The following is a 72089-nucleotide window of genomic DNA, read 5'->3' as shown; positions in this document are numbered from 1 at the left end:
ACTATTCCTTTGGGACATCCACCACTGCCCTTATGGCCTTATGACACATGGCACTGTCAGGTCACACGAAGATCCGTGTCAAGGTCCTGTGATAATTTTTTTTTATTATGATAGGTATTGTGCAACTATTTTTAGTTTGAAATCTGTCACAGAGTCATTCACCTGCAGGAAGAAAATGGTCTAAATATAGTACAACCTAGATAGTTTTAAAATCACTCATTTTTCGAGTTATCTGAGCCCCTAAAATAACTTCTTTCGAATATAAAATGGGATGTATATTCCATATTCTGAAGATAATAAAGACGTGTCTGAACTAAATATGTAGACCTTTCCCAAAAGTTCATTTTAAAATTAAAATTAAGAATGAGATTCTACATAATACAAGGATATTTTTTAAGTTGTCTAGAATTGGAAAAGGAGATTTATAATATTAGAACTTCTGTCAAATTTTAAAGAGTAGAAAAGACAGCAAGTTTGCACTTCTGACTGTATAAGACACCAATTTATCTCCCAGATTATCCTAAAGCACAACAATAATTATATTTGGGAATTAGATTTTATTTGTGACACCAAAAGTAATGGTTCCATGCAAGCAAAACCCTTGCCATTCATTTTTAATAATGAAAGCACTGCTCTGGAGGGAAAAATGCTTCCCACACAGATTTGGAAACTATAAATTGTCTCCATGGTTTCTCAAGGAAAGTCGGAGTCTGATCTCCCTGGGCAAGCAGAGCAGGGCAGAGTGCACAGTGCCAATGCTTTGTTACCAGCATGGATAAAAACCTTCTCACGTTAATTATCATTTAGAAAATATTACCATAAAATAGAATTGGGAGACTTGTGAGGACCCCATGGGTCTCTAGCACCACTCATAACAATACTATCCATACAAAATATTTCACTGTTTGAACTTTGGCAGTTCCCAGTGCCCACTGGTGGAAGCTCATTCACACAAGATATCACTGGGCATGGGGCTCACTGGTGCTGAGTGAGGAACATGCCAAAGAAACCATCCCCGATATGAACAGGAATATTTTGTTCAGATCAAGGGATAATGAACAGCACAAGGCAATCTTGGCTCTACCAAAACCCTTCTCTTAGATCACTGAAAGCCACAAAGAACAGCATGGCTTCATCTAACCTCAGAAAAGCAAGACTTTTTCTTTCAAGGTTGTCAGCACATTCCCATCCTGCTGTTTATGCCTGCCAGGGCTCTATAAACATGGTTTGAACTCCACAGACCAGCTGTCTGCTCCCTTCTCTTTGCATAACTCTGAAATTCTCCTTACTGCTAAATATCCCAGGAGGCAGCACCTCCTCTGCCCATAAGAGATTCATTTACTTGGCTCCCATGCCACTTTCAGGAGAGGTTTCCAAGTGACATCCTCCCTAAATGCCAAAAGCCCAATCTGTGTTGGATCATTTTAAGCCATAAAATTGCCCTGATGTTCTGTTTGGTGGCACAGAAGATGCACTTAACATCTGGATGTGAATGTTAGATCTGAGCCCTAATTTTCTAGAAAGACAACATTTACCTGATAATTATAGCTTAACTATCCTTATTGATACATACATTTAATTTTTTTAAAGGGTTCAAATAAATCAAAAAACTAATACTTCTTCTAGTGCTTTGTGCTAGTATTTTAAGATAAGAGAATGAATCCACTGGGATGTTCTGTCCATCCATTGGTATGGTCTTGTGCTGCTGCCTGCCCAGAACTCTTGGTTGGCTTTGTTTTCCTTCTGACACTACTTAGTCAAAGCTTTCACAGTCTCTCACTCTTAATTTCCTCCTCAACAGAGAATTTCTTTCCAGTGCTTTCTGTTAATTCCCTCTCTCAAATAGCCCCAGTCGTCATTCATCCCTTTCTTTCCCAGCAGTGTTCCTTCCCAGCAGCGTTTGCAATACTTTAGCCCCCGGAAGAGACTTCTACCTATGACCAGCAAGCTCTGCTTTATTCTGACTTCCTCCAAGCCCTGAACATTAAGCTCTAATGAAAATCTGGAATGAGACCGATCTGAATACAGCACTGTAGTGAAGAATTCAAATATAACCTTTCATTCAGAGAACCTATTTCATCCTATACTCCTTTTTTAATAATGTGCCACAACTCTAGCAGGTGCCATGCTTGGTTATTGTTGCCAGAGGAAGTGAGACTGGTCCCCTTCCTATCTCATATTGCACTGTCAAACAGAATTAATCAGAGTTTGTCTTAAAAGGAATTTTTTTTTCTTTTTTTTTTTTGCAGGTGTTGCCACAGTGCCAGCACTAGATTTAACATTTTTCTAGCAATAGATTTTTAGCAATAAAGCCAATGAATCTATGAAACTGAGGATGTACTTTGCATTATCCCTGATTTGCCAGTCAGCACTTTGCAAAGCCCAGATACTTCTGTATCAGCACAACATGCCTATGTTAACACAAAATAATTTTCTTATGAATTGAATATTATTTGAAGGCATAAATTTTGAAGTGATGTGTAACACAATGCTGCAGTTTGTACAATAATTTTAAAATAATTACCAGTAATTGGCCAAAGATGGTTGTTTCAGTTGTTTCACTTTATGTCTTTTGGTTTAGACTTAAGTTGCATCACTGGTACTATGTAAAATATGCATACACTTATACACATACAGCAGGACAAAAGAACTATAATTTATATAGAAACTTATTTAAGAGTGTCACAATTGAAATATCATGTGCAACTAAATCAGATTTTGCACACTGTTGAGAGCGGGGATCTTTCTATGCCTTCAGAATGGTAAAAATAATATTTTTGGTGTATTCTTGCCTTGTTCAAGAGCACAAAATATTACGTGGCACCTAAATTCTGATATTTTCAGAGTGTGCTCTGACTATTTTGACAATGTTAAATGGCTTTTTAGGTTCTTGAAGGGGTTTAATTCACTCCATCTGTCCACTGTGATTTTCCCCTTGCAACGTAATGTCCTTCCGCACAACAGCTCCTGCCTCAAGTTATTTTAAAGATAACTGTGCAGCAGATATTTTTCATACTGAGCCTTGCAGATAGACCTTGTGTCTAACAAATAGAGCTAGTGCCCTGGCAGAAGTGCATGGGAACAAATAGGTAACCAATTTTATTCGTATTTGCTTTCACATGTAAAAATCTTACTTACTTCAACAAGCAAATGTCACATCATTGAATTAAGATTGATAGTAAGACAGATCTTGCTCTTATGTGATATTCAACCGGTTGTAGAGCAGGAAACATACTGCCAAAAAAACTATATGCTAAATAAATTATGCAGCAAAACATTTACTAGTGTGTGATTAATTCATAAATCTACATCAAAGAAATTGTGCTTATTTAAAAGGGAGAGAGATGCAGGCTCCAAATAGGGCTTGAGAATGAGCTTTCATTTCATATATTGTAGCAAACTGACCAGCAATTAACATCTTCAGTACCTCATAATTTTCTGAAAATAATGTCAATATAAGTTTGGAAAGATATCCAGTTGAACCATGAGTAATAGGAACAAGAAAATGTTGCACCATGTTATCGTCCTCTTCTGACTGCCAATATATTTTTTTTCATTATTATTACTTTTATTTATTTATTTTTTATTGCTAGAGGTGCTGTTTTGCTGAAGACTTAATCTAGTTCTCTACCACCTGATCACAGTCTTCTGTCTAAAGGAGAAATTTTCCATCACTGCTGACTTTTCCACTCATGCACGTATATAATTTTGTATTGTAATTCTTTACTAACATTCAGTACTTAAGTAAGAAATCAAAAAATTACCAAAATCCAGAAATACTCAAACACGTAGGGACTGCAAATATTCAGAAAACATTAGGAAAAACAAGCTAGCTGTTTCTCTTGGCACATTGCTCCCTTCCTGTCTCTGAAAACAAACAATTCACTTTTCAAGACTAGCTGTTATCCCTAACTGAGGGTGGAGACTTGAGTTTATTCCCTTGTCTATCAATCATGATTTCCACAGACACACTTGGACCTAGCAATTTGGGCTCTTTGGAGGCAGGAGCTGTAGTAATCACTGAACAGAAACCTTCCTTAAAAGACTATTTCTTTGGAACAGAAGAAAGTCACTGCAAATGCATAAAACAAAAACAAAAACAAAAAAACAACAAAAAGAACAATTCAACAAATTACATACATACCTAGTTTAGAAGGTATTTATTCAGAGAAACCATTTAAATTTCATGTCCTGTAGATTCTTCATAACAGCTTCTAAATCTGGTTCACTGCTGGAGTTGGCAGCCCTGATGTGTGCTGTCAAGTCTCTTGCTTACTTAACTTTCTGAAAAGTAAGGGTATTATTTCAACCTGTCTTGCGTCTTCAAGTTTTAGCCAAACCCAATGTCTAAAGTTAGATAGACAAAACTCTATGCAATCACCTGCCAACAAGGTTTTCCATAGCATAACAATACTCATCAGAGTCACTGCTTCTTGGAAATATTACTACCTCAGATCCATTTTGATTGTAATTACGTTATTAATTGCAATCATAGGGGACAGTAAGCCAAAGCAATATGGTCCTATATAAATCTGTCATACTTGGTTTAAAGTATATAAATATTTAATTATACTGAGATTTATCAGTTCAGAAACATTTTAGCTATTTTATTTTAAAGCTGAGTGGAATAATGCCTAATCTCAAAACTAATGCCAAACTCTGGTAACTGTTATGGTTTTGGACATGGTATAGAAGGGAACAAAATCAGAGCTGTAATGCAATTTCAAGTGTAACAACCATGGAATTACTGCTAATGCTTCACAGTATTTACCAAGCTTGAACTAAGGCAAATGCATTAATTTTCACAACTGTAATTTACTGCCCTAGAATCAACAGCCTTACAATAGGCATTTTGTTGTATTTCCTTGTGCATATTAATGTTTTCTACAAAACTATTATGTTGGCTCGATTTTTGTTGCTCTAGAAGCCATCTCCAGAAGTGCTGCAAGGAAGAGCCATGGGGAGGAGGAAGGCGTCAGTCCCTTTCATTAGCAGTCTACATTTAATCTAATTCTTTTGACTCATCTGCTTGCTTCTCTTTCAGGCAGTCAGTCATTTGCTGTTGTCAGTGCCAGCATACTGCTGGTCAATGGCAAATACTTCAAGATTCATTAGAGGGATCTAGCTGATTAACTTAGGAGGCTTTGCAGGAAGACAGTGGCCTTTTTTGCCTTTCAAGATCCACCACCTCAATTGCTATTTCAGAATCTAAAACCTGAATATTTATACGAATTCCAAAGTATGATGCTTTTCATGTGATTTCCTCAAAGGATACACAAGTGTTTCTCTGGCCACGGCATAATAATCATTTGAATCACATCTCTGCCATTCCCACTATGAAAATGCTTCAGAAATGAATGATGAGCAGATGTCATATTATTTCCTCAGTTGGAGATTCTTGGATTTGATTTGTCACTTGTTGAAGGGTGGCAAAATAACAAAAACCTTTTATGCCCCAGTGAATAGCCTGTCAAGTTTGAATGTTTTCTGATATCATTTGTTTAAAAGCTATCGGTAAACATAATAATGGCTTACATCATGTAGATCATGTTTTTTTATTGCTGTTGTTCAATCACAAATATTACAGTCACCAATGACTTCACTGCTTTGATTTTGCTGCCACAATCTGCTTGCAACATCGCTGCTGACTGCATACAAGTACTCCCCTTTCCTCCCACCATCCAGCCTGCCCTCCAAGACATGCTTTCCCTATTGACTCTCCAGTGTTTGGAGACACACCTATGGCCTGAAAACACAGATGATGCTCTGACAGGTGGTGACTTCTTTGCATAAGTTTTCAAGTGCTCCCTGGGAGAGCAATACAGTTATATCCATTTTGATACCACCATTTCTTATTTCATATACTGTTTCAGGATGCACCTTCTTTAATTCAATTTTTTGTTTTTATTATGCTTTTATGCGCAACTTGTTGTGACCTTATCAACAGACCTCAGTTTGACAGTCTCATTTTCCTGAGTTATGCAAGCAACTACCAGAGATGTTGCTGCGATCCCACGTGATATATTGGTCAGCACCTCCAGTTCTCAACACCGACCAGCCCATCTATCAACAGCTTAAATGATCTGTTAGTAAAATAACTAATGCACAGTGAGTTTTATTTGGAAAAAAAAAAAAAAATTGTATATCGTAAAGATAAGAAATCTAGAAACCACTTTTTCCTGCAAGAGACACCAGAAATGCTCACAGTCTGCACATGGAGGAACTATTGTCCATCTGCATTACATATTTTCTCATCACAATCATCCTAGGACACAAATAACAAGTTTTTGTAAGTAATTTCTCAAAAAGCACAATTTTGTTGTGAGTTTGAGAATGGTTCTTCTTCAGATTGTTCTAGCACCTCCAACACAGCAACCAGATTAGAGGGTTCATTGTTGGAAGTGCTCTAACTTTAAGCAAAAAGTTTCCAAATCCTTGACACAGTATTAGTCACTTATCCAGGCTTTGCTGCTATCGGAGCAGATGTCTAAAGCACTAAATCCATGTGGGGAGCCCTTAGAAGTTTGTATTGTTTCTACCGCCTAAGGGGAAGATATTTAAATTTTCTTAATATAGAGCCAACTCAGCCCTTATCACAGTTACACAAAGCCATCACATAATTCAATAGAAAAATTGTCTGAGGCTAATTAATCCCATAAAATGACAAATTGTAATATATTTTTTAAAGAAATCTATGTTCAGTAGATAGCCAAATGGCTACAAACCACATTAGGCTAAATGAATCAGATACCATCTGTGATAGGAAGCCTGCTGAAAAATACAGTCTAGAAGCAAAGCATATTGAACGGAACAAAACATACCATATAACAGATTTATAGTCTTAATCCACACAGAAAATCTGCTAAAATAGATCAGCTCTGTCACATAACACTGCTTTCATCTAGTGTCCAGGAGCACCACACCACTTTGACTCATTTAGCAGATCAGTTACATGCTATTCCTGATTTCATGCAGCGATGATTAAGGATGAAAAATATCTCAGACAGTTGGCAACTGCAATAAATCAAAAAGCTTTGCTCAATTTTGCTTTACGTATTTTCAGTGGATTTATTTTTTTCTTTAATATGATTGAATTAGTGATGTACAATAATTGTTTTCTGGGAAGAATTTGCTATGACTACTTTGGGTCTTCAGATTTCATAAGCACTTTAAGACAGGAATGTAAATTAAGCTTCAATAGGCTGTTACGTACCCACTGTCAGGAGATGTTGCATGTACACTAGTTTCTATTAAGACTTTTGTTTTTGAGAATGGGCCAAAATTGTAAGCCAGGAAGTGGTGAGATTAATTATATTAATCAGACGAGATTTGACACAATTACCTACACTACTTAAGATATTTCATTTATTCAGTTCCAGCCTGTGCATCATAGATCTGCTGGTTCGAGGATTATAGACTGTTTTCTAAGTTTATAGTGCCTGGGTAGCAATTTGAATCACCAAGACCTGACTTTGAGCTTAAAGCACAGCTTAAACTGCCCCTCAAATATGAATACATAAAGCCATCCCACGAGAACTACCAGTATTATTGTCTGTCTGCCCGGGCCAAACACCTCCTGCTAACCCACACAGCAGCGAGATGCTGAGCAGAAAGGCAGCATTAGCCAGCTTCAAGTCTTCTTTTGTTTGCCATATGCCATAAACCAGTAGAAAAACAAAGGTTATTCTGAATTTGGGCCAAACATGTTGATGAGCTGTCCTCTCATCAGCAGAGGAGCAGGAAAGTACTTATGTAGTTATAGAGTTGCTGCGTATATGACTGTCAGCAGCATCATTACAACACCACTGCCATACCTTGAGTTCCCTCCACAGTGTGCATTTAAAGGATGCTCCCTGATTTAGATCAATTGTAACATTGGCACTGACAGTCATATGGAATAAAATACACATTGCAGTGTTTATACACTGTTTCTGGTGGCAAAGAAATTGCAATATTCACAACAGTCTGCAAAAGTGGATCCTGGGAAACCTTCTGTCTCACCATTTAACCTGATCACTTCAGAGACTGTAAAATCAGAAGCCTCTGAAGTCTCATGCCTGTGTAGTTTCATTTATTTAGAGATTAATCACAGTCTGAAGGAAGGAACAGGAGTCCATTCCCACAAGAACTGACTTAAATTCTGCTGCCTTAAATTTACTTTGTTACAGTCTTTCCTTTTAATAAAGTACTCCCAGTGATTTAGGCGTGACTGGTGATAGTAATAGAGATTTATTATTATTATTTTACTTTTATCAAATTAAAGGACATTTGGGGACAGAAAAGGTCTTTCTTATATAGCTGTCAGAAAACTTGAGCTTTCATTTGCTTCTGCGTCTACTTAGTAAACACACTGAAAGGAACCATAATGGTATAAACTAACTGAAATATTTCAATTTATTTACTAAATATCCTCCTCACGCCATTAATAACAAATGCTGTAAACAAAAAAAGCTGTGCTAGCACATCATTAGATTTGCTTTCTTGTATGCTTTATTCTTGTCCAATCACTGCACTCTGCTATTTTTCCTCTGATTAATTCACTGGATGAAGAAACATCCTTAATCTGCCTTTGTGCATTCTCTGGCTGAAGACCTTCAGAGATCTCATGGCTAAAGCCATGCTACCTACAGGGCACTTTTTCCTGTGTTTGGGCTAAATCCACAAAATGTTCACATCCCTCTGCCTCAGAAGTGAATCAACGTGTAACCCTGACTACTTAAACTCATGCCATAAGAAATTACATTGCACCAACATATTTAAGCAGATCTCGTCTTTTTTCATAGGAGACATTTCAAATACAGCTGTCCTCTCTCATTTCCTGAAGTTACAGAAATCCATCAAAATTCTTGCTTTAAAAATTTTTTAAATGATCTGGTTTTAAAACACCAAAAAAACCCTCTATCTTTCTCATCTTCATGATGGTGAGGAAAAGATGGGAAGTGTGTACTTACATTCTGGATTTTCAAAAGCCACAAAAGGATTCAGAATAACAGGAATGTCAGCCAAGGCAGTATAGTGGCCCACCATACCTTCAGTTTGGAGATCATCAGGATTGTTTTTCCATGTCAAGTCAAAACACTGGATGAGAAGCAATAAATAAGGATATATTAAGTACCATCTGGAAAACGTTATGTTCTAGATACGGACAAGCAGTCAATATAATCAACAAAAAAACCTGTTGAACAGTAAATACAGTTCTGCACACAATTCACTAACCCAGAGCTCATTAGTGTATTTGTATTTAATATTTCTCACTTTGCTCCATAGTACTGTTGGGTTCCTCTGTTCTACCTAAACAAAGCTGGCACCTTTCCTTTTCAGCAACATCCATTGATGCATTTGACTTGAATAATCCCTGAAAGAAAAGGAGCAATTATTTCCTCCTCTTGAACCACATAGGCTTTCTCACTACATGATAAACACTTTGTCATTCTCCAGTCCTTCCACCTTCGCCGTCTATTACTGCACAATGAAATACTTGGAAAAAAGCTTCTTTAATTGTTTATCAGAAATATACACAACCACTCTCTCTAAAAGGAAAGTCTATTAATGTGAACTCCGTCAGCCCTGCTTATTCAGTACACAGGCAGTAGTGCCATTCAAAGGAGGAAAGGCAGACATCTACACTTTCCCATACTGTAAATATATTGTTCATCCAGGGCACTGAAAAGAGTCCTCTTGTGATATTTCATGTTCTGTAAAGGAGATGATGCAATAAAATACAAAACTATTATAACAAAAATAATTATACATTTAAAATGAACATAGACTGTTCCTGACTGATAATAGGAAAAATGAAGCATCTTTAGCTACAGCAAGAATGGTTGCAGAGAGCACCATTTTTCTTTCCTAATTTGATCTCATTTTTCATAGCTATTTTCCTTTTCATTGTGATAAATAATGTTCTTTCCTGAACACTTGCTGTAAGATTTCTTTTCCCATGCTTCCCAGTTCTGCTCTCACCTAGATTTGATACTCTATCCATCAAACCATCCTTCCTCTGACAATTCTTGTACTCTTTGGGGAGCCTTTACCCAACGTTACTTAGTGGTGTGATCCCAACCAGCACATATAGTCCCAGACTTAAGTACAGAGCAATACCACAAAATACATACAAATGTAAAACACTCATTGGTAAAAAAAAGAAACTTAGGTACAAATCCCTGCCTATCCTCTAGTGTGTAAACTCATGGCGACTGATCTCAGTTTTCCATTCTGGCAATATTTTCCAGAAATACCAAATATACATGAGATGAAAGTTAAGCTGAATTTTGGCACCATGAAAGCCAAAAAGAGGCAGTGAGGGCTCTGAAATAGATACTGACAAACAATGCCAACATACAGCATATATATCATGAGCTTTCAATTTGGAGTTCAGTTAACTTCTAGAGACAATTATGGATAGAATAAATTGAAGAAAATTGACTTTAATGCATGAGGAGTGTGATATTTGAAGAAATTATTTATAAAAGCCAAGATGTAGACTTTAATGTCTTTAAAGTACATGTATTTAATTCTCTTGAAATGTAAGAGCAGTATGTACATTTCAATATCAATTATGTAATCCATTTAAAAATCATAATCGAGGAATGGATGGAGAATTTTATCTTCTTCCAGCAAATTGTGATCAATCACTGAATGTGCAAGAGTAACTTCTTGCAAGTCAGAAATCTGGAACGAATTAGGGTGGTTGTAACCTTGAGAAAAGCATACTTCTCTATCTTTCTGCATTGTGAAGAAATGAATTAGGCATCGATAAGAGCAGTCTTTAGAACTAAATAAATTCATGTTGCATCTGTTCCAGTAGTTGTTGTTACCTTTTCAAATGTCGATTTTTTTTAATGTTTAATTATGTACTAGAAAGAATTGTAAAATGTAGCTTAAGGTTACTTTAACCTTCATGATCTATTGAGCTGGATAAGAATGAAGGAAAAACAAGTACTTTAACAACGGCACAATTACACTGACAGAAGGTGTGAATAAATAAAATCCACAAGAGGCATGTATATACCTATGAAAAATATATCAAAATGGGCATTTCAGTGTCTGTAATAAGTAGTAATCTACACATTTTGCTGACGTATACAGTACCAAGATATCACTTACCATGATCGATGAATGACATTAAGATTAGGCTGTTCAGAACCCAAAGTTGCAATTCACTTGTCCTGGCCTTCAGTGATTCACTGTTTTACCTTCACTGTACTTCAGCAAAAAGAATGGAGCACCATTTTAAGCAGTGTTACTCTGGCATGAAATGTTTTACACTTGTCTTGATTATTCCTTTCTGATGACCTGCTGAGGGTCAAGAAAGCAAGTTTTGAATCCTAAAAATCATAGAATTATAGAAGCGTAGAATGGCTTGGGTTGAAAGGGACATCAAGGAACATCAAGCTCAAATCTCCCTGCCACAGGCAAGGCCACCAACCTCCACATCTAATACTAGAACCAGGCTGCCCAGGGTCCCATCCAACCTGGCCCTTGAACATCCAGGGATGGAAAAACATTAAAAGCTAATGCATATAACAAGATATAAAGAGTGAATATTTATTATGTCTATTTAAGGTGATTTTAAGTCAAATTCATGTCTGAAATGAGAAAAATTCTGCATTGACTACAAAGTTCTGTACATCCAATTTTAAATAATAATTTGATCTACCTCCTCGTTATTTCTCCTCAAGAAGACTAAGGCTATAATTAAAATCACAGCTAAAATAAAATAATTAATGTAATTATTCAAATACTCCCATCTTTAGAGAAAAATACTAAGGGAGAAGAAACAACTCTGGTGGAATTTCGAATTTTAGTCACATCTATGTTACCTACTTGTTCTTTGAGCAAAATCATCATTCACCATTTGGAAATCACCCCAGCAGTAGGATCCACACCCACAATTCAGCTTTCAAGGCAATGACAACACATCACAAACAAACACATCCGACTAAATATGCAATGTCTGCAGTAACACAGAAAAGAGCAGTATAACTATGTTTACTTTTCCTCTTCTCATTAAATCTGTATTCTGCTCTTGTCAAGCCATCTTAACACTTCATTTCTCCCTTTTTTCTTGGGAGGCAACAACTTGTGAAATTATAGAAATGCTAGAGAAAAATATAGTAAATAATACTACGTACTACTATTATAGTAATATAATAGTTTACTGTAGCAGAGTTTACATTTCTCAATTTCTCAGAATTTCCTTTTTTTAAATTCTTATAAGAAAATTTCATTCTGAACTTTTTAAAAAACAAATGAGTTAGAGACACGATTTTCTAGAACAAAAATGATATTTCGTGTTTGTGAACCTATGTGCAAGAGTGCCCAAAACAGCTGCAATATTAATCTGATCTTGTTTATAAAATTCTAAATAAATAAATAAATTCTATAAAAAACTCGTCTGAATCTCTTTGAAGCATATGAAAAAAAAAATATATTAAAAAAATCTTTATTGATAGGCAATGATTCAAACTTCAGCAACAGTTACTTCTGATGGTGCCACTGTTATTAATACATAATTCAAAAAATCTAAACTAATAGTCTCTTGGACACGTAAACATATGAGCATAGTATGCTCCTGCTGGGACAGGGGGTTGGCCAGGTGACCTTCAGAAATGCCTCCAGCCTCAGATACAGCAAATAGGATAGCATAGCACAACCACCTTGATCTTACTGCAGCATCTGTTTATTTGGGCTCTGGGCAGGGATTTTTCCTCTTTCATACATCATTCACAACTAGCCAGTCTGATTTCACAATGTCAACTCAACAAACAGCCTTTGCATAAAGAAAAGAAGAATGAAAAATCTTTTTTGGTGTTGAGTTGAATATTAGCCACACTAGACCTGGATTTCATTTTCTCTGCCAGACCTCAGAGGCTCCACCAATAGCAAAGGTCACTGAGCAGGACAGAAAAATAAATAACATTTTCTGCTGTTTTGCTGGTTTTCAAAGTTCTATTGTCTATGAACACAAAGCACGTATCACCTCAGACGCATCACAAACGGAGGCACTGATTACAGTGTTTTATTGCCTGATTCTCCATTTTAATTAAGAAGCTGTTTGAATGATACTTTCAAAGGCACAAACAGCAACTAAAACATGCAAGTCTTCCTGAAAATTAATGGCAAAAGGGAGACTCACGCACAGTCAGCTTTCCCCATCTGACTTCTGCTTCTGTAGCAAAGCAAGAAAAGTAAGGCAGATCAGAAGGGCCCAATAACAGCTTTGCTTACCCAGAGGCTGAATCACCTTTCAAGTATTAAGGATTGTTCATATCTTTCTCATGATTTTGAGCTGGGAAAAGGGAAAACAAATTTGGCCACTGCATTTACTAACCTGATTAAGTTTAAATGAACATATATCTACATGTAAACCTTACGTCATTAATTAACAGGAAATAAAAACAACATTCAAATAATAACTGATATTCAATTAATAAAATGATAAAAGAGAAACTACAATTGCTTTGATCATTCAAATATCTTATGTATAGAGGGCAGATATTCAACTCATGAATTTGACCAAGAATCAGCTGTGAATAACCTTGCATTTGTCTACTGGAGAAACTAGCTATGTTGTTTCAATCTGACGCTGTCCAGATAAGATCTCTGTTCCTAAGAGAGATTTTTGATTTGACAACAATTTAAAGATCTTGTTCTTTGGCTAGAATGAAAAAGTCTTGTTTGATACAGAGAATAGCCTGATTTCCATAACTACAATTACTTAATAATTAACATCACTCTTAATTCCTCAACACAAATGAATCATGACCTTTTCCAATCTACTTAAATGAGAGGTGATTGCTGAGCAATGCTTGAAGCCCATAGTCTCAAACACAATTAAGATTCAATTTAAGGAAGATTTAAACTTCAATTACATTTATAATGACTCTTTCCGAAAACAATAAAAATGCATACATTCATTAATCTTTACAGGAAAAAAGAAGACAAAAATGAAAATTTCTTACCTACCTGCTTCTGAGTTTTGCAGCATTTGTCCAAAGTTTCTGCAATCATGGCTCAGTCTCAGGCAAAATGCTTACTTCTATGAGGAGTATTGCAGATAGCAGTAGCCCAAGAAGACTAACTACAGTTTTAACAGCTTGGACCTGTGGATATTTTGCTGAAGGGAGCTGTCCCAGATGTTTTCCATTGATATTGTTGGTGAACTGAGCTGGAAAAGAGGTCACCTCTTTTCTACCATGATCTGACCTTTATTTTCAGCAAGTGGTTTTCATCTGTTAAGCCCCAGACACCTGTCTTCATAATTTCAGGTCTGCTCAGGTGGTCCCCACATTCTCAAAGAAACTTGATGTCTTTCAGTTGCACTGCAGCAGGCAGATGTCAGGCCTCAGGTCACCACCAGTCATCCCGCTCGGGATGACAGATGTCTGGATAAATCTGCTGATGCATACATTTGACATCTGTCTTCTAATAGACACAAAAATAGGATCTGTGTGGGCTCACTGTGAAGGAGCTGCTACCAGCCTTCAATATGGGGTAACATCTCTGAGGCCACCTTCACCAGCAACATTTGGAATAGGACTGTGCCCTTAAAAAAAACCTCTTGGCTTACTCAGCAACACACATTCACTCCTACAGATTTGTAACAACCTTGAAATGAATCTAAGTGGCTCATGAGAGCTGACTTACACTGAGCAACACAACAAAGCATATAATCATGGGGACTTAATTTCATAACATACTCCATTGCTTTTGGCTTAGAAAGAAAGAGACCAGTTCAGAATCCAATGCCTTCTTTCATTGCAGTGAATGTCTTTCATTACAATGAGCAGTCCAAACTTCTTCTCTACTCTTTCTATTCTCTCATTTAGCAACCTCGCATTAGCAAACCAGCAATAAATAAATAACTCTCAGGGAACCACTATTTTGCCATGCTGAATTCATTGTGATATCATTTCCCCCAGTCTCCTTCAGTTCCTGCTTCAGCAAAAACAAGATCTTTGTTAACCAACACCTTTTCACAGCTAAACCAACTTCCCATACATCTCCAGATATCCCTAAATCAGCTTTATGAATAGGAATAGCCAGCTCAATGCTTCAACACCTCTTAATCCTAAAACTGATGGCCCTGGTTCAACATCAGTCATTTTGTCCTACAAAGGTAGCAGGTTAACTTAGATTCATCACTCTGTTCTTACCCCCGTGGATGATTTACACCATAAAAGGTCAGTTAGATAAAAATGCAGAAGTACAGTTGAGGTGTTTTTTTGGGGGGGTTGTGGAGGGCAGAAATTCCAGTTTGTGAGTCTGGCTGAAGTTGCTGAAAAACTTGTTCAAAAGCACGATGATATGTTTTTACATGGTTGTTTTATATGAAGTCACAGCAGCAAAAGCTATGGTTTTGGTGTGTTACTCATCCCACGTGCTCAGTATTATTACCAAAAGTGCACTGCTTCACCACATTACCAGGAAATGTTGTCCTGCGCTGTTCTAAGGTCTTGAAGAGGCAGAAGCTTGGAGGGAGGGCAATGAGCTCGTAGGGAGGTTGGCTTAGCTCCAATTAACTGATCTTTTGGAAGAAAATATATCTCAGTGAGGGGTAACATTTTATGTCAGGAAGAAGTAGGGAAGAGCACTGCAGAAAATGAGGTTATTTCCCTGCTTATTCCGCAGAAGTACTTAAAAATGAACTCATTAGAGACAACTGCATTGTACATAAACTGATCAAAGTTCTCTCATATGTTAAACTAATCTGTCAAGCAAAGGTCCAGAGTTAATCCATCTTGCAAAGGGCCAGATTTCCAACATGCTAAGACAGCCATTACAGGGTAAAGTTCTACAGAGACGTCAGACATCAAATCCCTTTGGAAACAGAAGCAAAGTCTTTTTACCTTGCTGAGTGCTTCACATCAGCTTTGCTAATCCCTTACTAAAGTTAAATCTTTAGAAGCAAAAGTATAAACTAGCATAACACAGTAATCTATTGTCTTATTAGCAAAAAGTAATAGCAGAAAAAAAATCAATTTTGAAAGGGCTTTTTTCTGTATCTAGCTTGCCAATTTTGCAAAACTGTGATTTCTCTTGTGGGAAATCCATTATATTGCAAGCATATTACTGTACATATTGGCTGCTTTTTCATGAATTATACCCAGAGTTTTGCATACCATACTGTCATTTTACACAAGCAACAGTCTCTAGTGATAGATCTCTTCCTCTCCAGTCCTTTAACACTACTTAACTGCAAGTTAAGTGTACTGAAGACTAACTGTTTAAAGGAAAGGATGTATCACACTATGCAGCTACACCTGCAGAGACAGTGTTTGTTTTTTGTTTTTGTTTTTGTTTTTTTTTGCTTTGGTATGAAACCAAGGATTTTTAAATTTCTAAATATTTAAATGATATGAATAATCAGAACAGACACAAAAATCACTACATTTCCCATAAATACTATGCTTCATAACAGCTTCTAAGGCCACCATAGTTTCCCTGATAAGCATTTCTCTTTATTTCAGATTTGCTTTCCTCTGCAAAAGGGGAATACAAAGTTCACTTGGAAAAAATATATGTCCCATGAGTATTCTATAATGAATGACTTGGCTTTCTCTCTGGAAGTGCTTGTACAATTTTGAGAAATGGATATATAGTGGGATGGCTACCAGCAGCTCCTTCCATTGTAATGGAGCTTCTCATGTTTCAGAGAATAATTGATTCTTTAAAAGAGCTTTCTAGTATCTACAGCACTCATTTTATTCCGGCTCTTTATATTTTCCCCTTCTCAGATGCTTAATTACCTTTTGCAATACAGAATCAAACTATACAGGTGCCAGATAAGTCATTTCCCAGTATCCACTAGAATTCACAGAGGGAACAAATGCTTTTATAATTTTGTCATATACCTTCCAGTTACCCTCCCCACCCCCACTTCAATCATACTACTAAAATTGTGTTTTCAGAAGAGGTGATATAAAAGTTGAAATCTTAGTTTCATCACTCACAGAAAAAAGAAAAAAAAAAGTCTGTATTAACATCCTTTTGTGATGAGGTACATGACATTAGTGTTGTAAGGTACATAATATTCCATGGAATGATGCCCTTGGGACTTCAGATCTTGTATACATACATATGCACATAAACACATATGTGCATATGTCATCACAGAGACATCTTCCATGGGCTTTAATGAAAACAGCATACTCACAGCATACAGCATCATTTGGACTTCTTCCCTTTAAGCAAGCAGAAGTTGCAGAAGGACTTGTGCCATGCTGCAGTTCTCATAAGTTTATAGGGGTTCAAGAAACAACTGGAAAAAAATCAAAAATTCAAAAAAATAACCCCTCAGAGATTACCATATACCAAGATGACACTTCTGGTCATGGAAGTGTCTTGTCTACAAAGCCTTAGAGACTAGATGAATTGTATGGGGCAGCAGCACCATTAACACCTTCTAGATGGAGTTGGCAAGAAGAGCATTCTGGACCAAATACTTGCCTTTGCAGTGAGGCAAGTTTTGCAGTTTTAATATTAACAGGAGAACAGAGAATATATATTTACACACATGGGTATATACACACCTATATTCAGTTGTCTACATCCAACAACGTATTCGCGTGAAGATCTCTACAGTGGTTGGTTGGCCATTAAAATAAAACTCCAAAGCAGAGCCTTGTGAGTCAAATCTCAAACACGGGGATGCAGATTTACATAGAGTCATGCTGCAAAGCCTTCAGATGAAAACAAGTTGATGACTTCAATGCCCCCAGACTACTAGAGGAAGACTTTTGGTAATATTTATGAGATCAGTTCTATTGTTTCTCCTTATAATGCACTGACCTAGATCTGTTGGTGTAATTTTTTCAGCTTCTAATGCTGATAATATTGCTTTTAGACTGGTTTCAGGGTCCTTTTGCGACGAGTTCTTCAAAGCTGGAGCTTAATCCATTCTTTATTAGCTTCTGTAAAGTGATTACTTCTGCAGGGCTGGATGGAAGTATTTAAAGGAAATGAGCATTCTGTGACCAAACATTGCTGCTCTACTTCTAAGGCAGTTGCAGGACTTTTAATGCTTTAGGTTTGAATGATGGGGATATAAAACAAGAGGAGACAAGAACAGAAAAGTTTCATATGGTAAATGTGTTGACACCATGCCTTTTTTTTTTTTTTAAACAAAATCCCAACATGTGACAGGTGCTCAAGGACTGATGGGCTGTGACGGGCAATCCTGAGGTCACCAGAGCTGATACTGCTGTTGAGATGTCATTTTATTTTTTAGTTCAAAATGAAAAATTGCTCCCTGCATGTAGTTTATTAAAATCCTGCCACAACTGGAGGCTAGGGAAAAGTCACATGGCAGTTGCAGATTGTGTTTGCAGTGTTTCCTCTGTAGTTAATAAATATATATATATTTAAACAGGATTGCAGCCCCTGTCAGACTGCAATTAGAAGATGAGAAATTCCTTTGCTGTGTCCACACAACCTTGTTCCACAAACTGCATGAAACCCGGGCTGATCAACGTTAGTCTTATTCCATGAATAACAGCAGAAAATAAGCATTACTTGATGCCATGGAGAAGTAACTTCTTCTGTAGTAAAACATGTCCACCAACTTGGCCACAGTTCTGTGGTCTCAGAAGGGAAATTCAATATAATAAAAATAATATATATATATATATTATATATATACATAGAATATATATATAATATAGATATAAATATAATAAAAGAAAAGATGAGAATGAGAAGAAATACTTTTTGGAGTTGTTGGTAGCACTGAAAAGCTAGCATTTAGAAATGCTAAACAAAAAATCTCTTTGGTATAATTTTTTATAAATATTTGCATTCCAGTTCTGCCAATAAGTGTTGTGTGTATTCCACAAGATATAAATTGATTTGGAGAAAAAACACAACAAAACAATCTTATGTCTCTTTAGGAATATATCTACAGTCCTCCCAAAAGAGAGTGATGGCAAACCTGTATTAAAAGTAAAGGGCAAATGATACTTTTGGCAAGAGCACTGAGACCTGATCTATCACAGCATTAAAGTAGTGAATTGAGAAAGGAGAGACACAGGCCCCTTCTGTACAGTAATTACATAACAATCAATGTGGTATGGCCAGTGAGAAGTACAGTGAAGAGATCCCAAACAAACACCCAGCAGCACAGAGGCGTACAAGAAGCAGTTTGGAAGGTAGACAGACTTTTGATCCCATTTATCAAAGTACTTGCAGTTCATGTCTCAAGGTGAAACAATAATAAATAGGTAAAAAAAATTAATTGGCTTCCCAAGCCTCTTTTAAAAAAAGAAAATTATGTTGAATTTTTTAAGGAAAACTTGGCATAGGGCAATAGGCTCTCACAAAACCTTATTAATTAATCATTCCAGCCTGCCATCCTTCACATGCTTGGAATATGTATTTGGAATAACCAAGTACAGAGCCAAGACATTCATTTTAATAAAAGAATGTATACTGCCTTCAGAAGTGCAGGTACGTGAGAAAATACAACTTAGAATAAAAATCTAGAGGCAGACCTGTACCTGGGAGCTGGTGGAAGCCGTGGCTTTTTGGAAGATGGTTTTTTTTGGAATAATAACTCAGGCTTTATTCTTCCTTTCGGTGCAAGTGATTCACTGAACAGGAAGGCAAGGAATGCTTCTCCTGCCATCTCCCATTGAAGCGCTCAGCTCAGGACCATGCCCACCTGCAAACTTTGCATTTGGATTTTCCAGTGAAAATGCACTGTTATATAAGAGAACTGCAATACAGCAATAATAATGCTTGAAAACTTGCTTGAAAACTCCGTCAAAATATTGTTGGTTTTTTCTTCTTTTTTAAATTTAAGTGAGAAGTTTAGGGAGAAGACATGAAATAACAGTGCGTGACAGAGCTGAAAATCAAATATGAGAACTAAAAGTTGAGCACAGGCAATGCGATAGCCACTGTTTGGATTCCTGTATACCACTTTCATAAAGGAAAACGGAAGCACTCCAGGCTAGTCCAACAATTATATTACTTGAATAAAGCCATTCTGACCGATTTCAGAGTGTACTGCTCCGACCACAAACTTCAGTTTGCTGTCTAGAGGCTGGAAGTGTCTTCTAATGAAAATAAATCACTTTTCAGCTGCTCTGAAGCAGAACTTTTGCCTCTTGCTCGTTTCTCTATATCATGCTGCAGCCCTTACACAAAGAGAAGATGGGAATTAACCTCAGACAAGAAGCACAAACATCAGCCTTTCCCTGGGAGGGTTGGAGAGCCTGTCATTGGTTCAAGGAGCCCAAAGTTGGTACAGCTTTGCCAGTGTGTTTGGTTTTGGCCTTCTACATATCTTGAGATGTCAGATGTTAAAAAAATCAAATTCCCTGCTCTTTACCAGATCCACCCTAAAAACTATTTTGACTTAACTGACAATGTCATCTGCAGTTGGGAAATTATCTCAGAATTAATTCTCTATTTTTACACCTATTACACTGAATTCTTTTGATTTAACACAGATATCCCACAATAGCATAAATCATATTGTTAAATATATCTCAATTTTCAGCCTTATATTCCTCAAAACAATTGATATAAAACAGAACAAAAATATTAGCATTTTTAATAGCATTAGAACCACCCCTCAATTTCATGTGACTAAAGGCAAATAAAGCTTTCATTTTTCTAATTGCAAATAATGTAACTGGTTTTCCTAAGTATTTATTAGTATCATCAACAAGGAAAACAATATGGTCACAGCATAAGACCTCAAGTTCTGCATTTTGGTTTGCCAACCATTTTGCCTCTGTCTCCTCCCTCATACTTATTTCTTACTAGCTCTATTTTGGCTGCAGAGAAGGTACTGCTTCTCATTTGATGTTTATGCAGTGCCAGCCACAACAGAAACCCAGTTCTGCTGGAGACATCTTGCTGATCACCTTTAGGAGACTCTGTAGAGGACATTTTATTCCTTGTGCCATGCTGGGGTTACTCCAGGTGCTGCATCTGCTTGTTCAGTTGGCATCACTTGTTGAGATTTCCCTCATTTCAAAATATTTTTCTCCTCTAAGCCCTTGGGATAATGGAGTCAAAACCACAGCCAAATGCAGCAAATCATACAATACTGAATATAAACGTGCTCTTGATTCAGTGTCAGTAGCAGAGGCAAGTCTTACAGCAGAAATACTTATAGAAACAGGTGTAAGCAGCTACTCTAGCTGGGCTCACTTTGCACAGCTCAGCACTGCCAAATATTTACCTGGGGAATGGCTCTGAGACCAGAATGGATGGGGCCTCGAGCAGCCTGGTCCAGTACCAGATCTGGAGGTTGGTGGCCCAGTCTGTAGCAGGGGGGGTCGGAACTTGATGATTCTTGAGGTCTCTTCCAACCCAAGCTGTTCTATGATTCTATGAGACACCCAACTATCTCATCTTCCATTCAGAATTTTCTTTAAAGGAATGCTGTCTAAGAATTAGGTGGAATTTTTACCTTCCAGCCTCTATTTGTAAAACATGAAGAACAATCCCCCACTACCACAGACACTTATATACATCATACTGCCATTGCAGAGGACCAGCCATATTTCCTAATGGCCAACCTATTACCACAGTGCACACAACCAAGGACTGCAAATAGTTAGGCATTATTACACTTTCTTTGACTCGTACAGGTATTTTGTTTATTCTGCTCTTAATGTTCTCTAGTTTTAGAGTAACTGAGCATCTTCATTTTCAGGTTGCTCATCATGAGCTTTTAGGACCCATTCTATGCAGGCTGTCAATGTGTTCAATGTCAATGGTATGTAATGAGTTCTGCTGGGCTAAGCTGCCCAAGAGCTGTAAACACAGGTACGTAAGCTGCTTTACAGGCACAGTTTTAAATGTACAGCTGGGTTACAGAGAGACAAGCAGTTGAAATCCAACCAGGTTTTAGGGCTGGCTGAGAATATTGTTTTACTAATCTGCTTGACTGCCATGACATATAAAACAATAAAAACTTTGTGGAATGAAAAACAATGATATAATTTGAGGTCACTGAAACAAGAGGAAGAATATAAATAACTGATAACCTTGATATTTTTAGGAGGTTACAGATGAGAGTGATAATGGAAGTTCACATGATGCAATTAATGTGAATTGTCACAAAGCCATTAATAATTTTTCACATGACAGGAGCTAACTCACCTTGCTAATAAATCTCAGTGACCCTGGGCAGTTCATGGGGGTGGATAAAGCCCCTCTTCCGAAAAATGACAAGGATGGGGCAGTGCTTGCTCAGGAATGCTTCCAGGAACAGAATTTTTGTTTTCATTGACTAGCTCGTTTTTTATCAAAAGTAGTTGCATCATGGAAAGAAAAATGTTTTATAAGCACTTCTTTTTGCCTCCTTTTCTGGCAAAATGAAAGGCAATATCTCTAGTAATCATTAAAAATACAGTGGTATGAGATTCTGGTAAATAACTATACATTACCTCCATTTTGCCTTCAGTAAACTCCTTGACTTTAAAGAAGCTTTATAAAACTAAAAATATATATGCACAACAAATACAAAACCACCTCTGGGAACAGACTCAAACAGAAATGTGGGGCTTTTACGATCAATGATTGAGTTTTAGGAAAACAAGATAGTGATGAAAAAAGATGGCATTATCATGGTACTATTCATATTCAATTTAAAATGGATTAGAGAGCACTCACAGTAAAAGTGCTGCACTTCAAGTAGCAATGATATTTCAACTATGTATACAGCCTATTACATTAGTACATCTCTTTGCACTTCTTAGGAAGGCTTCAGTTCAGCATAGGATATCTACACTGTTATTAAAGCTTTTTGTTATAATAAATTAAAGGATGTAAATGCTCTTTAAAGTTAATACTTCACATGCTGTCCTTCTCTTTGCCTCCTCAATAACTATCAAGAATCCAGATGCAACAAAAGTGCTCCAGCAAATAAACCAAAATGGATACGGTGAGAGTGGGTAACTAGAAAAGTAACAGAAGACTTTGACTGAGTTCTTTGGCTATTCAGAGAAGTGAAACTCATCCTGCAGACCTTTCTGCTTGATTATATGAGCTGAAGTGCCTGCAGGATGTGAGCAGTGCTAGCTGTGGGACATCCATGCTACTCCATTGTTTGGGGTGTGCATGGAACACACCCACAAACACCACAAGTGTTTCAGTTCCAGCACTGTAACTATGACAGAATCTTTGCATGTAGACAAGCCAGTAAATGCCCTTCCCCAAATCACAAAACAGACACTACAGTCAACACTGTCCAGATTGCACTAATCTCTCTGAACCCATTGCAAAAACAATTCCCATAAAAACTGCATATTGCATATTGATTTTCCTATTCATATTTTATTACAGCACGTACTTTCTGAAATCATATCACAGCCATTTGATCCTTACATCGTAGCAGTTTGTGAAGCTGTAATTTAGTTTTCCTTCACATAATCACACGTATATATACACACACATATTCAGTCACATTTCTCACATAAAATGCCATCGATTTGCAACGGAGAAAATGGATATCCAAATTTCCACAGTTCAGATGACAATATAGCAGCCTCTTTAGCAGAGCAAATCTCATTAATCTTCTCAAGGGCAGAGATACTTGTTTCACCATCTAAAGAGCACAGTTCCTTCACTCCTCATTTCCATCGTATCTGCATGCACATCTAACAGTATGTGGGCAGCCTTGAACTAACGAGATGAGATCATGCTTGATCTGGAAGGGGTATAAGCACACCAGCCTGACTAGCTTACAGAGCACCACATTTCCCTGCATGACCACACACCAAGTAGCTCTAACCTTAACAAGATCACATCCCAGAGACAGTGAAATCTCTGAAACTCCACACATTTTTGAGATTATATGCTTTATAAATGCACTATAAAACAAAGAAAGTACAAAACCAAAGAGCAGTTGTTAAGAGTAAGTAAGTTTTGGTCCATCACTCGTGATTTGTCTCACTGACCATTAAAAACTACGATCTCTTCAGTGTCTCTCCATCTAATAACAGCAAATTAGCAGATTAGTATATTACTGCAGACTGTCAAAAGAAAAATGTGAAATAGAAAATTAAAAGTAAGCAGCAACAAATGAGGAAGAGAAATGGAAACCAAGAAGTATATATAGAAAATAGGACTATGAAGGTTAATTCTACCTTAAATTATCAAATTGGAAGTAATAGTATTTGTAAGCAAGTTTTAATGACTTTTGACCTGCAGTTTCCAAGAGAATAAACTTGAAGAACACTAAGAAGTAATTCACCAATGCAAACTGTCTGCTTCAATCAAGATAAAATTGTATAATAAGGTCTTAAAAAAAAAAAAAAAAAAAATCACAGTGAAAAGAAAAGCATCATTCTAATAATGGATTTGTTTCAGGCCTGCTTTAGGGACAAATCCATATTCCTCCTTAGATGGTTGATCTAGTCTAAAGAACAATATCTTCCTTGAATGCCTAAGGTATGTTTGAAATTACAGTGGCTTTGTTTGAAATTACTATGGTTATGTTTGAAATATTTGGTGCAAAATGGCAGCTTCCCTCCAATTGCAGAAGTGACTCCTTTTGTTCCTTTTTCTGTTCAATTTATCTAAGTGGAAACTAGAACGCTTCACTGCACATTAAACAATTTGTACTTAAGTATGGTTATTAATCCATTTCTCGGTTGTGTTTTATAAAATATTTCATTATATTTAGAAGATTATAGTGATAAAAACTACTTTTTTTTTCTCCTAAGGGAAAAGTATTTTTTGCTTCTTTGCACTGGAATAGCAAATCCTTTGAAAACAAACACTGAAAATTGCAGTAAACGTCAGAGCAATCGAATCCAGAGCATACGATATATATAGTATGGTTTCACATGTAATATTGGATACAAACAAACCAATGCCAATAGGAAAAGAAGAATTTTTTCAGGAAATTGCCATGGTTTTCTTTTCCCTCACACCCCACTCTTCCGGGCCACAGTGGTAAAATATGCTGCTTTCAGGAGAGATACAGTTGTATTTGGAGAGGCCATGTATGCTGAAATACATTGAAGAAATGTGTTTACCTCACTGAACAGATTTATTTAGAAAACCATTTACTGCAGATATCACCATCAGCATGTAAATCACTGCTACAACCATTCGCAATAATGTCCTTATGTCAATGCAATATTTTTACATACCCCTGCCTCTTGCATACAACAGTCTACAATAGTGATGGGTCCAGTCTTTTATTTAATTTGTTCCTGACCTTTCAGATAATGCTGCCTGTTATCTGCCTGCATTTGTTCCTAGACTATAACAATGACACTGTCATGAGAAATTACATTTGAGCCTTTTGCAGGTGTAAATATTGAATTACATCAAAACTACTTTCCTAGAAAGCACTAAAATATTTATACATTTCTGCACTAAAACTTGAAAAATGGTTTTCATTAAAAAAAAAACAAAACCAAACCAACAATACAAAACCACCAACTTAAGAGCAGAGAAGTGTCAATTTATCCAGGAAATATTTCCCAAGATTTCTCTTTCTGTGATCACTGCCTCCTCTGTCCTTACATCTGTACCAATAAGCTTGGCTTTAGTTTCAACATGACTAAAATAAAATAAATAGATGGAATGTTTTAACATGGTCTGAAGGTATAGAAAGAATGGCACACTGCAACAAAACCATTGCTGTCATAACATTCCTTTGATCCACATCTAATTGCCTGCCCTTATGAGGCGATTTCTGCCATTTCTCTTTTTCAAGTGTGGCAGGGAAGAAGTATAAAGGATAACCTAGCCATAGCATTCTTCTGGGCAGAATAGGTGTAAAGAAGAAAGAAAGATCTACCTGGAAACACTTCAACTGTGTGCTTAACAACAGGACCAGTTTTATTCCTGACAGAAGAATGTAGAACTATTTTGAAGCACTCAAAGAAATAAGCTTAACTAACTTTGAAATTTTCCATTAATTTCTCGTTTTGTCAAATATTTTGCCCACTTGCACTCCCTTTAAATACTGCATCACAATGTAATGTTTAAAGTCCATGTAAAGAAAAAAAAAAAATCACCGCACTCATCTTTTCCCACAAAATATCATTATAGGTCATGAACATCAGAACATAATTATCAACAGATGGGAAACTTAAAGTGTCTTTTTGCTCCCGCTCAATTCCCATTACTTAAAATAACATTAAAAAATAAAAAAAAAAAAGGAAAAAGCCACCAGATCAAAAAAAAAAAAAGGAAGCTTTTCAAATTTGCTTTTCTTTTCTAACCACAGGACTCTAAAATATGCCCCATTTAAGAAAGCGTATCTGTGTATTTATATGTATACACACACACTCATATATTCACATATATTATATGAAAACTTAAGTTTTCTGCACATCTATAGCTTTCATAGATTTATGGATTTTTAACTGTTTCATAACTTTTACAGCAAATCATATTGCTACTTATAATGAATCCATTTACAACTTGCTCAATATAACAGTATATTGGTTATGTCATGTCCTGTCATTTTATGCATACTTAGATATCACTTGACATGCCTCAAAATAGAGTAGATATTTTACCTGAAGTCCTATAGTAAATGCACGTAGAGCAGTGGGGAAAAAAGAGCAAGTAGAATCAAGAGAATCAAGAGAATTTTCTGTGCAATCAAATAGCTTCCATGGTTAAGGATCCTCGCCTGGAGTATAATTTAAAACAAATAAATAATAGATATGTATTTACTCTGTGTATGATCTCTAATTTCTTCTTTCACTATGTAACTGATAATAGTCCTGTGCCATACTAACACGGAATTTATTATCGGAATTGGTTTGAAATACCTGATTAACACCAGTTAATATCCTACACAGCAATCTTCACAACAGAGATTTCTGCTATTTCTCTATCAATTACACAACTAATCAATTAACTGGAAGAAGGATAAGTTATGAATATTTCCTGATTACATGTGCTTGGATTAAGTGCAGAACAGTTATGTTCCCAGTAAAGAAGGAGAAATATTTAAGCAACACAGGTATGTATGTGTTAAAATCCTTCTGAGCTCTGTATTTTAGGCTTTCATTTCAAGTGTAATGAACATTCAAATTTAAAAGACCTAATTCTGACTTCATGTTTCCCTGATTATATCCCCCTGCACCAGGAACATGAGAAATTTGTTAATAACTATCAGAATATAAGACGCTCCTGGTTTCACTAAAGGTAACTTTCTTTTTTATGGTCTCTGGAGAACAAGTGACCTTTATTGCTGCTCCGCTGCTCTGGTTTATTAATGTTTGCTTTGTATATTGCAAAGTGTGTTTATTCTCATCACTCATTATTGCTTTCATTTACAGTATTTAGCTGGAAAGCAAATCAACAAAATGAACAGGGATTTAGGGAAATTTAAAAGTGAAATCGCTGTATTAACCATGCTACATTTTTAACATCCTTCATTGGTTAGCATAGAGTGAGTAAAACTGACACCTCATTATATTTTTCTGCAGATTGCACTCAGGAGTGAAACATTATGTAGAAAAGTTTGGACTCAATTTGCTGTACTTCACCCTTGGCTGCATTTGGATAAAATCATTTTCACAGTCTTACATCTGGTTGATTGAACCAAGCGTGAGTTCATGTGCAGCGTTTGGTTAAAGGCACTAGAAAGAGGAGATGTCTTTAATGTCTTTAAATCTGTTGAATCAATGCCTTTGATTTGCAATTTAGAATGCAGCAAGGAAAAATAATTTTAAGTATGACAATGTTCCCAGCTAGAAGCAAACTCTCTGTGTATAAGCATATTGGAAAACTGTTTGATTACCATGGACAGCAAATTTGATTAATTTATGTGTTGTAGTATTTATACACAGATCAACAAAAGCAGACAGTTTGCATCTAATACAGTTTAGAATAAAGTACTTGTCTCAAAACAAGTTTACAGTGGAAGAATTTAGTGCCAAGCATCAAGACTATGACTACCCAGATATAACTCAGCAAATAATTCAAACTTTGCAATTCAGTGTACCTGGAACTGCAGCCACCTTGCTCTCCAACTTGCATCCTTGCTCTGAAGTTGCATACTTGGAACTGCCAAGCCCTGTCTTTGACCAAAGTTTTCAGATTTTGGGAGACAGATTTCAGAAACTGAAAGCTCTGGAATTAGGCCAAAGCTCCAATAACTTCAGGCATTCCACTGTTCAGAAATAGGAAAATTTGTAAAGAATAAGAGAAGTTCACAAGTCATGGAGAATTTTGCCCAAAGCCTGGTATGTGGAAAAGCCAAACAAAGTCATTGACTACATATATCTTCCTCAGTAAGACAAAAAGTCAAACTGCAGACCCAGTCAGTGAGGATTTATTGCTGTCTTTATCTGGGAAAGACACAGTTAGAATCCACACACAGATAGAACATATCAGTCAGATACTTCCTTTTTGCCTAATACAAAGAGCCAAATAATATACGGGGGGGAGGAAGCATGTTGGACTACAAATTGACTAGCTTTACTAATGGGACTGGTTTGTACAAAGAGATGACAGTGCTTGTACTAAAGCCAGACTGAGAACATATTTCCTAATCTAGATGGCTCATACCTAAAATGAAGGGGGAAATATTTAAGATGGAAACAACCACAAATACTTATTTCAACCTCCTAAAACCACATCACTGCAGTTCACATTTCCCACAGGTGCTCAGCAAATCCTCCTTCTGCATTCAGAGCCACACATGTTGTATTACTTACAGTTCCAACCCATTCCAACCAACCTAAAACATTCTCTCCAGAGCGAAAGCGATGTTGGAATTTCTACAGATTTCAGAGCTTACAATTTTCTTAAATTCTCTGTGATCTCGCTCTCTCCTTGCTTATGATATTTCCATATATTCCACCTGTAAATCAGTTTCCCTTTCTTCAAAAATTGCCGATGTCTTCTAAAATGCCAGCATCTCTGCAAGTACTTGAGATTTCAGCTCAGTCTTTGTGGCATTTGTAGCTCATGGCTTTGTCTTTAAAATGAAGTCAAACATCAGCCAGAATGCATTGCTTGTTCCTCCTGCCACCTCCAATATATACATACGTATATAACAATATATATATTCCCTCCTCCCCCAACCCACTTTTTGTCTAAAGAGATTTATATAATAGAATGAGGAAATGGAATTGAGGGAACAAATTACCACCCATGGAGCTGAAGGTGTGGACCACACCTTACACAGAATAAAAGAATATCTTAAAATGAATACAAACACATCTTTTTAATGACAGATTTAGCGCCATAGCACTAATAAAGGTGAAAGTTTAAGAAGTGCTGAGCATGATAAGATACACCAGGAATGAGAAATCGTGCCCATACTTGAATGTTCTATTAGCTGCTTTACAAGCAGCCTCGTGGGTCAATTCACAGAGATGTGCCAATGTTGCCCTTCCTATTTCTTTGGTTTGTTCAAAGAGCAGTTACAGAACAGAGCTTCATGAACAAAGAAGTTTTGCTTCCAGGAAACCCTAGAATAATGTTCCTTTCCTTGGTCAGCTTTAATTAAAATCTTCTCCAGACACAAAAGAGAGGCTGGGATTTACTTAACAAAGCAGTAACATTCATCTGAAAGGGACCGAGACTGAAAAATGTATTAAAAAGTTTGACTCAGATCATGAAATAGACGTCTTCACTCCTTACACTGCCCCTCGCTCACCTTAAAGTAGATAGAGAAGTTTTATCTATGTATTTTTTCACAACTTTCCTTAGATGAATATTTCACTGATATGTCTGACCAGACAGATTTTTCCAAATATACAGCTAAGTTATTTAATTAAGTTTTCAACAATTACAGCATTGCTTCCTGATGGGCAGGGAGAGCTCCTGGGCTCCAGGGACTGATGTTGATGTGTCCCCTCCCTGAGCCTCCTCAGGTTGAACAGCCCCAGCTCTTGGGCTCTCCTCACAGCAGCGATGCTCCATACCCCCTGACATCATCTCTTGGTGGGTTGCATCTCTGGATTCTCTCCAGCAGCTACAAGACTGCCTTAAAAGATCAAGAGATGACAACCCCCGTCCCTGGGTGGGCTCGAACCACCAACCTTTCAGTTAACAGCCGAACGCGCTAACCGATTGCGCCACAGAGACAGATGTTTTTATAAATGAACTCGAGCACTGAACTGGATATTTTATTCATATGACATATTCCGGGCTCTTTGCACCGGCTGCTCAGTTTGGAAGGCAGGATGAGGTCAGATTTTGCCTTGTGTTTACTGATCGAAGGCATCCTGCCAAAGCTTTCATCTCTCCGTTATCCCAGCTCCCTTCTGATACCTCAGTGCAGTAACTCTGCAGTAACGCACCGTTCATGTGATGAATGCAGGGCATCACAGAAACCAAAAATTCACATATATGTGCTTTTTATTTCTTAAGCCCAAATTAACTTCAGTTTTTCCTTTCTTGACTTGAAGGAATTGCAATCTGCTACTAGCTTGCCACAACTAGTAAAGAATGCATCAGCATCAAGTTTGGTTAGCTGTTATATTTTGTGTTATACAGCATGAGCATCATATGTATGTATACACATGCATACATACATACATATATAAAGACACTTAAAAGTAAGAAACTCAAAAACATAATTGAAAACCAACTTCTCCTCCACCCCTGTTTCGATGCTTACTCTGCCGTGCAGACAGAAATCTCTCAGATATTAGCTTTTATTCACAGGATTACCATTAAAGAAACTTCGTGGAGAGTAAAGATGTAGATCAATGACAGCATGGATTTAGAAAAGAAAATTGAACAATTTGAGAAGGATTACCACAATGGACTAGCTAATGGAGGCCTAAGCAGCTCTGAAAACTAAAAATGTGGCTGATTTACATTTATATTGTTGTGGGTTTTTTTGCAATTGCTTTTGTATTCATCCTCAACTACTCCTAAAGGCTGTGTTTTATTACTCCAAATAAATAATAAAACATGGCCACTGTCCTATATTTAAAAAAAACAGAGAAAGATGCCATATCCAACAACAACACTGGTTTTCTTAGAGATCCGAGGAAACATAAAATTTTGAAACTTAAGACGATCTCTGAAAGCTTCACTGTATCTTTGAATAATGTTGAGATCAGGATGCAGGCAAAATAGAACAGCACCTGTGGGAACCAGAGATGGGGTTTGAAGGTGACATATCTACATCTTTACTCTCCACAAAGTTTCTTTAATGAACCAAATTGAAACAGAGCAAGAAAACAACGCACGTTTTATCCTGAGCAAAAGCACTCCTGCACAAGACCGTGGGTTTTAGAAGGACACCCATGTCTTTGGTCTAAGGACAGAAGGCACAATGATACCTCATGGTATTATGAGGACATAAGAGTTTATGCCTTGAAAACAAGCCATGAAATCTTAAGTTCCATGGATAAAGTTTTTACCTACAAGATGGAAAAATAAGCTTTTCAACCTTGTTTTCTCCAGTTATACATGAGGTCTTTGCTCATGTTAACCACAAACTGTCACTGAAATCCCCTTGCTTCCAATAGCACATTAAGTAATATAAGTTGGAATTTATTATACTACTTCAATATACGCACATGTAGATACATACAAAATACGTTGGTAAAAGGGGATCCCAGTATTTAGCACAACAACAACAACAACAAATGGCTAAATCCTTTGAGAAAATATAGATATCTATGTATGGGACACCTCTGTGACCCACCTCTTTATTTCCCTAAGACTTTTTAATTAAAAAAAAAACCAAACAAAACAACAAAGAAACAAAAACAAAGCAAGCAAACAAAAATAAAAGAACACAAAATACCTTAAGGTAAGGCAATAGCTCCGTGCTGAAGATAAAATTTTCTTTTTTTTTCCCCTCCATTGTACAAAGAGGGAGGTACCAATACAGCACATCACCTCCTGTATCATCAGGATGCATATACATCACTTGCACACAGACAGGCTTATAAATAAATTAAAACCAGGACATTTTAGCTAACCTAACAAGCATCACTCTTAGCCACACCCTTTTGTGGAAAAAATTAAGCTCTCAAATGTGGTTCAGTACTTCAGTGACTTTTGCTATCTTACATTTCCAAGCCTTTCACTGCACTCTGTTCCTTTCATGTCAAAATATGCCACCTTTAAACCCCATCTCTGGTTCGTACAGGTGCTGCTTACACAGGCACAGAGACACAGCTCGTGCTGTAATGAGCAGGAGCTGCAGCCAGCTACAGTGCTATCAGCTCCCACACTTAGTTTACAAGCTGCTGTGTGAATGATAACATTGAACTCTGCATGAAATGAGATAAACTTACAAACCTGTACATGCTGAAAGAAAGATGAAAGCCTGCCTACAAACCAACCCGAATTTCAAGCAGCAATATGAAGGAGCATGGAGAGCTCCATCGCTCCCCTTTCTTGCTCCAGGATAGGGGAAGGTGCCCAAGAAGATGAAACCCAGCTCTGGAAAACACAGTTGGTTTCTACTAATCTGGACTTGTAGCAGACCAATTCTATTTCATTATATTTTAAAATTACCATCATTATCCAATAACTAGAATATTATTTTCTAAATTATCAAAAAGTTCTACTATTAGTTTCCATGGATATTGATAGAATCTAGACAACATCTTCTATTTTTACTATTTATTTACTTTTAAAGTAAGCACACACATAGCTTGAAATCTTTGGATGCTGTTTCACAAAAGTTTATTCATGAAAATGTCTCATTGCATTGCAGCTGCAATACTTCTCATTGACTTTGAGTTGGATATTCAGAAAAACTTCTCTGTCAAGCACTGGGATGGGCTGCCCAGGCAGGTGATGGAGACACTATTTAGCTGTCCTAACCTGAAAATACATTTATTCACATCAGTGAGTGCATGATCTGTTTTTTCATGTCCCTGTATGGATTTCTTTCCTTAATACAGTAAAGACTGTACACTTTTTCAACACTGAACAGAGTCCTGTTTAGAAAACAATGCTTCCATCGCATCTTTCTGCTCAGAAGCAAATCAAACAATGTTAATTTGCAGCCATTTACAACTCAATCAAGATTTAAGACAAGTCCAACAGGAATCTAATCTGCCATATCTAGCTGTGTTTTTATTACAGAGCCACACATCTGTGGGTTTTATGGCAGGCTTGTAGTTAATAAACTTCAGCAATGACCACTTGTTATTCATATTGCAGAAGAGTTTGAAGTGCTCTGCCAGGAGCTGGACAAAAGGGTAGGAAAGCATTGCAGCAACAAGGAGATCTTGCAATGTAATTACCGCTGTTAGAGCACCTCATGCACAGCCTTGTTCACAAATGAGTTTGATAGTCCAAACTTTTAATGACCTTTTACTTTGCATGGGAATAATTTCTGCAGCAGTCCTTCTTAGTTTCCATAATTAAAGTCATTTAAAAGTTTTAACTAGGAAGCATACTCACGGCACACAAGCTGATAAAGGGAAATGTAGCTTCAAGAGCTATTTTTCCCACTATGCAGAGCTCCCACTGTGTCAGAAAATTACAGAATGCCCATCTTTCAATTTGGCTCAGCAACAAAGGACTTCCACCTACTCACTCTGTGCTTTTTTATTTTTATTTTCAAGTCTGAATGCTTTAATGGGGAGAAATTGAAATATGCCCCTATGAATATGTGCCAGTATTCAATAGTAAGGAAGAACTAGAAGAAAGTTTGGAATACAAAAGAGTGAAGAAACCATACAGGGCCATTTGCTCTGCTCAAGAGCTGAAATATTTGTGGGCTCCAGCATCCCACTCTTATCCACCTCAAGTATTATGTTTCACCATTCATTTTTAAGGATTTTATATTTGCTATGCTTGCTCCATACATAATTTTAACTGCAAAACTTTATTTTGCATGCACCAGTGAAAGTGTGCAACAAAATATAAAGTCAAAGAAGCCACACAGCCCAAATATCTTCTCAGAAGTGCCCCGAAGAGGTAAGCTTTGGTTTCCATATTGCTCACATTGTAGATACTCAATGACTTAACAAAAGCATTCCACCAAAACCATTGTGAAAGTATCAGTCTGTGGCATTCTACTTTAATCTACCTAAAACATACGGAGAGTTACAGTTCCACAGGAAGGCAGGAGGTGAATTTGGCTTAGCTTCTGGCTTTTAAACATGCCTATGAATATTCCTTCCAGTTTTAGTATTATAGAAGAGAAATGCTACCAGTTTTCAATCCAATGATTGTACTGTCAATCAAGTGATTTTCACATATACAAGGAGAAAAAAGAAAAATAAAGTGCTGCCAAAAAGGCCATTAAAACTGTTCTTTACAGCATGTGTTGCACACATGACTCACCAAAACAAAGTGTAATATGCTACAGAAAAGCATGGTGCCAGGAAGCTGCATTAGAGAAGACAGCTGAAATACACTTGCCTTGTTTTCAGGGTGGCTTTCTAACTTCTGAAATTACTCTGCATTTTAAATAACAATAACATAGCCTCACCGTAGATAGAATTAAACTACATTCCTTACAATATTATTAGCCTATTATAGTCATCAATCTGTCACTGATAAATAATCAACATAACCATGTGCACTTGCCTCTTGGTTATCATTAGCAATAGATTGTTTTCTACTGTGTACGACATTTTTCCAGTTGGAAGCCATTAAGCTGGTTAATTACTTTCAATGCTTTCAATGCTCTGAGGCAATAAATAATGTTAATAAGTAGTTGGGCACTATACTCTGAAATTTGGTCATTTCACACTTGTCTTAAAAATCTCTGAACTCAAAGTGCCATTGAAAGTCATGTGGGAATTCTTACCATCCCACTCACACACTCCCAGCAGAACTAGAATAGTAATCCCACCTCAAACTTTTTTACTAACTTAAATCTCAGTTAATTTACTGAGGACCTAAGAAGCTCTCAGGTCATATAGTAAATAAAGAAAGAAACAAAAATCACATCCATTTGGTACTTTGCCCTGTCGACCTGTTTTATTTCGTTCCTGTTTCACCATGGTAACCCTTCAGTCAGTTTTCTTCTTATTTTTATGAAGACAGACATACAAAACAATCCATGCAGAGGTGTAAGTCTGGTATAATGGCATTAGAGATTACACAGAAATAAGAATCCTTTGTAAATAGGAGTCATGTGCTGCTCTTCTTCTGAAGTAATGGAAAGCTACATAGAGTCCCAAGAAATAACACCAGTTTTCTGAACATGGAAATAGTTATCAGTTTTTCCTATCACATTAAAAATACACAGCTGAGTGGAAATCTATAAAATATTTCCTAAACAATAAAATTCTGCCACTAGCTAAGCTGAGGTGAACTACAGTAACACCTAGTAAAAGCCAAAAATAATATTTGGATGCTAGTGATCAAACACACATGCTGATCAAACTAGGAAGGGCTAATTATTGATTTTACAGTACAGGTCAAACATTTCCATATAGCAAAATACAGAAAAAAAAACCACAGTTCACTTACCATTGCTACAGAAAACATATTTTAGGATTTTTCTTTAAATGATGGGACCCTGAGAAAACATGACAAGCTTTAGTCAGCCATACAGAGACCATAGGGCTACTTGCAAGCCAAAGATGGATTTTGAGGTCATCTCTCTCCAGCACCAATGATGTAGGAAGTGAGAACATTTTCTAAGTGCTTGAATTACATTTCATGTTTCCAAATAGAAGCTGCAGGTATGGACCTCCTGTCTGAATTGCTGCCCACTCAATCTGCCATAGACTTGATATTTTCCCTACTCTCTGGCCATGAGTTTTTATTTTTTTAATTTATTTTATGTCCAGGGAACGCTTCTGTATATTGCTATCACACTCACAATTCAGCTTTTTCCTTAAATGCCTGTTAAAAAGATGTCAGAAGAAATACAAGTTAGCCTGCCAGAAAGACAGACCTAAAATCCCATTTCTTTTCAATTGAATAGTTTTCCATGCTGAACAAAACACATTGTTTCAGAAATCCCTGCATTGGCCAGTTTACTTTTTGATCATCTACAATGTTGATGGAATCACAGCATAGAAAGAGGGCTATGCAGTCATCTCACAAGATTTTAAACACTCTTTGAGCCATCTTTCTTATCCTAATCTTCCCATATCATGCTGGTCCGCAATGTTTTCTGTTCTTCCAGCAAACAGCTTATGTGACTTCTCATATTAACTGACAAAATTATCCCATCCAGTAAACGGAAATGATTGGGACACTGAAAGAAGTACAAGTATTACTGAAAAGCTCACCAGCTTTCTCAGACCTGCCATTACCACGCAAGTTTCTTTGTCACCAACTTTAAAAATTCTTTGATGCCAGAATGAGTATTTGCACACAGACTTCGGTATGAGCTATCACATAAGTCAACATCTAAGGGAAGGAAACAAGAGAGCATCAATATTTATAGTTCTTGAAAGGCCACTGTCAGGTTTTTATTTCTGAAAAAAAATGAAAAAACGCAACAATTTGATGCGTGTTAGAGGAAATAATGAGCCACAGAGAAAAGCAATAAAAAAAAAAGAAGTTAAAGTGCTTAGAGAGATTAATTGTCAAAGCCAGACAATGAAACAGCTGGAACATGGAGTTAACCTGGTGGCAAATCTCTCTGAGATTATAAAAGAGTCTAGTGGACAGATGGATTGGGCAATCATTTGATATGAACCAGTTTATAACAAAGATAAAACAGAAAAAGAGAAAGGGAAAGATGTTTCATGTCTAGAAAAAAAGCAGGTTCAGGAACATGAAGTTACCAACTGATTTTGTTAAAACAACTGCTATCAAACTGATACAAGAGTGCCACGGTTGAACTGGCAGAACAGGAGAAATAAGAGATTAAAATCAGAAAGTGCAAGAGATGTCTGCATGGGGGAAACTGTTTAAAAGCAAACCAAGATGCGAAGGAGAGCAAATGGGAAAAGAGCTGATGCACAAGCAGGGGAAATCAAAGGGGGATGAAAAGAAAAACGAGAAATGAAGTGATAGACTTCATTTCAAGACAAACCAAGTTGATAGAGCTTACCTGCAATTAATGGCAGCCTGTACATACTACAGCTTTGCCATATGCTGTATAAATTACCTAGGGGTGCAGCTGCAATTCATTCAAATATCTGTCACTTCAAACTGCTTTACATCAGCTGGGAATCTGGAACTGTAAAGTGACTTTTACAAAAGAAAACTCCCAAAGCTGAAATCCTCTGGAATATTCCACAAGCTAGTCGGCATGCCTGCTTTGCAATTTTACCTTTTCAATGCCCCATAGAGTAAGTCCAAATTTTTGTAATATTACTAAATTGAACAAAATAGTGGTTTTACACCTGCTAGCTGACAATGGCTGTATTTAATAGCTTTTTTGCACACATGGGAACCGAATCAATCCAACAAATCTGCTGTAGTTTTCATTTTATTATTCAATAACATTTGGAAGCACAAACGAGAACTTTAAGCACATGAAAATACACTAATATTGGACAACTGACACTCCAGGAAGCTTAACGTTATCATCGTGCCAACTGGAAACATTTATTCATGAGTTGAGGAACAGTTATGATTTTGAAAAATCGATCTGAGACAGGAAGACACAAGCAGTGTGCAGTAAAAGGTTCTGCATCACGACCATCTCTTTGCACCAGGGTGTAGGGTGGTTGGGCAGGAAGCTGTGCCTGTATGCCCAATAGGCCCTATGAAGGCACTGTATATATTTTGCAAACTGGTTATTGTATGCTCTGAGCACAAAAATTGGAAATGCTTCCTTTTTAGTACTGCTGTCAGTTTCATCATAATTCTTATACAGATGGCAAGGAGATGGTTGTCTGCCTTTAAGTTTTCTCTTAGATCTTATGTACGGAGTGCATGTCATATTGTAAAAACAGGTAGAAAAAAATACAGTGATTCAGGGAAAGATTCTGCTAGCAATTACTTTTTTGGTCCTGTATACCTGTAGGCATGTATATATGTTTGTATTTAAAACCCAAAATCAACCATAAAAACCCTAAAAACACTTGGGCTGCAACTTCACTGCCTGAGAATGCAGTATTTAACGGTTAGAAAGCTTGTTTATAATGCTATGATCCAAATGGACCATTAGTGTCTCTGAAAAAGATAGAAAGCTGAGAGAGTAAGAAGGTTTTACCAAAATGTTCCTGTAATTTACCAACCCTAATCTCCTTCACTGACTTCTACTTGTAGGGAAGGATGTTTATTTTAGTTGCTGATCCATTACTGAAAGAGTTTTTGTCCCTCCACCCCCTCCGTCATACCACCACTTTTAATTAGAGAGATTAATGTGAGATCAGCTGGAAAAATCATCTGAATTTGTTTAGAACTTTATGCACTGGGATGCAAGCATTACCAGCTGTTACCCATCCTACGCTAGAAACCTACAGATACACTTTTCATTGCAAGCTGAGCTTGTTTTTTGAATGGCTACAACTGGGCCAGACCTCTTTATGGCTTAAATTATTACTTCCAAAGAGTTTCTACTGATACATTTACATTTATACATACCCGTAACAAATAACAAGTGATGTGGTTGTGTATATATATACATACATATACACGCACTTACATACACATACATTATAATCCTGTTTCTAACAACTGAACTTAATGAAAGTGTACCCTAACATACATAATAATTTTTAAAAATTTGAAGAAAATGGTCTACAAAACAGAAGCCAATTAAGTTTCTCACTGAAGTGAATTAAAAAGATGACTTCTCTGGCAAGTGATAAAGTGACAGACTAAGTAACGTGAAGACAGGCTACCTTTATTGGCATTAACATTATTATGCCAGACTTGAAAACTAAGAGATTTCAAGCAAGAACTAATGACTAGCTCCTTGTTGGGAGAAACATGTCCACAAATATTAGCAAGAACGGACAGAAACTTAGGAACTTTCGTGATTTGGATGCTTTTTTCCTGCTCTAAGCCAGGCAATGGCTTGCTACAGGTTTGGAGCTAACTGTTTTAATACAGCGTATTGACACTTTCATAAGCAAGCAAATAAGGATAAGACTAAATTTGCATCTTAGAAATTGGGGCATGTTTTATCAATTTCACTTCCTCTCTGGCATTTGATTCTGCAGCTATTCCCACTGAATTGACAATTCCAGGGACACAACTGTGTAAGAATTCTGTCCTTTATAAGCATGCACTGTATCAATCTGTATTTGATGCATTAATCTTTTAATCATACTTATAAAACCTTTTCCTGTCCAATAGCACTCCCATGTCTCTCTGTTCATTTTGTACATCTCTTCAGTAATTTCTTGATGTTTTAAATCCCCAATCATTTTTCTCATTCAGCCATGTCTCACTTATTCCAATAATTTCATACTTATGCTAAAACATCTGTAACTCCCATTCAGCAATCTTATTATGTAAGATATGCAGCTTTTCTCTCTTAGCTCTCCTTTTGATTTACATACTTACTACAGGTATCTTCTACTGAACATTGTTAACCAGTGGATAAATTACCTTGGGATTTAGACAATACCATCTAAATCTCTCTCTTCCGTCATTACTTCAGCTAATAAAATATGGATAGTAATTTCCCAGTTTAGAATTCAGTTGATTTTCTCCTGAGCCTGTGAAAGATGGTCCCTTCTCAAATATCATTACATCACATTTTGCTACCTGAAAACTTCCTCATGATCCAATCTATCAGGACAAATGCAACCCTACACAACGGCACTCTCCTCTGAGACATCAGAATATTCTAGCACCTAGATTTAGACACCCAGACATGGAAATCTCAGTTGAAAGTTTCCTGCTTTGTGTCAAGAAAAATCAAGAAGAAAGAAAGGTGCAGTGGAAAGGCTCTTGGTGGCGGTTTTCTCTGCATCCATCACTCTGTGTTTAAGTCACACCAACTCTCTAACAGAAATTCCTATCCATACTCTCTAAAAGTGCTGCTAAACACGTCTTGCTTACACAACTATTTCTCCCAGCAATGCAACGTTTACCAGATTTAATAAGCACCTTATTTTAAAACTGGCTATCTTGCAATATAATAATGAATTCAATTAAAAATAAAAGCTTGCAACCATGTTTAGGACACGATTAGCAAACAAATAACCTTACCCAATTTAGGCTTTTGACTGAAGAATATACAAGATGTGTTGTCCAAATGGCATTCAATCAATTTACTTCTGCTGTAGCCATATCTTTCTCCCTGACTCCCCGATGGAGCAGTGCTCTGAAGAGGAGTCATCAAATACCCACACCCCATGTGTAGGGGGGGGGGGGGAGTTTGAGGATAACACAGTTATCTGTTTTCAGATAAATGAATAAATAAATAAGTAAAACCTGTGCACTGAGCAACGTTCTTATATGCCCTCCTGTCTTGCTTCCTTCTCAGCTTTTGGTGATACTCGAGTGAAGGAAATCTGACTTACCGTCTGAGGGCCAAGCTGTAACCTCACCGAGTAGTGGCTTATGCTGTGAATAACCCCATTCCCCTGCAAGGTAACCAAGCAGTTCTGGAGAACACAGCTCCTCATCTTTTTCACAACTGCTTGTAATGTTTGTGCAGAGTATGTAGTGCACTGCATAATGGGCAGACCCAAGAAGCCACGCATTTCCAAATGGATTACAGAAAGCTTTTTTCTTACATTTGGATTCTGGTTTCAATTGTAAGTACAGAGGAGGTCAAACAACTAATCAGGGAGGTGCAGTGTGATTTGAATAAGGAAATCGTGGCAGCTAACCCTTAAGGAATGGTAGTTCACCTATAATGAATTAGATTTTAAATTGAAATTCAAAATAATACCACAGATATTGTGATCTACTGTGCCTCGTCATCATAGGGTTAATGCTAAAATGATTTTTTTTCCAAAGAAATACAGTAACTATATTCATTTTTATAATACTTGCATTAATAATTTTGTCATTATAAAAGCTATCAGTCTTACCCTGCTGAATTAAAATTCGCACTACACATTCGAAGATGTCGGTGTGGTGGGCACATAAAATTGGTTTAAGTGCAGGCAAGTAAAACAGAAATAGTGGAAAATATTCTGGGCACATCAATTAGCTACATGCATGATCCAAATTTTCTGATTTTCAATAAAGAACTCTACGTCCTAATGTGATTTCCTCTAAGAAGTGACATCTCAAATCCTGCTGTAATGGCACGGAATGAAAATATCATATAAGTATTTCTCTACCCTCTGTGACCTTTCTCAGATCATTTGGACACCTGAATATTCCCTGCTAATACAATGGCACAGTGTGAGGACGAGTCCCTTCATCTCCCCTGATCTTCTCCTGTGGCTGTTGGCCTTTTGTACCACAGTTGCAGCAGAGCTTTTGAGAACAGTTCCCGACCTGTGTGATCTTAAACTGTAAATAGTGGATATGCTGCAGTCCTTTAATGGTCCAAGCATATATTACCCAGTTGCTGCAACTACAGAGCACGCCATAACTTGATGTGCAAGCTGGTCTCTTCTAGTCCCAAATCCCTTTTCACCTGTTAGGAATCCCACAGATCTCAGATGGGATAGCAGAAAAAATAGCCAAAAAGAATCACACATACCTCTATAATTCATTTCAATACGCCATGGAAGCAGAGTAGCTAAAAGTAGCACAGAAAGATTTCAGATGAGTGCTACACACAGTGGTCAAAATGCTGAAAGTGTTTGAAGATGGAGCTGAGCAAACATTTACTTTTCCATAAGCTAACATCAAAATCCTGCTGGGGGTTCTAAAATGCTTGTTTAGAGTCAGGGAAATTTATTTCTGTAACACATAAGACACATAAGTTTTTGTTAATTCAGGTCTCTCATTCTATTTCAGTTCTTTTCACCTAATTTTTGACAGAACAATGAAATACAGAAATCCCAATGGAGACCGTAGTTTCTGATTTAAAGTAGACTGAAGTGGTTCAAAAGTCTTGTTTGCTTGCAACTTTCTTGAAAATTGAATTGTTCGTGGAAAAAATTAACCTCAACAGATTTTGTGACTATTCTTCTATTTTTCTCTTTATTGATCATGCAGCTAATCAAAATATGCTAACACTAGCAAAAGCTTCTTATTTTCAACACTATGATTTAATTAATTTATTGCTCAGCTTTGTTTTAAACAAAACACATACAGATTTTTTCACATTAAGTGAGCTTGAGTTGAGTGGCTAAAGAATTCATGACTTGGCTGCTGAGAAAGAAGCAATAAAAAGAAAGACAACAATGAAATCTCACTAAAGTGAATGCCATTGCACTCAGCTGCAGAAAAGTTCGAGACCAGTTCAACAGCATTATTTCTGTAAGATAAACAAGGTTATTTTTTTAACCGAGTATAGGAAACTTCTAAATCAACTCATGGTTAGTAAGATTAATCTGATTACAGAAATTCTGAGTTGTGAAAATTGCTTAAACAGCTTTTGAACTTCATGAATGTGCAGTTAGTTTCAGAAGAGAAGTGTAATAATATTAGTGCTGTCGTTAATAAAGAGAAGCAATTGCTGCAACGATGCCATCATTGTCCATTATAGCATCAAATATAGCATCTGACTGCTGTATTTTGATAGTATAATGCATTTTTTCTTAGAGCGTATGTTGCTTTCAAAAATGACTTTTTCAGTTTTTGCTAGAACTGCTCATCAGTTTGAAGCAAATTGCAGTTCCCATCAAACTGACCCTCCTGATCTCACTGCTCTCAGTGAAAAGTCTGACTTCTTAACAGGAACTGTAAAGCACACAAGCAACTTTATCAATAAAAACAAAGCCATTTTTTGCAACATTTACCTTTCAAGCATTTCTGTTGTCATTTAAGAGCAATCAGAATTTTAAAAAGCTGCAAGTCTGAAATCTTAAATGTTTCTTTTAGCTGCTTTGGTTCATCAAAGCTCTGCCATGGCATTCTTCATACGGAAACCTCTAACATTTGCCCCATTATCACTCTCTCAGTGAACTTGCCAAGACAACAAAATGATTCCCTGGTATGAAGTTAGAGTGATCCTTAAGAAAGTGGCACTTTTCGTTAACAGTACAAGTAATGTCCTAGAAGCCAACTTTCCCAGGCAATACCATCCCATCCCCAAATCCAATCAAGTATTTGGGCCACTTAGTTCTGGAAGTAAATGTAAAAATATATTGAGATGCCCATGGATGTCCTAAACTTCACTGCTTTATCTTTAAGTCTGCTGTCACATCTTGTTTTGGCCACATACACGTACCAGAAGCCTCTACCAGTGAGGCTAAGAGAATACAAGCACTGACTCAGCAAGCAGCCTTTTCAAAGGGACCCAAGAATTAAAGATTGAAAATGCATTGCTCAAGTTCTATTTTTGTGTACATGATTTTAAATGCTTGGGATTTTGCCTGCACATGCTGTGATTGGTCTTGGAAGGCTTAAGAATTCAAGTGGAATGAAAAAGATTAAATGGTCTTGAACATCTCTTTATAAAACTGAGAGTTCCAGTTATTTCCTGAGGCTATTCATGATGGGCTAGGTAAGTACCATGATGCTTAGATTCTGTTCTTTGATCAAACATCATTCGTCTAGCTGTTAAAGAAAGGGAACTTGGCATTTTTTGCCTTCTGGTCATTGAAATTGGCTGTCAGGATACCTGTGTCATTTGCTTTATCACCGTGTAGCTACTGACATGGCATAAACTATAATGAAGAATTTAATAAGGAAACACTAGCAATTGTCTGTGAGATGCATCTTGCCTGCTCCTAGGCTTTTCTAAGTCTCTTTGTTTTGACAATCTAAATATATATCCTGAGACCTTCTTATCCCATCTGAGAGGCTGTGAACAAGAAACATTTGAAGAAAGGGACAGAGGTGGCCAAGTTAATGAGCTGACTGTTTGCAGAATGTAGTTACACTGGGGAGATCCAAAGTCCTGAAAGAAAGACTTAGTCTACTCTTTGGCCATGTACTCAGTGTCCACAGGATGATTTTGCCCAGATAGATTCTTTCTTTTCTTTCTCCATCTGTAAACAGGTAATGACTTTCTTTGCACAGCTCTATTGCAAAACAGCAATAATTTACACACCAAGTTCCCTCCTTTTGCACAGCAGTGCTGATAGTCACAAGGTAGGGGTAGGAGGGTCATCCTCTAAGCATGGATGATGAAATCGTTCCAGGTATTTTAAGACATGAATCTACTCTAAATAGAAAACTATTGTCTACAACATCAGTTCATCACTTCCTAGACTGCCTTTCTCATTTCTTAGCTTGCATTAGATTATGGAAAGAGTGATTGTTGCAGTGACATGACTGATGAGCTGTATCGGCGCTTACTGGGTAATATTTAACCTATTTCAGAACATCTGTCCAGTTAATGTGGCTTGCAGGAGAGCTTTCTGTCTTCTCAAGAATGCAATGACTCCCCAATTAATAAGAGGGAACTAATTTTAGAATGGCTGAAATGAACAGTTTGGAGACCCATGAAGGCTTTTCTGCATGTGGCATTAAGTATAGCAGGAATTAATTTGCTGGAGTGGTTAAACTGTACGTGCCAGGATTTTAGTGGAGAAAAAAATTAATGCAAATAAGAATCTAAGCAGAAGACTGGGAATAAAACACAATTTACAGTTAGGGATGAGGTTTGACACACATTTTTGCAAACTGTATACTTGAAGAAAGGGACTCAATTAAATATACTGTATGAAATTAGACCAGCAGAGGGATTGCAGTTAGTCACATAAAAAACACCCTAAACCGAATTAAAACTCATTAAAAAGGCTTATAATTACAGTTAACGAGTGGGGAAGAAAAAAAAAAAAAGAGAGAGAGAGAAAGTCTGGACATAAGGAACAGGATGTTGTACAAGAAAAACAGTAAGAGATACCAGGTCTGCAAATGAGCAGGAAGGAAAAAATATGTTGTGGGAGCAGAAAAAATGAGCCCATAGAGAATCATCAGAATGAAGTATACCAGCAAGAAAGTGCCACAGAATAGCTTACTGGTGGAAAGTGTGACTAAACAAGAGGTTTACGTTTGTTTTTGGTTTTTTTTTTTCTTCCCTTAAAGTGTCACTAGACTGTTCTGCACACATTTACCACCTTGCTTATCTCCCTTAGCACTTAGCAGTGAAGGATAACTGCCTGACCATCAGCAATGAAGAACACGAAGCATGGAGCAGCAGGCTGTGCTAAATGACCTCCAGAAGTTTCCTCCACCCCCAATTATTTTATGACTCGCCACAGATCAGCAGTGCCACCTTCCCCAGCTGATCGGTCTGAGCTGAAGAGAGACCCTCCCCAAGTCAGCCCAAAGGGGGTAACATCCCAATGATGTGTCCAGTTGCCCTCTGCTAGGCATGGAGAGACCAACTGCAGGTACTCCAGATATTAGAAACATCAGTCTCAGGAGCCTGGGATCCATGGCAGCTCGCTTGCCCAGTTTCTCAGCAGAATGAATAACAATGTAAATGGCAGCACACGGTCCATGGCAGTTCTGGGTTAGCTGCTCTTAAATAAAGGCAATCTCTGCATTTGCACAAGTTTCTCCCAGGCCAATGCAAGGTGTGCGTGCAAATGGCACGTCCAGCAGCTCAAGGTCACAGTCTTTGCTGCTCTGGCAAAGATGAATATGAGTTCTGTTCCTGCTTCAAACTCATTTTTCCCTTAGTTAACTTCATGCTTTTACTTAGCTCTCTCTTTCTGCTCCAACAGCCAATTCCAAATTTAATAAAACTTCTCATGTAAATCCCATTTTGTTCTATTTATCTACATTACAAAATTTCTCTGCCTTTTCTTCTCTTTTTTTTTTTTTTTTTTTTTTTTTTCCTGAGATTCAGCCCCACATCTCAATATTATTCGAATACAGCTCATCTGAAATTCATGCCTTCGGGCAAAACAGTTCTCAATATCACAAAAAACATTCTGGTGAGTATTACCAAGACAAACTGTCACATTTCCTCTGATCCACAATATAGAATCAAACATCTTCAGCAGTCTTTACTTTGATGCTTCTAAGACACTCGACTTACTTGACAATGGAAATTCCTGGTTCAAGTAGACTTTCTCATAGCTTCTGCCTTAGCATTCTGCTCTCTTCCTGCAACCCTACTCCCATATTTGTCAATCAGCATCTTGCACAGTGCTGCAGATGTACTGCCTGGGACCCAATCAGTAGCACTGCACAGGACTGATTATCAGCCCAGCGAAGCTGTATAGATGGCAAGACTTCCGCCACTGGTAGCGGGACCTCAGGTCTGAAGCATGTGATCCTATGGCAGCAGTTCAGTGAGCAGCAGTGATTTTTCCTCCTGGCTGCACTCTACCATTTTACAGGGCAGCCCCAGTGCAGGCTGCCCTGGAGGATGTTGATTAGAGTAGCTACAATAGTACTTACCCTGAATTTATGAAAGCAGGAGTCTATCCCTCATTATATCTCAGAGTAAATCATATTCCTCTTGCTTTTTCTTGGAAATTGCTTCAGCTGCTGCCATTATATCCATTCATTTATATACAAAAAACAGAAAAATCAGAAGAAACTGTACGTGCTAAAAGAAAACAAAAAAAATAATAATCCAAGCTGTTCATTTGCAAACATTAAATAATAGAAGAATCTCTGGGATATTTCCATGTGGCACTCAACATACATCTCCCATCCACTGCCAGCATTTTTCAAGATAATCTCAACGTTCTTGTATTTGTTTCCCTGAAGGAAGCTTCAAGGTTGGTTTGGATAGGCTGGTGGCAGCAACATTATTTAAAAAAAGGCTGTTTCTCATTGCAGAAAGGATGGCTCCCCTGGCCCAACACAGTTTTCATTGCTCTGAGCTGATCTAAGGGTTGCTGGTCTGTGTGAGAGGGAGCCTGGGGTACAAGGAACACATGGCTCATGCTTAGATCAGCAGAGGCCCGATAGCACAGGAGACAAAAAGGAAGTCATTCATTCTGCAAAAAAGCTCGTCAGGCAGATTTTTAACATTTCTGAACAACCTGGAAGGAGAAACTAAGGCAGCCATCAAAATATCAGCAAATCATAATAGTTGTTTTTATTTCCTTTTTACTAAAAAAGAAGCTTCAATGGAAATGTGTCCAGACGAGAACTGACAGGCTCCCTCCTGCTGTATTGATTGTCACTGTTAGGCAGAAAATCTGTAACTTTCAAGTTTTACTGTTTTTTCTGTACCTGAAGCCATCTGCCCAATAGTTATTAAGATTGGAAAGTTATTTCAATTACTCGGGGCCAGATACACTTTTTTTTTACTACACAGTTTTCTGAACAAGAACAGTCGTGTAGATCCATCCATCTACCCATCATCTTTTCTCTTTGTAGCAAATGCAAAAGGGCATTTGAATTCTTGTTATTTTATATATATGCAAGTCCTACAGAAACTATACATCATGCACGCATGGGAATTGTTACCTAGAGGCCTAGTTATCAATGTGCACAGATATTAACCTTGTTTTGCATGCACAACTGAACTCATAAACGATTCCCAAGCATCACTTTGCACAGAGATCTTACCCTCTACTTTAAAAATGGCTTTGTTCTATATGACAATGGAAGTACTCACCTCAAATGCCCTTTAGTTCCAACAGCTGACATCCAGTTCACAACCTGAATTCGGAACAAGGTTTTTATTAGCTCTCCATTTTCAGGCTGGCTTGCACTTGGGATGGGAAAAGCTTGAGTTCTGTAAAGACAATCGCTCTAACCACAAGAAGTCACAACAGAACAGTGCTAAGAGGGAAAGAAATTGGAAAGCTAGAGTTGAGGGAATAATCCCATTAAGAAATGACTTTAGAATCACTACAGGTCTCCAAACAACAACAACAACAACAACAACAAAGAAAAGTAAATGGGAAAAGAGAGGAAAAAGGAGGAAAGTTTCTCTATATGAAGAAAAAAGAAAATAGTGTTGATCTTGATTATGTTGGTGTCTTTTAAGAACTCCTACTTTAAAGATATAATTATTTGTTAATATCTAAACACTGCTCAGTTCCTTCCTTATGTTTGTTAGCAGCTATCCTTCCTTATTTTTAGGCAACAGAGATTTGGGCCCAAAGGTTTCTCACATTTAGAAAATGACTCAAGATTCAGCAGGGACTTTTACAACAGGACAACAATGGTGCTATTTAAACTGTTCTTTAAGACTGAAACTATTGACATTTGGACCTAGAGGGATGATAGAAGTATATATATATATACTATATGTACTATACATATATAATTTAGGCATATTATTAATAAGATTTTCTGGTATTTTATTGGATTATAAATGGTAGCGTTGTTATAATCAGACTAATGGTCACTGTCTTTCATATCTTGAAACACAGGATGGACACAATATATTGCTAAAGATGAAAATTATTATCTGATTTTAATTATTTACCTCCTGGCTGTGAATAACAATTGCACTGAAAATCCTCCACATTGAAGTAAGGGAAAATACATTTCCTGTTAACATAAAACAACAACAACAAGTAATATATATATAGGATTCAAGACAAATAAATTATTTGGCTCATCCTACTGACCATGAGCTTTCAAAAGATGAAGACTTGTTAGCCATGAGATATTGACATATCCTTGACAGCTGATGATTTTTATGAGAGGTGATAAAATTAGAGGTTATGAGTGAGGAATGATACAATGAGCTATTCACTGATCATAGAGAAAATTGATGCAAAGATTTTTCATGTATTGATTGTAGAACAGGATACTTAACATTTTGAGTGTCAGTTGACGACATTCACAAGGTGGCAGTGACTTTGCATCATTAATGACCTAGATTGGATTTGGAGTGGTGACCCAGAGGTAAAAACTGTGCCATTACTGTGATCATCTCAGACATTGCCATCAAGCTTTACTGCCACTTCAAGTCTTTCTATTAGACATATATTCACATTTTTAAAAGCCCTACACTTTGCAGAGCATTTGCAAAAGAGGGCAGAATTGCTCTCATATGTTAAAATTACCTTTGATATAGAAACATAGCAGATCTAAGCCAATGATGACTTATTTCCCTCCCCCTGCCCTTCTCTGTAACTTTGCTCCACGCCCTGCAGGACAAAGCTAAATAAACTTCAAGGCTTATTTTACAATCTGCTCTACAGCATCTTTTGTTGCTGACAGAATGGGAAATAAAATAAAGAACATGGTGTAATTATCTTGCTGCATTACTGCATTAATAAGGAGGGATAGTCCCTAAAAATAGCATACCAAGTTATTGGTCCACTGGCTAGAATGGGAAGAGACATGAAATAAGATGATCCCTCCTGCTCCAGAAGAACCTCATTTTGCCCAGTTTTCTCCTTGGGAACTCGCATTACTTTGCACCACAAAATGAAACCTGGCAATTTGGACTTAAACGACAGTACACTGTGACACCCTAAGCCACCCTAAGAATGTGAAAGCCATATTCACTTACGTCTAATCCTCTTTGGGATATCCTTTTTTAATCCTAATTCCAGTTTACTCAGGACTGCCTGTTACAAACTGGCCTGCTTTACTGGCCTAATTGGTTTAGCTGAAGCTGGAGCTGATTTCCTGATGGTAGCATTTGTAAACTTATGCTGTAAGGAAAATACTGTAAAGCCACAAGTTCACAGAGCTTTTCCTTTAGTTTTCACACTGGGCAAACCTGTCATGCCCAGAGCTAGATTCTGCAGCCCTGCATAGGAAACCAACACTAAAATACTCCTTGCTAATGAATGGAATATTTCATGATAATTGTATTTTTGTATGTATTATACAGAGAGACATGCAATCTCTTTTTTTCTTCTCCAGATGACAGCAAATGAAAGCAATAGGCAGAGACGATGAAACTATGAAAATGAAGACTATGCCTGATGAGGCATAGTCTGCAGTTGCTGGGAAGTGGGAGCCACTGGCCTTATAGAGTAGGAAATTAAATGTATGCTGCTTTGTTTGCTTTGTTTTTCTACATACCACTCCTCTATTTTGGCTTCTATGCAACCGAAGCAAACAAGATCAAGACAGAAACAGAACTACACAAGGTCTGGAGGAGAGAGCACAGCCACACACTAGCTGGCCATCTGGCCACCTCAGAATAATGTAAGTATTGGTTTTTAAATCACTAAATGTATTGAAATCACAAAAGCAATAAAACTTGTTTAGCATTAACAGGTACAACTCTCAGTTTTTCTCCTTGAACTCTTTCGTAATGTATTAAAAATTAAAAGTAGTTTTTATTTGCTGAAGAAAATCATTTGAAGACATTCAAAAGGTGCACAATTATAACTTTTCTTAATAGCAAAGGAAGTGGCTATCTTGTGAACAATTTGATCAGCACAAAAGCCTTTCTTCAGTGCCTTAAGAAATAAGGCATTCTTTCAGAAAGGACAATAGCGTTATACTCATCCAAAAACTCCACAGAGGAATGAGAAAATCAGGACTCTCACAACTCTTCAGTGATTACATTTCTTCATTCTGTGCTCTGTCACCTGGACAAGTTAAGCTCATCAGGCTATGACTCCATCATACGCTCATTCTCCCTTTCAGTCACAGATGTAACACATTTTCCCTTCCTTCATCTACATAGCTGAATTTATATACATATTTGTATATAAATATATAGTCTTTTGATTGTCACAAAAATGGAGAGGTCTAATTTTGGTATCAGTTCAGAATCCATTCAGAACATGGCTCTCAGGGACATTTCTCACTACAAACTCCCATATCTCTTGTCCTAGGCTTTAAGAACTTCACTGACAAGAATTTCAGACTTTTTTGATAATATCTGAAAATCTAAATAAGAATTGTTTCTGAAAAAGCAGTCTCCTACACATGCCAAACATGGCTAAAAATCTCTTTATGTCACAATCCAATTTCTATGCTTCTTCACTAGGCTGTGGCAAAATTTGTTTTCATCATTTCCTACCAAAGCACAAAATAAATTAAATGGAGTAAATAGACATAATTTGCTGTTAAGTATGGAGCATGGAACATGGAAATAATGAAGTGTTTGGACATCAACAGACAAGTATCTTTCTGTAGAGATGCATAGGAGAAGTAGCTGAGATGCCAGAACTCCTATTCACTTAACTTTAAGTACTCACATACTTTGTATTAAATTGCCATCCACTCTGAAAGCTTGCTTCTGTAAAATGCCAGTTCCCCAAATGAATTTTTTTTAAAATTATGCATGGCTGTGAAAAGCGTTCCATGTAATTAAAGTCAGTTTGGCGGTAAGAAATCTTGTTTGTTCTTAATCCATAGTATCAGGAAATTAACTGCAAGTACACCCATGAAAAGTTTTTTGAGTATAAGGGCAGTGCACAGATCAGACTTCTGAGAGCCACTACAGAAAACTCCTTAAAAACAGTTTTGTGAGAAGCATAATCAAATTGTTAAGTATTGCACGGCCATTACCTCCAGACATGCCTGGAAGAAAACTTCTACTTTTTGTGCTGCTGCTTCAACTCTTTCAATGCACTGAAGACTGGGAAGTCTTCATATTGACTTTCTTGGCCTCAAAGGAGGCTCTCATACAAGTTTCAGTCTCACCCTATTGACAGTATGGGAGCAAAAAAATGAAAAGGTTTCATTTCACATTTCTGAACTGATTCTCATATTGAAAATTTGTAAAGTGAGAGGACCTTGTTGTGAAATAACGACTTCTGAGGAGCATATTTGGTACATGACCAAAAACAAACTTTTTGAAATTCATTGTAGCCTGTTTCCTTTCCTTCATACTTAAAATTCTAACAGAAGTCTACTAACGTAGGCATATTTTCTTCAAAGAAAAAAGCTTTTAGATCTATAACTGAGGGTTACTGATATCTTCTGTATTCTTTTTCAGAGACAATTCCATATATTTTAATGAAAAGTAGTTTTTCAGGAGTAAAAACTTGAAGACGTCCAATTTAATGAAAGTTGATGATTTTCACCTGTAGTATCCAAGCATACCAAAGTAAAAAAATTGTAAAACAAAATATTACATCATGTTTCAGTGTAGCTCAATTTTCAATGTATCCTCAAGAAAAAAATGGAAAGTTCTACAGTCGTATCCCTTATTTCCCTTCCAGCCCAGAAGAAAGCTACACTTGTAATGGAAATATTTCTTTACAGTTATATTGTAGAATAATAACAAGAAAAACAGCATCAGAACAGGTTTAATCTCTAATTCACTAGATGTTACACACCACATTTGACATTGATAGCCTTCTAGATCTGATCCTAGGTGAGATCAACCAGCTTGATAACAACACTCAACTGGGCTCAGGTTGGCTTTCCACAAAACCAGAGCCTTCCTACACAATCCCTTCTTTCAGTGAGGAATTGAGCTCTTCTCTTCTTCACTATCCATCATCACCTGCCTCCAAGTTACAATCAAGCATTTTAACCACACCAGTGGAGAGCTTTGTAGGACAGATGCGGTACCAAAAGCATGTGACATTGTCTGCAGGGACTACACTAAGTTAAGCATGGGTGGGGAAGTACACACTTACACACTGTCAGCATTTATTACTCTGTTATTACTTGTTTGCAGCAATTAACCTCTTGTCCTCCTCCAGACTACTGATTTTAAAGAGGGTTTAGAAGAGATCATTGCCTCTAATTGATCTCTGCTACTGCAAAGGTTCTAGCCCCAGGTCTTGGCAATTTCTGTAGAACAAAAGTTCAGCCCTCAGCTAGCCCTGTTGCACTCATCAGTGCATGCTGCAACACACCAGAAGTCTTAAAAACATTGCCTGGAAAAACCTCTCCTAACGTTATTTTCAGGCATTCATTCCTCCTGTACATAGACTCACTACTGAAGAAAAAATTGTATTGCACACAGCAGAGAACAATTTCATCAACTAATTTGCTTTTATTGCTTTCCAAGGTGCCCTAGATAGCTGCTCCCTCTCAAAGGCAGGCACAGGGAAAGCTAAGATAGTTCTCATTACTGCCTTTCCCCCCAGTGAAGTTCAGCATCATGCTGCAATAATCCATTTAAGAGATAATAGTTTTGAATATTCCCCATGTTCAATAAGAGATTAATTTCATCTAGAAACCACTTTCACCCAGCAGTGCTCAATTGCAGATCACTTCTGAACCCAGAGATGCTCCCCTTAGATGTGACATCACCAGGCAAGGATGTCTCCTAGAAGTCAAACTAAAAGACATTACCTGTTGTTACTGTAAGGGTCTGACTGCTGAGGTGTGAGCTTCATGCAGTCAGTAGGGAGTTCAGAGCAGCACCTTAAAACAAAGGTGTGCAATGTGGTAGTGGTGGGAGCACTGTTCAGACATGCTGGATTAAAAGCTTACAAGAGATGAAGGCACTGAACACATACCATTTTAATACCATGGTTTTTTGAAGGTTGCCTTTTTAAATCACTTTTCATTATAAGGGAAATAAGGAGCGAGTTGTTCAAATGCAAAGGGCTGTGCTTTCAAATCCAAACAGATAAATCACTCATTCAAAACAAGTTGATGGATATGGTTGTTTCTCTCTAAAATCACTCAGACTTCCATCAACTGAACCTCAGTTAACCGAATGCATTACTTTTTTGAAAACATTTTCTGACTTGTTTATGGAGATCGTCTCCAGCTTGTGCCTCATGGTGTCTCAGCAATTTGCTCTTAATGTTCATTGATATTATTTGACAGCTCATCTAAATCCCAGAGTACTCTGCGTACACCATCATGGTGCAAAAGACAAATCCAAAATAGGATAATCAGCAATGAGAAGCAAAACTCTACCAAAAATTGTTGGAGAAAATAGCGGGTGAGGACATATTCTAGAAGATTAAGGGAAAAAAAAAAAAAAGAGCTGCATCTGTTAATATGAAGCAGCTTGTGACTTAATAATGTGATCACTCATCTGTCATGTTGGGAGGAGCAGGCAGTTGCCCTCAGTCTTCTCTTTTCATTCTGCTTTGTAGGCTCTTCTCAAGAGAAATCATTGGCTTCAGCTTTCAGGTACAACGGAGTGGTTCTTCCAAACTATTGCTTATCAAACTCTCGGATTCTTCAGAAGAAAAGGTGGTACAATTTGAAACTGCAAGGTGTCTTTATTAGCCAAACCCAAAGGCCTACCATATCATGAAAAGACATTATTTCCTTCAAGATATTATAGCTCGTATAAGCAGGTTTGTATGACACAGAACTTGAACAGGATTTTAGAGAACAGAAATGAAAAGTTAAACCTTCCAGTCTTCCAAAGAAGTATTTCAGGTGTCCCGAGTGGAAACTTTTCTGGCGGAAATACTCCTATAGAGAATTCTTTTCCTAGCTCCTTTTAGCACAGGGGAAGGAGACCTATCTCCTCCATGACCTGCAGCTCCACAGTGGAGCAGTCACCCAAGTGGCTGTCACAGCGCAGACCACAGTAAAAAAAAACCAACAACTTTTCATTAGAAATATGGATTTTTCTCAGAAAAAAAATACGGAAGATACCAGTAACTTTCAATGATAGATCTACACTTTTATTTTCTTCTAAAAAAAATATACCTACATTAGTAGACTTCTGTTAGAAATATTGAAAGAAAGATATAATGAAGTGTATTTTACACTTTATAAATAAAAGTTTTATTCTAAAATACCAAAATATGACCTAGTTGTTCTGCAAGGTTTCACGAGTAACGTGTTTCTATGGTAGTTGAGTTTTATTTGTCATTGGCTATTTCAAACTACAAGTCTACAGGGTATTTGAAGAGCAATACCCAGCATGACCACTGTAATTGCAGCTACTAGATACTGGGAAAGAATCAGTTCTACACTTAGGAAAAGTTATCTCATCTGCCTTCATTACAGATTGATCTTTGCCCTCTATTATTGATGCAGCTGACAAGGCAATCACATTAAGTCTGCTCTGAAGAAGCTGACACAATGGAGCTTTCAGATATAAATTTCTAAGTGTCCTGACTTGTCAATTTTCCCATTACAAATCTTCTTTGGCAAGGGATAAGGGGAAGTGGCTAGTTATAATTTAGCCATGAAAATTTAATTATTGGCTGAAATCTGCTGAATTTAGAAATGAGATTTGGTCGTAAAACTGCATGTGTGGGAGAGTCTGAAACCAGGAGATATTTGACATCTAGGATGTATTGGTTTCTCTTATTAATAACACAGATAATTATTGAAATATAAGACTAAGCACACATTTCCTGCAAGGGTAACAAATACAGAAAGAACACCTGAGATACATCAGTAAGGTTTCATCTCTTCCATACTCATACAAACTACTGAAATTTGGCTTAAAATTAACCAAAATCAGTAATTATGTTCAAAGCATCCAATACCTTTCCTTAATTGTCACTTGTGCAAATGTTGTGCCAGTGCTGCATAAACCCAGAGATGTGCAGTGATGCCATACTGTCTGTGTGCTTGCAGGTACACAAGAAGTCACCCTTGCCAGCCAGGTGTCTGAATGCAACCCCTGCCCTTGGGAATGCAGGACCTTACCCATAACCTGTAGTTTTTCAAAGCTTTTGTGGTGACTTCAAACTACAATTAAAACTGACGAGGCAATTGATGCAGGAAAATCAGTCCCCTCGAGCTACCAGGCAGTTTTTGTGTAACTGTTAGTCTCTGCTAAATTCTTATTAGCAGGGGATACAGGAGCATTTTGTGCTGGAGATTCTGAGCCATTTGAAGCTAGGATTAAGGCCATATTACAGACTGCTGATCGTTAATGCAAATGCCTGAGTTAGGAATTCTGGATGCAGCCCTGGGCACAGACATTAGTATTCACAGCAAGGACTTCACAAACAGAGCTGCACACTACTACTAATAATAACAATAATAAAATCACTCTGCAGAATACAGCTGCTCAATATAGGTCAGGTTTCCATTTTAATTTGGATCATCATCTTTTCAAGTCAAATTGACTAATAGTAGGGTACCTTATCCAAGAGTTGTGTGGTCGAATCAAGGATCAATTTAAAATGTGTTCAAAGAGATTGATTCTTCTAATTCATGGACAGTAGAAGCTTTAAGCTCCACTAGCATAGTCCAGACGTGACCAAAGCATCACTCTGCCCGAAAGACACACAGACAATACCCAATGGATGTAGATTAACTGAAATTATTAACTCACCTGGAAACATAAACCAGAAGTAAAACACACAGAGCTCATCCTTCATTGGGTACTTCACTGTGTCAGCCAGGCTTACACTTCCCTGGCCCCCCAGGTTTCTCAGGGTGAGGTACTCAGATGTGCAGTTGCCTCTTCCCAAACACACCTGCATCCAAAAAGGGAACGGAGCCTTCTATGAACACAGGGGCACTCAGGATTCAGGCATTCATGCTTGCTTCTCATTTCTGGTTTCCAAATATAACACAAAATTCTATTTTAAAATTCATTTGTAGCAATGATTTGTCACACTTCTGGAATGGATTCAGCAAATAGTTGTGGAGGACTGAAAAGAGGGGTGCAAGAGCAGAATAAACACATGCACAGGGTGCTAACAACACTAATTGCTTAGGCAAGATTAGAGCCCACAGAAGTGCTCCAAAATGCCTCTGTCCCATGAGCCACAGATGTCATAAGAAATATACACAGAAAGACACATAGGTGCTTATTCTCTCCCTTGATAGCCAACAGCTGTCTGCCTCTACAGGCTCTAAGTGCTGCCATCCTCCTTTTCCCTCTTGTTTCTCTTGTTTCGCTCTTCCATGAAAAAAAAAAAAAAAAAAAGATCAAAAACAAATGTTCAAATATTAAATATATGGATTTCCAGTGTCCTTTGATTGGAAAATGCAGTGTAGCTAAACCAGCACATGGACTACACTTGGATTCCTGAGCCATTCAATGTTCTGATATGCCCTGCAGGTAATTAGCTTTACTCCCACTTGCTGGATTTTATGCTGAAATACAACCTTTCTCCAAAAGGAAACTGGTCCTGCCTTTCTTCAGAGATTTTTTTTAGTGTTTGCATTTTTCAGTTATTTTGAACAAAGGAGAACTCGGTTCTGCTAAATTTACGCATTCAGATTTGGAAATCTGGACAGGACTTTTCCTTTTCATTGCCACACCATTAGTTTTTACTGGCGATATTAGTAGTGCAGGCATGCAGCTCAGCACTTGCTGCTGCCCATTTGCTCCTGCTGATGTCAACACCAGAGTTCCTCGGAGTCAAGTCAGTCTTTCTACTGCAGGCTTGCATTTTTCAAAAGCATCATAACTCTTGAGAACTCACTTTTAAAATCTCAAAAATTTCATTTCAGATTTTTACCAACATCATAATTCATCAGCTGCTTGCAGAGAAAAAAATTATTGATAATTGGAAAATTGAACATTAAAGCTCTTAGTTACTCTAGCAGAATATTATGAGGTTCTACTACCAGTCCTCCCATGTGGTAATGGTAATCTATTTCTGGATTTTTCATAAAACTCTATGGTTTGAGTGACCTCTGCATGCCACTTAATGCCAGCAAATCTGTACGTTATCCAGTCTCTGGTAATGCAAACCTAGCTTCCTGGGGATTCTCAAGCCAATTAATTCTGTTATGCATAGATATGGTAAAACAACATAGTCTGTAAGTAGTACTTCCCCATTTACAGGAAGTAAAAAGCAAGAATAACCTAAAGGTATTGTTTAATGTCTTTCCTGAAGAACAAATTTATGTGCATTAGAAGGTCTAAGAGTGATAAGACAAAGGGGAATGGCTTTAAACTGAGGGGAAATTTAGGTTAGACTTGAGGAAGAAATTCTTTACTCAGAGTGTGGTGAGGTGCTGGAAGAAATGGACAAATGGATGACCTATTTCTGGAGGCATTCAAGGTCAGGATGAATGGGGCTGCAGACTGATCTAATGGATAACAATTCTGTCCATGGCAATGGAGGTGAAATTAGATAATCTTTAAGGTCCCTTCCAAGCTATGCCATTCTATGATTCTATGACTTTATACTATCAAATCAGTCTAAAACATCTACTGCCTTTACAAAATTATTTTTCATAAGCAATCCCAGCTACCATGGATATCTGAATGCTCTTATAGCAACTGAAGGAACAACATCTCATCAGCTTGAAAGCATGAGGGATTTTAAGAGGATATTTAGTTAGGAGTTAGGGATGTATGGAAAAGATTCCTAAACAAGAACTGGTACTTCTGTGACTCCTGGCACTGTCCCAGGAAAGCCAGCCACTGAGTTCTACGAAAGTATGGTAAATTCAAATATATGAACACTATATCTTAGGGATTTTGAATTCTTACTCTGTATCTATTTGGTTTATTCCACATGAAACAAATTTGTGTTTTCCAGTATTTTCATTCTTTCCTCACAGCAGCTGACTCTTTATTTTGATACACATTTTTGAGTGAGTTAAATATATTGTTTGGCGTGAAATGCTTATTTAAAAAATCCAACACAATTAACATTTGATGATACAACCAATAGTGGATCTTTCTGGTAATGCACTTATCTGGGATTTTTCTTTTTACTGTGTTTATTTTTCCACCTCAATACCATTCGCAAATTACTTATTATTATAATTAAGATAAAGTGGCGATTGCAGAAATGCCACAGAAGTTCTTCCATGAGTGTGGGCAGTGCAAATCAGATTGAACAAAACATGATGTTTGAACATGGCAGTTAAGCAGCAGCTAAGCCAACAGTGCCACAATAAACGACGTTATTTCAAACCCACAAAAGCTTTAAAAGCAACTTGAGCATCTGAAATAGATGTTAAAGACTAAACCTCTACTATGTGGTATCTGCAAAACGGCTTAGAAAATCTGTTATCTAGAAAAGTGACTTCACTGCAGCATTGCAGCTAAGGACTGAAGAAGGAATATGAGGTATTTATCATGGGAATTACTTATTTTTAACTCTTTGGCAACGTATCGTATACCATCTATCAGACATAATTTCACATGGCTTTTATCTAAAGAAAATTTCTTGACATCTAAATACACCGTGTGATTAAATAAAATCATCCAATTGCCAAAATTCTCTGAGATTGCATATCTCTCACTGCAAATAAATGGGAGGATACAAAAGCTCTCACTGAAGTTGTGACTCTCCACGCAGAAACAATCAGGAGATGTTCTGTATGTGGGAAACACGGCTGTGTGTTCATGACGACTGTGAAGCTCTTACAAAGCACCTATCTCAGCAATTTCTTCCACCTATTTTACCTTCTGACTTTTGGACAGGACTCTGACCTCCTGTTTCATCAGCTGGAAGTAGTTTTCTGAAAATGCATTTCTTTCCCTTGTGAGCTTACCCGAGACTTGAGCTCCACGCATTTCCTTGTCTTCTTTTTTGTGGCATTCCTTAAATAACAGTGGTGATATTCCTCTTGTGAATATTTCAGCACAGTGGGGATTATTGTTCTGGATTTATGGCAAAACCAGGCATAGGAGGGGTCTAAGTGGGATCAGCCTCTGGAGATAAAAGAAAGCTCTCTGTAAGAGGAAAAAAAAATAAAGTAAAATAGATAAGCTCTGTGCAGTGATAGAATGGAATTTGCAGTGACTATGCTGTTTTCAGTAGTTTTTGTTTGATGAAGCCTTTGCTTATACAATACGTATCAAAATGTTCAAAATAAATCTACAGAACAGTAGGCCAAGAGTGGCTTCTAATGGCTGATATTCTACACCCTGAGAAAGTAAAATATTACCCAGCAAAACAAACAAGACAACCATTTTATGAAACAGAGCAGAGTAGTTTCCTCTAATGCAAGAATTATAGATTAAATTTCCTGGCTTGCAATACCCAGGAGGTCAGAAACGATGTTTATAATGGCACCTCCTTGCTTAAAAATCTATGAAAACAAGTGATTGGTCTCTCAGGTTCAGGCTGCATTCTGCTCTTTTACTTTCCAGTTTGACCTCTTAATCCCATCCATCTCTGAAACAAAGTTAATATCTTCCTAAATTCATTTAAATTCTCCTTCAAAGATTCTGAAATCAGTGAGAATGTTTCCACTTGGTACGGGTTGTGTCTAAGTCCCCTTTATTCTAAAAATGTGGACGTATGGAGTATATAAATTCCAAATACATACACATTTTTGTGTAAAAGACACACTTTGGATTCCATACTTGTTTATGCTCCAAATAAATGAGAAGGATTGCACTGCTATTCATATTTGTAGCATAAGTGTCAAGTACAACACATAGTCAAGCACACTAAGCACAACCTATAGTTAAAAAACAATTAATTTATTTTTAAAATGTCACAAATTAACTAATGTGCAGATGGGCACACAGCATCTAATACCATGAAAAAAAAACACAATATGCAGCATAAGAGAAAATTATAAAATGTTCTATAAATATCACACCTTTTTAACCCAGGAACTATTATAACTTCCATAGTGTCAATGCAGTTGGGGAATACATTCGATTTCATTGAAAAAGAAAGAAAAAGAATTAAATAATGTGTAAAGAGGGAAAAATAAGGGAGAGGATCTGGATCGTCTTCCTTCATGAACAATGTAGAATTATAATTAACACTGACATCATTTTCTCTTTTCTTCCATTCCTTGCAGTTCCCTCTCTGTCCCATAGGGGAAGTCTTGTGGCAGGGCAGCACTAATATCTGCCCTTTGTCCAAAATGAATGGAAATCCCTCTTTTTCTCCAGCCTGAACAAAAAGCCCCTCATTTCAAATACCTTGAGTACTTGCAAAATCACAGTGCAAACCACTGGTGACAGCCAACATTAGAGCAGAGATCATCTGCTGAACAGAACATGTACCCTAGGGCAGCAGGCTCCTAGAAGCACTCCTGATAAGCTTCTGTCTGCAAGACTCATTTGTTTCTTCTTACACTAGAGCAGAGGGTGGGACAGCTCTTGTTCTCCCTCTGCTCCTTCCCTGTGATGCTCATGCAGGCGTGAGGCAACACATGGTGAGAGGAGGCATTTGGGGATCAGCTTCTGAAATCTCCGCTAAACACATTTACTCTTTCTCTCTACTAATATACATGACTTTTGATGGGGAAAATTATTTTTTAATATTATTATAAATCATATTTATTTGTTCCTCTACCTGTCGCACTCTGCTACTGCATTCAGACAGAAGCAGAGTTGCTAATTATGCGCCACAATAAAGATTATAATGAATGCTATCATTAACTATTCCTTTATGTCTGATGAACTAATAAATAATTTCTTCCTCAGCCATTATAAAATCATTTTGCATAAGGACCCCTGACGCACTCCTGCTAGGGCTCCACTTACAAATCCCTCCAGGGAAGAATTTATTATGTATTTTTAACTATCTCTAGGACACGATGCACATTTCACTACTCAAATACGTGTTCACATTTTTCCTGTTAGCGATGGCATAATGCACAAAGGCCTTTATCTGACTTGTATACAAGGTTTGCTTGTATTTTGATGTCACACGTTTGCTTTTTTCCTAAATTGAAACTAATATAACAAATCCTCTGTAAGAGAATAAGAGTATCTGCTTCCACTAGAATACTTTTTTCTCCCTGCAAGAGGGAAGATAGCACGGCTAAAGCGCTGACTCCAGTATGAAATCAATTCTATCCGCTGTGTGTAAGTAAAATGTGAAATGTAAATATGAATGCTCTTCTGCTGTTATAAACATTGGATTTTTGTATGACGAGTATTAGCTTATCTGTATTATTTCCAGAAAACTTTTTGGCAGCCGTAAAAACTTGTTCCTTCAAAGAAACGGTGCGATGCAGTACAAGTAGGGCAACTTAAATAGCAGTGTTACAAATGAATTGCATCTGCAGCCCTAAGAGCCACTTTCCATCCTTCTTACTCAAGCCATTCCAGCCCAAGTGGCTCTCAGAACTGGGGACTGGGTAAGCTAAGCAGAAAATCTGTGATGATGGTGGTGAAGATTATACTTACTCACATTTGAGTAATGGGCAAAATCCCTGGTCATGCACTAGGAAATAGAGACGCAAGGCACTGCATAACCTATGGATATTTAATTAGGCTTTACATAACCTATGGATATTTAATTAGGCTTTATCCCTAGAGCTTACACAATATTTGAAATAGCTAACAGCAGATCGTTTGCTATTCACAAGCATCACACCCAAATATCCTGCTCTCCAACATAGTTCCTAATGCTGCAGCTAGCTCACGCCCATAGTTCCATGTTCCGCAATGGAAACCAACTCATTTCTAGTCAAGAAAAGCTGACACCCAGAGTTTAGAGAAGCTTGTCCATGATCATGGGAGAAACATTGACCACCTGCCTTTCTAGAATTTCCATGTACTACTTGCAATGCTTTCTAAGTAGAGTGTTAAGTTTTAATGACATAACTTATTAAATCAAATATAGTCTGAGCCATGCTATCATCACATTCCAAATACATACGGCATTCTTCAGTTTAGGATGAGGAGGAAGGGAAGATTCTGAATATCCATTCATTATTTTAACTGCTTCACCCATAGAAAAAGCACCTCAATCCCACCGAAGTGACTGAGAATCCGTATATTGACCCCACTACCAACATGATCAGGGAAATCTGTGGCTTGTGCCAATGAGAGCACTGTTGAGAATGTGGCTCTTGGCATGCACTGGAGTGGAGCATGTGTCTCCACATATAATAGCAGCCTGAACTGAGCTGGCATGTTATACAGCCACTGAATAAAAACAAAACCTCACAATTACAACCTACTGCTTTTATCGCTTCCAAGAGCGCTAGCAGAATACTTCAAAGAAGAAGAAAATAAGTAAAATAACCAAAAAAAGGGCTGCAAAGAGCTCCTCAGTCGATGCTGTCTTTTAGAAATGCAATATTTATTCAATAAGCCTCACAAGTAAAATCAATTTAACAGCCTTTTTTTTTTTTTTTTTACCTACATTTCCATTCCCACTCAATGTACCTATATTTTGTTCCTTGCCTTTCAATAATTTAATGATGCTCACTCTTGCCTTGGGCACAAGAACCTATGGAACTTGGAGATACTTTTTATTAGAAATTCCTTGCCAGAGGCCTTTCTTAAGTTTGCAAAGGTCATGCTTCCTACTAGCCAGCTCCATTATGCAGAATTCACACTCAAACTTTTAACTATGTACCAAATGCTAAAGCTAGAAAGTGCATGAAATGTCATGAGATAACCCATAAATATAGACGCCTCGCTATCAGAGGACAGGAATGTGGCCATTAGGGAAGACAAGTGGAATGATGCTGGAGAACAGATCTCACAGGAGTGATTTTATCAATGTCCCACATAAAAATATTTTTCTAGTAAAAAAGCAGTTGCCAAGAAAAAAAAAAGATCTGACTGGATTATAGCAGATTTCATCGACATTTAAGACATTTTGCTGTCTGGTCAAGTGTTTGTCTTCCAACAAAGGATGATTCATTGAACTAAAGAAGCAAGTCACACACTTGAATAGAAGGTTCTTATGTACTTCAAGACTCATTAGCACCCACCTCATTAGCACCCACGTCGGGGACTGGAGCTGGATACTAAGCCAACCTCTCTGACCAGCCTTGCTGAATATTTCTCTTCCCCCACAGAAGAGGCTGAAGAGTAAAAAGATGTGAGGATTAAAGCCTCCTTCACAATTTGAGTGTATTAAGCATCAGTGCTATTAGGTAAACATGCATCAATTCTGGGGAAAAAAAGTCAACAGTTCTGCAAGGAATCAAAACATTTTGATCTTTGGAGGTGCCTCTAAATCTGGACATTATTGTCTAATCATTACTTCTGTCATGCTTTCACAGTATTTTGGATATTTGTTCGAAGCAGTTCTATCATTGCACCACACTGTCTCATTACTGCATCACAATGCTGAACTGGGATCCCTGTAGCAACTCACACTGCAAATGAATTCTGCATCAAGAAACTTCTCTCTGAGCCAAAAAATACATATGGGATACAATAGGTATGATTTTTTTTTTTTTTTACAGCTACGTCATCACAAATCTGTCCATTTTTTGTAAGCTCAAATGTAGCTCAGGCCTAATGAAAAACCTTAGAGTGGCAAACATACGGCATAGACTGTAGTCATGTATATCTGTATCTGTGGTCATATATGTATTCTCAGTGGGAAAACTGGACAGTCAAATTCTTTGAGAACTATGTCTGTTAGCAAGACAACCAAAGATAGCTGTGTCTAAGTGCTTAGCTTTAGGAAATCATTTTGGGTTTCTTTTTTGCCCATGCATGATGCAGCGCTCAGATAAAGTTTCTGCTCTACTTGGCAGTATTCTGTGGATTACTTTTTAGCCTTTACAAAATAATTAAAATGTTACTATAGTCAAGCTTCTAGAGCATAAATTAGTGCCTTGCTACATGTCTCTTAAAATAAGATAACTACATTCAGAAGGACAATGATCACCAAGCTTTACTAGTGGAACACTGAAAGAAGAAAAAAAATTGGAAAAAACAATCTTTTTTATAGGAAAACTGTTTTGTCTGTCACTTTCCTACTTTAAAGTGTAGCAAAGCATCAAAAATGAACTTGTTCTTAATAACGGCAAAAAATCAGATAAATCAATAATTCAGATTATATCTTCTTGATAGTACAATGATGTCTGAGTTTAGATTTTGGAGCAGAGTTCTCTCAGCTGTTGTCAGCCAACTCTAATTGCATGAAGGAGGGAAGAATGAGGAAGATGGGTCTTCTCAAGGGATGCCAATGACGTGGGAACTTTGAGTTTCTGGTCCCTCATGTCACAGAAAAGAGAAGAAAAGCCCAGGGGCAGAGGAATTTTGCCTCCTCTGATGACTTTCAAAGGATTTCCATGAAACAATGAGCTTGACTTTCTTTTAATATCACATCATCTGTTCTTTACAAGATCAGATTTTTAAATGCCTTTAATGATGCAAATAAGTGCTGGTAAGAATTGCTGAGGCTCCACTGAAGTCAATGGGGCTCTGTCAATTACAATAGTGGAACATCAGCCTCTTTGGGAAGCAAATGCCATGAAATCAGTAGAGCCTACCAGCTAAGAGTGCTTCTGGGGAAATTACAGGAACATCTTGTCCGTAAATTATTAATAAACAATAAGTACTTGAATTACTTGCCCAAACAAATCATATATGCATTAAGAAATAGTTTCTGTAACAAGGTTTAAATAGAATACTTTATGATTAAAAGGAGTTTAATTAACAGGTAAAATTACCTAATAGAAAGCACGTACTTTCTAGTTATTAGGCAGTACTTGCAGTAGCACAGTTCTGATTATTGTGTACATCCACTTGTATTGAGGAAATGCACGGTGCAAGTCTAGATTGTGATAGCAGTAATTTTAAATTTTAATTTAAGATGTTTATATTCCACTCAAAAATAAAAATAGGTTACAGTATGTGACATGGGAATAGAGTGATTAAAGTCTTCTGTACATAAACTGTTGAAAATGTCCCGTGAACTAGAAAGTGGTTAAGGTAAACAAAGGGTATAAACTTATGTGACTTGAATCATCACCATATAGTGGAAAAGAACAGTTGAATGGATGGAGAAACATTAATAATTATTAGAAGTAAAAAAATATATATATAATTTGAATAAAAAGTTACTAAAGTGTATTTTCCTACATTAACGTATTACTGCTACTAATCTGAGATTTTCATTTTTATATTAGAATACTTATTTCTTTTGTAAATGGAAATAATAAGAGAATGATCCAATATTTCAGTGCTATACTATAAGAAATTCCATTATGATAACTGCAGAATTACACACTGGACCACTAACATCTTTCAAACCACAGAAACAGCTCCTGTTTTGTTTTTCAATCCACCCTCTTATCACCAAGATTTCAACTCCCGAAAATTCAACCAAACAAATGCACAGACAGGAAAATAAACAAGACAAAAACAGATAAACAAACAAGCAAATTGGGTCTGGAGACAGAAAGACTTCTTCCAATTACTTTCACCATAGCATGTGAGAAATACATATAATTAGGTTTTCTTTCTTTTTATCCATGCTTCTGTAAGACTTATAGCTTTGTGGAATTACATAAACAACAGTCATTGTTTACAGTTTGCATTGCTATAAAAATTCTTTAACGAAGATGAAGATTAGCACTGCCATGCTCTGCTCTCGTTACAGACGTATTTGGAGTGCACAGGGGAGATGGAAGGGCTCTAAGGCACCAACAGGATAGCTTAGCTCCATTTCACACCACTTAATCACAGATTACAAATAGCAGGGGACAAGAAATAACTCTTTTCCTATTCCTAAACATTATGGTATTTGTTTCTAAGCATGTTTTCTCTTTGGAGGACATAGCTAATTTAACATGCTTATTAAGACAAAGGGATAAGTTTTATCCTATTTTTAATTGGGTTATATCAAAATTTGATGGGAGTTGCTTGTTCGTGGCTTTTTACTACAGAACAATTAATTAAGTTTACCATTTCCATCCTGTTAATGAATTCATTAAGCATTATTAATAGCAACTGTACATAAAAAATCACAGAATCACAGAATGTCTTGGGTTGGAAGGGACCTCAAGGATCATGAAGCTTCAACCCTCCCATCACAGGCAGAGCCACCAACCTCCCCATTTAATACTAGACCAGGCTGCCCAGGGCCCCATCCAACCTGGCCCTGAACATCTCCAGGGACGGGGCATCCACAACCTCTCTGGGCAGCTGTTCCAGCACCTCACCACTCTTGTAGCGAAGAACTTTCCCCCTGACATTCAACCTAGCCTAACCTTTGTCCTCTTCATGGACAAAAGTCCACAAAGAGTAAATATTAGAGATATATTGTTCTACTTTCCATTAAATTTCTGTAGTATTGGCTGAATGCAAGCAGTCAGAAACACAGCAGAGGGATAATGTGGTGCCACAGGTTCTGGCATTATCTAATGCAGGGGCAAATTCAGAACCTGTTGGGAGTCATCGGAGAGGTATAAAACTACCTGCCAATTGTATACACGAAGTCGATTAATGCTAAACATATACATCTGGTATGTCCTCTTCTGATCTTCATTTGGGATATATTTAAATGTAACTGCATTTGACACAAACTAATGAGTTGCAGCAGCTTTTCTGTACAGTTTAAATGTTCTGAGATTATACGGTGCCTTAATACAAAATTTACTTTTGCTCTTGGTGAAGATTTTAACTGCTAACATTTAAGTTTAGTCAGGTTGTGAAGTCTTAGGAACACATGCAGGATCTTGCAAATGCCGATAAATAGATTTTAGATCAGAATAATAAGGATTTGGAAAATGAATAACATTCTATTTGAGAAAAAAATGTATTAAATAATTAGTGACTGGCTTCTTCAGAGTGCATGCTTGCTGGGAATAGTTTGCCTGATTTATTTTTGACAATCTAACCAAACTCCCTTTAGAGCCAGAGGAAAAATTCACATTTGTTTTCAAGTCTTAAACAATAATTAGAGAGATTCTCTTATTTTTCCCAACATAAATGGTCTACTTCCCTTTTAAATCTTCAGTTTTTCCTTTACATTTATTCCTATTAAACAAATATTGGTAATCTTAACCTACAGAAATTTGAAAGAAAATAAGAACTTTTCTAGCTATCATTATGAAATACACAGCAGTGGTTTGACATCAAACTTCAAAGAAAAGAATAAATTAAAATGTCCATTCACAGTATTGTGTTTTAAAACAGGAACATAAAATATTGTTTCTTGCAAAACCAAAGCTACGTATAAGGAATAGTATTTAAATAAACAGTAGGATGCACACTTCACTCATTTTCATTTGAATGGGGATAATTCCTACTTGTTTAAAAAAAAATAATGATATAAATGTAACTCCACAGAGAAATGATTTCTGATCTCTGGTATAATCTAACTATAAGTCCTAATCAGAGAGGATTATTACTGCAAATGGAAAGGGCTGGGGTTTGTGATATATCCAACCGTCAATGTTTAATGCCACGTCTAAAAATATGATTAGCTCTGAAAGCATAAAATACTGATAAGCCACCTCTTTCCACATCTCCATTCTTCACAATATACACAAGCTTGAAGAGACACAATTTTGCAATCAAGACCGATATTTTCATTCAAATGCCATATTGATCAGCACAGTGAAGGGAAGATAAATGATATGTTTCCAAGTACAGCCGTAAAACAGTACGTTTTAGCTTGCACCAGTAGAAAATAAGCTAAACATCAGGTCAAGCTCTAACCTATGATAACTCACCATACTGAATAGACTTTAAACAATAATAATGAGATAAAATAACTAAGGATACCTTGCAGATGTTATATATCTTTTGGCATATCCTCTGCAAATGTTAATTCTCTGCTTCTAGGAATATGGTAGGCACTAAAAAGCCCATTGACAATTTATCAGAATTGTGTGTGAATTGGCCAGATAATGGTTTTCCATGCAAAGAATTTTTTCATCAAGAACTTGGCAGAGAGATCTACAAGCATGGACTTTTCAAACTTATTAGTACATTAAAGAAGTATTTCTGCTCTATATTAAAGCTGTAATAGAGTTACCTATGACATTCAGTCATTCAGATCAATATATTAAATGGGATGCTCATAGTTTACTCTTTATGAGCAACAACATTTGTTTTAACATTTCTGCTTTTAGCTGTTCAGGAATCCTAGGAAATCCTAGGCTATTAAGATTTCATTTTTAAATATTCTATAATTAGATATTACATTCTAATTAACCAACAATGCTAATGCCCAACGGTGGTGAATTACTACAGGAGAACCATGCAACTTTCACTAATTAAACACTGAGAAACAGATGCAAGATTAAGCAATGTATTTAAAATCTAAGGAAAGCATGGAAATTTCAAGTGAAAAAGAACACTGAGAATGAAAGCAAGTTACATAAAGCTCAAGGAAGTCTTCTCTTCTTGTCATTTCCTTTGCTCTAAAGGATGGCATGTTCATTAATACCGTCTCTATTTTAAAAAAATAAATAAATAAGATGGTGAGGTTTTTTTAATTATTATTATTCAACACGTTTCAAGTTGTTACTTAATATTCAGGATACTTTTTTCTCTTTTTTTTTTCTTTCTTATTTTCCACTTCACCTGCAGTTACTTAAATACAGTAACTGTAATTTACAAAACACTGGGAATGACTCATCAGGAGACACAACAACAAAAGTGTGAGTTATTCATTCAACAAGAAGTGAGAAAATTCAAAGAAATGAGAAGCAGTTCTACTCTCAGCACTTCCATGTCCACGATCTCTTTGGAAAAATACGCTCTTCCAGCTGACACATTGCATCTGATTTTAAAACTCTGAACCACTTAAATCAAATTTAACTCCAGCAATGAAATAACAAGTTGGGATATGGGACACAAAGCACTGAGATGCAATTTGAAAGCAGTAGTAGCTTTCTAAATGGGATAAAATGAAACTGTTCATGGCTGAGCGTGTAACATTGTGCTATGATTCACAAGAACCTTTCTTTTCTCCTAATTCAATTATTTCCAGAAAATATTCCCTTGCTGACAAAGTGCACGTCCTTCTAAAAAAAAGTGTACCGGTAACAAATGAGAATCTATACCTAATTTCTGATACATAATAAATTGTCTTCATTTAACCTGGAGCAAAATGGAATTATAATAGACAATCAGCATATTCATGGAGAAGGAACCTGTGTATTTTTAAGATAACCTTAAGTGTCAAATTACATAGCAAAAATGCTGTATGCTGAAATAAAAAGTCTTAGCGTAAGCCTCTTTTGTGGAACCGACATTAATTGTGAGCACTATTTCTTCCTCTTAATCTCGAGATGCACTTTGGAAATGCAATGACTGAACATTTGCCTAATTCTTGTAACTAGAAGTACTTTATATTACTTATGCTCTAGAGGACTTCAAACACTTAACAGGACTATCCAGTTAATAGGATGGTTCCAAAGCCCATCAACACCGACAAAACCAGTACCATGCGGGAACAGATCCATTAATATGACAAACAAGAAGCAATCCATCTGTGTGATCTATAGACACATGAGTCTATAACTGATGAAAAACCATGGAAGTATGTAACTAAATTAGAGATCAGGTCAGGAGAGTCAGTGTGTCCCAGCAAATTCCCATACATTAACTCTTGCTATAAATGCAGCTGTCACGGTCAATGGGGATTTAACCAAGCAGAAATCCCCAAATAAATTGGTACCCACCCTACGTGCTGCTTGATCTCTCCAATGGCTAATGGATGACCTTCGAAGCACACATTATGAGAAATATTCAACCATCATTTTTATGACGCTGTGACAGACACTATCTCCAATAAAGATTTATGTTCTATATGCAAACAAATGTATGAAGCTTTTCTGTAAAAGTTGTACCTGCCCCAAATATACAACTCAATCACGTCCCACCTTCTGTCATTCCACATACAGTGTTCACCAAAAGTACAATATGGTTAAATAACTGTAAAAGTGTTTTTTTTCTTTGTACTAGCATATCTTAATTAGAGATTATAATCCTCTTTCTGAAGTATTCACACCTTGCTTTTATTTGTCACTACTATTAGGTATTTCTTTATCAAGATATCAACACAAGCTTTGAAGGCAAGGAAGTTTGGCTTCAAAGGTGGATGTGTGTGGGAGAATCCAAGAATCATACAAACATGAGTTAAAAACAAATGTAAAAAATTTGGCATACAGTGCACACCACTTGTTTGACCTTAAAGGGTATTTTTACACTGTTTTATGATTGAAAACTACTGCCTAATTAATCAGAAACACATCAAGCTAAGAGTACTAGTAAAGTCAGAAAGAGTAATTGCTGCTATTATTAGGAAATCAGTGTATTATTTTCCAGAGATTATTCAGTTATTATGTAGTCAGCCAAAGACGCGTCCTTTCAGTCAGAACATGAAAGAAGGCAGCATACACAAAGAAATAAATGACAAAGATGCAGTACAGAGATGTGATGGTTATGGTTTTTATCTTTAACTCTTAACTGATATTGGAGTGCTCCAGTAGGCAGAATCAGAGAGAATGGAAATGATGATCCGTGGCTTAGAGACTAAAGGACAAAGAAGGTACAAAGGTGCAACCATCCTAAATCGTACTTTCTATGGACGTTTCAGGTTCAGAGGTGACCATATAAGGAGCTGGTTCAACATTATTACTCTCATAAGGAAACGTTTGGGAAAATATCCTAATTTTAAATTTAATAGTTTGCATGGTTAATATTATTTGTTTAGTGAGTTATCCTGTGCTTTTCTAGAATAGGAAACATGGATGGAAAATTTCCAGCTGGGAATGGTTTACTATACCAGCAATATTTATATAATTAAATGAGAAGGCAAGTGAGGTCTCTTAAAGCACCTCCAGCATCATTTTGAAGAGAATTGTGAATGAACAACACCTATACCTTCAGATACACTTCAGATATACAGACCACATTCCTTACAGATAATGACTTAAACTGGAGATGAGCCAAACATGAAACTTCACATTAGTTTTGTATGGAAAGTTCACTGAAAAGTCTTTTTTTTTTTTTTAATTCTTTTTGGAGGACATTCCGGGTATTGGTACGAATCTCTGTGTCCTGAACCACTAAGCTACCCTGCACTGCAGTGCTGTGTTGTACACATCAGCCACCAAGTTGATTTAATGCATTCAAGTGCAAACAAACAAGCAGAATTGTGTTTTTGCAGATTTCAGTCTTTGAGTAATGCCTGTGGCTTGCTGAAAATCCTTTTTTATTGAAAATTGAATATGTCAGCTCAGTCATCACTTTAATTTGTTTTAAAAGATTTATTAGAGTTTGATAGTTTTTCTTTTGCTCGAGTTTTATGTATTTTCCTGATAAAATTAAAATCATTGGAGCTTCAACTAGAGAGAAGAACTTCATCAATGTGTCAGTAACTGAGCATGATTTTAATAAAATACTTTGGGAAAGTTTCTTACGGAAACAATTTTGAAACTTTGTGGGAGGCACAAAGAATTCATGGGTACAGAGAATTAGAAACAATAATACCAACCATGCATGGAGCTGATCTTTAGGATTTCTTTCTTACTAGAGTACAGAATTTGGGTTCTGAATTTTTGCTTTGCTTTAATACCTCAGAAAAATAGCACTCTCCTTTGTTTCTTATGTACCTTCAGATACTCAGAATATTCACATTAATTCTTGAAAACATTTGAGATAATATTTAAATGCTCCTCTGCGCCTTTCTCAAGGGTCTGGAAAGCACTTTTGAGCTGCTCGTTGCACACAGCTAAAGCTGCTGTGGTGCAACACTGGATAAAATCTCTCCTGGCCAGAGCACACAGGTGGTCTACATGGCCATCACTGGCACGGTGCAGGAGGTCCTAAGTCCACCAAGTAGGTGGAACTGGCACCAATTGTGGCTCCTTGCTCAGCAAGTATCAGGGTATGATATTTGTCTCCCTTCAGCACTGCATTTTGTGTAGCTTGGTGTACAGCCCTCTGTTCTAACTCATTTATGAGTCATTGCAGTACATCCTTTATCTTTCAA

The 72089-nt window shown here is 37.0% G+C and overlaps 1 long non-coding RNA gene and 1 other non-coding gene across 3 annotated transcripts; both read right to left on the bottom strand.

The window, feature by feature from the left end:
- Positions 1 to 29959: 29959 nt before the first annotated feature.
- On the bottom strand, positions 29960 to 30033 carry TRNAN-GUU (transfer RNA asparagine (anticodon GUU)). The gene has a single exon. It is a non-coding gene; the product is annotated as a tRNA-Asn (tRNA).
- Positions 30034 to 45626: 15593 nt separating this feature from the next.
- LOC149916647 (uncharacterized) lies at positions 45627 to 59135 on the bottom strand. Of its 2 annotated transcripts, XR_016469475.1 has the most exons (4): positions 58963 to 59135; positions 55829 to 55973; positions 47351 to 47394; positions 45627 to 46327 (listed from the first exon to the last, which is right to left on the bottom strand). It is a non-coding gene; the product is annotated as an uncharacterized LOC149916647 (long non-coding RNA). The 2 variants fall into 2 exon arrangements; XR_016469476.1 differs by lacking the exons at positions 45627 to 46327; positions 47351 to 47394 and adding an exon at positions 48170 to 48234.
- Between the last annotated feature and the right edge of the window lie 12954 nt (positions 59136 to 72089).

This window comes from Phasianus colchicus, chromosome 10 (genome assembly GCF_987193195.1).
Source record: "Phasianus colchicus chromosome 10, bPhaCol1.hap1.1, whole genome shotgun sequence".
Lineage (NCBI taxonomy): Eukaryota > Metazoa > Chordata > Aves > Galliformes > Phasianidae > Phasianus > Phasianus colchicus.
The sequence above is the reverse complement of the archived record's forward strand: the minus strand, read 5'-3'. Positions and strand labels throughout refer to the sequence as shown.